Source organism: Euphorbia lathyris, chromosome 2 (genome assembly GCF_963576675.1).
Source record: "Euphorbia lathyris chromosome 2, ddEupLath1.1, whole genome shotgun sequence".
Classification (NCBI taxonomy): Eukaryota; Viridiplantae; Streptophyta; class Magnoliopsida; order Malpighiales; family Euphorbiaceae; genus Euphorbia; species Euphorbia lathyris.
Window position 1 is genome coordinate 57,510,740 of NC_088911.1, and position 72,089 is coordinate 57,582,828.

A 72,089-nucleotide genomic window follows, 5' to 3' on the forward strand; every position below is an offset into this window, starting at 1 on the left:
GACAATTCCAAGTTCGTGCTGATTTTGTTTCATTTCAAATATTCCTCTTCACAACTTCAACTACAAGAAGGATGTCCGACTTAGGGAGAAATTAAAAAGAAATTGTAATTATGACACGAAATTCTATCTTTTAAGTACAAAATTTCTAAAGGGAATTATAATATATTCAACATTTGAAGAAAGCTGAACAATTATACAACCTTTATTTCTTACTCAAAATGAAATACAATACGATGTGTGTTTTATACTAATCAACACACTAAAGTAAAAGTAAAAGCAAAAGCTAGCTAACAAGTGCTAAGCTGGCATGGCAGAATGCCTAGGCTCCTAACAAACTATAACAACATTTCCCATTCTTTCTTATTTGGTTAAAATCGACTAATCAAATTTTAAGCTAATCCCATACTTCAAGAGTCTCAGCCTCCCCTCGAGATGAAGTAGATGAATCAACTGATTATATATTTATCTTTTTTTAATGTTGTTGACATCTAAATTCTTGTTAATCACTTACTCAATGAGTTTGTCACATACTCAAGAAAAAAGGACTAAATAGGAGAATTACCAGAATTCCTGGTAGTTGTCTGTTATTTTATTTTAAGTTGAGTCTGTTATTCTATTTCATTAGCTGTCAAGTCTGTTATGTATTTTCCTATTTCTGTGAGGTACTCCTTTATGCATTATTATCATTCTATTTTGTCTTTTATCTAAGTTCTGAGGCAAGCCGAGATTTGTAGGTGTTATGTAACAATTGCTGACCTCAACCATTTTTACTGATATAAGGTCATGCAATTGCTAAGACAAAGACATCAATAATGAATATTAACTTTTATCTCAACTCTCTTTCTTAATTATGTACTCTCTTCTTCTTCTTCTTCTCTTTTCTCAACTCTGTTCTTTCTATTCCAGATCTGGAAACTAAAGTCAGAATTCTTAATACCTGACATTGGTATCATAGACTTCCCTTCCTCTGGCCAGTTTTATGCATGGTAAACAATACATATAATATCACCAGAGCAGTGAAAAGAAACCAAGCAGTTATGGAAGCTCTCGAGCAGCAGATTAAGGATCTCACGACCCAAATTCTTACCTCTAATTCAGAAATTCCAACACATTCCAAACACCAACAACCCTACCTCCAAACAGAACACATGACCATGTTATTCTCCTAAAGTCCTCCACTGATCCAGTAAATGTGAGACCCTATCGTTACTCTGCCCATCAAGAAAATGAAATAGAAAGGCTAGTGGGAGAGATGTTAGCCTCAGGGTGATACAACCTAGCCACATCCCTAATGCCTCACTTGTACCGTTGGTTAAAAAGAAAGAGGGAACATGGCGATTCTATGTTGACTACAGAGAGCTCAACAAGATCATTATTAAGGATAAATTTCCCATTCCCATAATACAAGAATTACTTGATGAATTAAAGGGGGCTTATGTTTTCACTAAGATTGATCTGCGAGCCGGATATCATCAAATTAGAATGAGAATTTCTGATGTACAGAAAACTGCTTTTAGGACACACTCAGGTCACTACGAGTTCTTAGTTATGCCTTTTGGCTTGACTATTGCACAAACAACTTTCCAATCATTGATGAACACTATATTTCAACCTTATCTAAGGCAGTTTGTCCTAGTATTTTTTTGATGACATACTAGTTTATAGTCCTACAATTGAAACTGACGTGTGCCATCTAGAATTGGTGTTTCAACTTTTGCAGGATCATCAATTGTATGCTAAGGCCTCAAAGTGTGATATAGGTGTCAATTTTGTGTCCTATCTAGGCCACATCATTTCAGGAGATGGAGTTTCCACAGACCCTCTAAGATTTCAGCTATGGTGGATTTGCCAATTCCTACTACACTTAAGGGCTTGAGAGGATTCCTAGGCCTAACATGATACTACATGAGATTCATTAAAGGGTATGGATCCATTAGTAAACCCTTGACTCAAACATGTAATGTCTTCTGCCCCAGTTTTAGCCTTACCAGACTTCAACTTACCCTTCTCAATTGAGTGTGATGTTGGCGCTGTTGGGGTTTTAGTGTCTTATAGACAATTGTTCTAGGATACAGACTTAATGTAAATTAAGTGTTCTTTATATCATTTGTTTTAATGAGATATGGTTTCATAACTATATAAAGGCAATCCCTTTTAAGAACTAAATAAAGTCTAATAAAAGGAAATCCGTAAGTTTGTTTAAAGTGATTATAAAGTGTTCATACAAGCATGAAGTGAGACGAAACTTATAATAAACTAATAAACTTAAAACCACCCCAAGTCAAGTAATGTGTTTAGGATTGACATATCACTGTTGAGACTTGCATGTAACAATGTCTTCTGTCGCGACAAAAAGCTGATCTCACAAGCTTCATATATACAGATATCTGGACAGTTACGTGGATCCAATGAAAAGGAGTTCATTAGGATTGGGGACCCGACTTGAGATAACAGGATGGGTAGATTCATCTGTGTCACCTGTTTATCTCATTGGTATTAATAGGTATAAGTAATCCTCAGACTCAAAGGAATGTTAATTAGTAATTCTGGATTACGGAATGTGACGCTTTGATCCTGTTATAACACGATCCTTAACAGAGATGACTCTGGGGTGTGAACGGCAGACGTTGGGTATCACATGAAGTAATTGCAGGATAGTTATACATTGGATTGAGCATTTATCACTCCCGATAAATGGGAGATATGTCCATGGATCGCTTGTGGAAGACTTGACTCTAAATCCTTGCAAGGTGATAACTTAAGATTGAAATACAGATTTCTCTTAACCTATCTAATTGGAGTTGACTCGGCCTGTACAAGTAAAACGAACGTCTCGCTATATGTGACTTGACATTATCCATAGTCATAAGATTCAGTTCAAGGATGTAGTTGATAAAGGATCGAATTATACTGTAACTAATACGGAAAGGTCAACGACAGAATCAACCTGTCTTCTTATAGCTATGGGGGAATGTTTCGGATTTGCCAATCACATTTTGCGTACTCATTCCGTTATGCAAAGATTAAATATAATTCTGTGAAAATTAATTTAATAGTTGCATACGGCTAGAAGCAATAAGAACCTAATGGGTCACACATAAGACTTGGAACCCAAAAGAGAAACAGATGTTAATTAATTGATGGAAGCCCAACTGAGCCCAATAAGGCCCAGTTAATGAGGGGGGCGATTTTTATGTATATAAGATACATAAATAATTAATTTGATTTTATCAATTCTAATTAGATTAGGATTATGAATTAAATTAATTAAAGGATAAATAAGTTAGGATTTTTAATTAGATTATATTACTCCTATTATTATCCTATAAGGTTACTAATATTATCTTTATATTTAAGATATAATTATAGATAATAAATAAGAATTATATTCCGAATTAAATTCTTATTCAGTAACCTAATTCTATCTAACTAGGGTTTAGATACAAGAGGATATAAATACCCCCCTCCTATGCAATTTTCGAAATACACAAGCAAGCCGGGAGAGAGAAATTTCGACCCACACACTAGAGGACGAGATTATCTACCGATTCCTTCCGTTCAATTGATTTTCATCTCTTTCTTTTTATCCTTGATCTTGTGTTGATTAATTAGAGACAATCTATTTTGGTTGTTATAAACGGTTGATTCTAACTTGATCTTCAATTGTTTTGTTTTGTGCTCGGGAACTCGAAGTAAGAGTTGTGGGCACTTCGTTTGCAACGGTAGATAGAACTTCTGAAAGGTATTTCTTTTATCCCTCTTTATATAAAATAACGATTAACGGATCTTGGGTTAATGGAAATAGGTTAAAATTTTTATATTTCCGCTTCTATACGTTAGCCTATTTTCCTTTAGGGGTTGTACTCATGCAACAGGGTAAGCCTATATGTTATTTATCTAAAACTTTGAGCCCACGAAACCAATGCCTTTCTGCCTATGAGAGGGAACTACTAGCCATACTTCAAGCTTCTTCCACTTGGAGACATTACCTTGAGAGTTCCCCTTTTGTGATCAAAACTGATCATGAAAGCATTAAACACTTATTAGACCAGAAACTACACACTTACTTGCAACATAAAGGGGTGTCACGGTTATTGGATCTTAAATATAGCATTCAATACAAGAAAGGGGTAGATAATAAGGTTGCAGATGCCTTATCTCGACAAAACAAGGAGGATCCTGCTCAGTTATTAGCTATATCCTCAGTTTTCCCTACTTGGTTAGAGGAGGTTCAAGCATCTTACAATGGTGACCTAGCTGATTCCTAGTTGCTGCAACAACTTATAATTCAACCACACACTAATGCTAAGTTCACCTTACAAAATGGGTTAATTAAATGTAAGCAGCGCATTTACATCGGGCACACAACAGACCTAAGGAGTAAAATACTCATTGCTTGTCATAATTCTACATTTAGAGGGCATTCTGACATCAAGGTAACTCTCACTAGAGTTCAACAAAGTTTTTACTAGCCCAAACTTCTTCAGGATGTCATTAAATGGTGGCAGTTTATGAAACTTGTCAAAGGTGTAAGGCAGCGTGTGTAGCTTACCATGGCTTACTTCAGCCATTGCCTATACCAAAAGGGGCTTGGCAAGATATAACTATGGATTTCATAGAAAAATTACCATGTTCAAAAGGGTTTGACACAATATTGGTGGTGGTGGATAGATTTTCTATGGGTGGACACTTCATTCCTCTTTCTCACCCTTTCAATGCTACAACTGTAGCTAAAGCATTCCTGGATAACATCTTTAAGCTACATGGGGTTCCCTATTCAATTATCTCTGATAGGGACAATATTTTTACTGACAATTTCTGGAAAGAGTTTATGAAACTGTTAGGCACTGAGCTTCATTACACTAGTGCCTACCACCCTCAGACTGATGGCTAATCAGTGTTTGGAAAACTACCTCCAGTGTATGTGTCATCCTAAATGATAGGCATCTTGGTTGAGCTTAGCTGAATACTGGTACAATACCAGTTATCACACTTCCATCAAAATGAGCCCATTTCAGACTCTTTATGGCATGAGTCCTACATTACCTATCTTGCCTCTTTCTATATCCTTAATTGCAGTTGTGGAGGACTTGTTATCTCAAAGGGAGCAAATAAACAAGATCCTACAAGATTGTCTAGCAAAGGCCCAAAACCGTATGAAACAATATAGAGACAAGAAGAGAACTGATAGGGAGTTTAAAGTGGGAGATTTAGTCTTTCTCAAGTTACAACCCTATAGACAATCTACTATGAAGGCCAAGACTTCCCTAAAGTTATAAGCATGATACTATGGTCCTTATCTAATTTTGGAAAGGGTGGGCAAGGTAACATACACGATGTAGTTATCTTCTACTAGTCGCATACCCCCAGTTTTCCATGTTTCCCTACTTAAAAGGAAGTTAAATCCCTCTAGTCTAGCACTGACTACTTTACCACCGGTCATTGATGATGATGTTGAAACACCTTTCCATATGATTTTGATTTGACAAAATTATTTAAGTAGAATTAAATCTCCATGATAAAAATATTCTAACACATTAAATTTAAATGCTTTGATTTATTTGTACTAATGTGTTTATTCAATGTTGAGTAATTTAATTCATAAGACATTAAGTTGTAAAGCCCAAAGGCCCACAAGAGAAAGTCAAGCCCAAGTCAACGTCTGAAAGCCACACGACCCAAGCAGATCAAAATGCAGCTTCAGCTGAATAAAACACAAGCCCAGCAAAGAGAAGGATCGAGAAGCCTTCGACCAAAAGCTTCAAGACGAAGCTGTTGAGTTGTGCGACAAGGAAGTCAGGTCAGCGGCTGACCTGAACAAACTTGGAGACAAAGTATTTCTACTTTGGGTAAAGTTTAGAAGACGCATGAAGCTGTCTGGAAGACTTTGCCAAAAATATGGAAACATTTTGTCCAGCCTGACGAAAAGCTGCTGAGCACTGCCGAAGACAGAAGATACAAGAATTTGATTGGCTGAGGATGCTGAGCACGTACTGAGTGAAAGCGACAGGAAGCCGTTTCCCTCCAACGGTTATTTCGAAATTCGAAATTACCGGAGCATCAAGTGTCACTATAAATAGGCCACTCAAACGCTTCATTCGATGCAGATCTTCATCAAGTCGAAACGCTGACCAAATTGTTACTCGAAGTTCTGTATTAGAAAAGCAAAGCAAATCTTACACAAATTTCAATCCTTGTGTAAAAGTCTAGAGTGATCTTAGTTCATCTAAAGTGTTCTTAGCAATTGTTGTTTAGAACAGAAACACTTATCATTTCTAGAAGTATAGAAAGGAGAAGCTGAGTACTCGGTCATAGTACTCAGCGGTAGAAATAGGATTGAGTAGAGGAATAGAGGAAGGTACTCTTGTATACTCAGTTGCTATTGTAAAAGGTTTGTGCTCTACCTTTAAAGAGCTCAGTAGAGGATTTTGAAAAGCTCGAAAGGAATTTCGGGGACTGGACGTAGGCGGAGAGGCCGAACCAGGATATGTCTGCTGAGTAATATCCTTCTAACCCTTAACTCCTTTATATTTTGCTTGCTTAAACACTGCCTAGTAAAACACTAAAACGAACACACGCTGAGTTGAGTGAACTGAGAAGTTGAGTTTAGGAATAGACTTAAGTGTTATCTCCTGACTCAAGAATAGAAACAGTCTTAGTCACTAGTTGACTAAGCTTGTGTCTAAAACTACTCAGTACCGCTATGCTTAAAGACTAAGTTAAAGTCTTGTAAGAAAGAAGTCAGCCTTAAAGGACAAAATTTTAAATAGTTCCTAACCCCCCCTTGGAACTAATATTGTCACGTTACACAGGACCAATAGATGAATGGGTCATCACACCTCAAAAAGTGCTTAAATTCTGTACCATGATACTTAATGACGCTTGTGGTCTGGCATGTCACCATTGATGCCACTTATGAGTCTGAGACTGCAATTAGCCATCAGTTCCCTGCCTTTTATCATTCTTGGGGACAAGAATGTGCTCATGGATGGGGTATTATCAATACTCCAGAAAGAAGAAGGACTAAAAAGGAGAATTACTAGATTTCCAGTTAGTTGCCTGTTATTTTATTTTAAGTTGAGTCTGTTATTCTATTTCCTTTGTTGTCAAGTTTGTTATGTATTTTCCTATTTCTGTGAGGTACTACTTTATGCATTATTATCATTCTATTTTGTCTTTTAGCTAAGTTGTTAGGCAAGCTGTGATTTTATAGGTGTTATGTAACAGTTGCTGACCTCAACCACTTTTACTGATATAAGGTCATGCAATTTCTAAGGCAAAGACATCAATGATGAATATTAACTTTTTCCTCAACTCTCTTTCTTAATTTTGTACTCTCTTCTTCTTATTCTCTCCTCTATTCTTTCTATTCCAGATTTGGAAACTAAAGTCAGAATTCTTAAATCTTGACAGAATTTCCCTATTGTCACTTGTAGATATATATGGAGTACATATTAAATCAGCCATTACATGCTCTCTGATCATATGACAATCAATGTCCATGTATTTCATTCCCTCATGGAACACATGATTATCTGCTATATGAATTGCAACTTGATTATCACAATATAGTGGTATAGGAGTTGAGGGAGTAATTTGAAATCTCCAGGCAAATAGGATAACCACTTCAGTTCAATGATGCTCAACTTCAGTTGTGCTTTTGCTTAGCCATAACAAAAAGATATATATTGGTTCCGTGAAAAATGTCAATTTGATGTATAGGCTAGCCTTTAGCCACAATAAAATCTAAAAAGATCATCATTACCTTCCACAATGTCTTGTGTGTCTGCAATTTGATGAGGCAAAGAAGTAAACATTTGTAGAGGCTGAGAAGTAGCTAAACTATCCGATGCATGCACATTGTGTAACCATGTCAAACATATTCCAACCCTTTTATTCGTGCTGAATTACCAAAATAAATGCACTTACAAGACCAAATTGCAAATTTATCCTTTTGAGGATGAACATCAAGAACATAACCATGACATCCAAAAAAACCTAGTGGATAACTGAGCTTGGCCCAAAAGTGCACTTGCCACACTTACTAAAGACCTATGTTTAAACTCTATCACTCCATTTTGTTGTGGAGCGTATGATGCGAGTCTTTTGATGCACAATGCCATGTTTATGCATATATTTACTTATAAACTATGTCCCATTGTCTTTTATGATCTTTTGCACTTGTAACACCAAACTTTGTTTTAACCATTTGAACAAACATGCCAACCAATAATGGCACCTGGTCTTTTGTTTCAAACAAAATTTGTCCAAATTACTCTTGACATATCATTAACTATAGTAAGCATAAACATATCCCCTGATAAGCATTTTCGTTTAATGGATCCCAACAAACAATGTGAAGCAAATCAAAAACTTTTATTGATTGAATATGACTTTTACAAAAAAGATCCTCTAACTTGTTTGGTTGAAATACAAACATAACAGTCATCAATCTTATTCAAATCAGAAAAATCTCCTACGTAACGTAACTTCTCACTAACTTCTCACTAGACATACTAATAATTCAAATTACATAAACAATCCCTTATTAATACAAATTATAAAAACAGTCCCTCATTAATCAGGACATCACAATAATGGTTTTAAATTAATAGTTAATTTTCTCAACAATCTTCCCCTTAACTATTAATTTAAAACTTTCATCATTTTTTTTTAATATATATGATGTATTTTTCCATCATCACCTTGTAAACGGAGCACTTCTCTCCGCAAACAACTTCCCGGAGCACTTCTTACCGAATTCATTTGTTGATGCACTTCTCACCAACCTTCAACTGTTGGAGCACTTCTCTCCAGATCGATTTGTTGATGCACTTCTCATCAACCTTCAACTATTGAAGCACTTCTCTCCAAATTAAGCAAATTCTTTTTCGTCAACATGATTTGCCACATCGACACTTTCTTTTCTCCTGTTCATGCAATTCCATTGCACGTGCCCAAACTTCTTACACGAAACATTGAGGCTTCCCCTTGTTCATGCAATTCCTTTGCACGTGCCCAAACTTATGCCTACTTATTTTCTCCATTTTCTCACGCCCAATTCATTTGGTGCGTGACGCTAACATCATTAGGCGGCCCAAAAATTGAACCATAGCTCTGATACCACTGTTGGGAATTTTTCTGATTGCGATAATTTAGCGGAAGCGATAAATCTCAAAGCACAAGAATTTTATTGAATTTATTAGGTTTACAAGAGGGTACTCTCTAGAAACTTTCTAGAGTTACAATGAGATAAAACCAAAATAGTATACTCAGGTGTTTCCCGAAAAGACCCGAAATAATTATCTTTACTATTTTGTTTCTCCCCAAAATAATTAAACTACCCTCTAAATAAACTCTCAAAAATTCACAAGGCACAATTGTGCCTTCTCTCACTACATTTCTTATGCTCCCTCTATTAACTCTCTTTTTTCACAATCTCACTCAATCTCTCTTTTTCCCAATTTTATTTTCTCACAATTTTATTTTATTTTTTTTATATAAAGAAGAAAAAGGATCATTTACTTCTTTCATTTGTTTTTCTTCAAAATGTACAACCATCACCCAAGTGACTTTCTTCTCTGCAGTAAGAAACCACAAGTGAAACAACATAAATCGCTTCTTGACTAATTAGTGGCTCTCCCAAAAAAGTGTTCTATTTGCAAAGAACCGTTAGATTGCATATTGCTTGGTTTGCTTCCATACTTGGACCTTTTTGCAGCTGTGCAATTTTCTTTGCTATCCAAGGATTGGTTCAGGGACCTGAGAACTTTAACCCTACCACCTCTCCCATCAGATCCAACTGCAATTAGATTACCACTACTTGCACTTGTACCTTCTGGGACCATTGATCCCTTACTTTGGCCACGTTTGCACCATTTCCCCAAATATCGGTTGGTTCCATCAGGACCCAGCACACTACCAGAAAAACATATATCCCCTGGTTTGAAATTGGAAGCCTGAAGAGTGATCAACGAAATTTCAATATTATTAATATGAGTGCCAATTCCACCAAAGAAAGGACAAGTTGTGTGGCTTCTGATAAGGAAGGAAGTGCGTGCTTTGAAATGGACGATTCTGCTTCAGAACATCCTGTGGTGCATGTGCTTTCAGATACTGATTCAAAAGATACAACCAGAGAGAAGGTGAAGCCTACTCTTGGAAAGTCTGAAATGTTCGATGATATTAACAGCAGAACCATTGATAATCAAAGCAGAATTTTTGACATAAGAACTTGTACGAGTAATAGTGAGAAAGGCAATATTTTGGCTACTTCTGTCGCATACGACCTTATATTTTGTCCCAAAGACCTATTTTATCTCTATCATCCTCAACCGACATCAAAACATTATGATCAACATTGTCATTAGTGGAAAATGAAGAATCAGATACATAGTACAGTCAATTATGTATCTTGCCCATTGTTATTACTTCTTCAGAACTCTAGCCCTGCAAATACATTTTTTAGCTAAAAATTTGACCTCCAATTCTGATCTCTAAGAAGCTTACTCATTGATATCAAATAATATTTAAACTAAGGAACATAGAAAAAAATTTCCGGTTTGAAACCAGACTTAAATATCATATCTCTTGTACGAGTAACTTTCTGGCTGAACTATTGAGTAAATAAACATTCTAAGGCAAACAAACTTGCATAATATTCTGCATTTTCTCACAAGCACTGCTCATGTGTGTTGTAGCTCCGGAATCAACTATCATTGCATCATAACAAGACAAACTAGAGATGTGCTTAAATGCACAAGCACTGGGAAAAGCAAAAAATTCTGATGTACCTGAATCCTAAACATTTCCCCTTAAATATCTTGTTGACCTCTTTCTGAACCATTTGTTTCATTGATTGAGCATGGAAAAGATTCATTTAATGAATCTGTGACATCCAGTGGTGTTTAAGACTCTTGAGTCAGATTGGCTTGCTGAACTCTTGAGTATTGTACTTTTTTCATTCTTGTGTTTGAACCAATCACGAGAGCCTTTGAGATGAAAACACTTGAATTTCTCATGACCTCCACTTATACAATGATGTTAGAACTTATCTTATTTTCTCTTAAATCATGCCTTATAGTTTCTCTTACGATTCTTTTAAACATTTGGCATCTGCGTTTTTTAACCTCTAGTAATAACATTCATAAAATTTGTTTGTGATTCAACACATATATCTCGTTGCTTCTCAATGTGTAGCAACATTGAATAAGTTCGATTAACTGTAGGCAAGGGATCCATAAGTAGAATTTGATCACAAACATGATCAAACTCTGACTTGAGACCAGGAAAAAATTCAATTAACATCTCTTCTTGACATATTTTTTGGGTAAATCCTGATATACAATATTTATCATGTTTCATACTTTGCCGTTTTGCACACAAAACTCTACTGACGTTAAAAGTGATTGGTTAACCCTAATCCATATTACTCATTTTTAACCTAAAACCGGACCGACACAACTTCTTTAACCCATCTCCTTCAAGGCTTGTTTCCGATGCCATGCCATCACTGCAAAGGAACCTTCAAAGCATTCTTAAATTGAATCCCAAAAATCAACATATCAGCTTTAATTTACATATTTCTTTCGAATTGCAGCTTGGAAATTACAATTCTTTTGAAGGGGTACTTCATTGCAGACCACATTTCAGTCTAAACAAAAGCTTTGAGGGTAAGATGTAGAAGTTTTAAATGGTTTTTATGAATCTTAATTAACTGATTACTTGTTTTGAATTAGAAACGCCAAAAATTGCTAAAGCTGATAAACCAGCTGATGGGGAGGTACTTAATTTAGTGCTTTCTTCTTAATTCCTTAAAAATATCTTTCTGCTATTTCTGACTATGTAATCCTTTTATAGCTCACAAATTAAGGTTGGTAGATAGTGTTGAGAAAATTAACTATTAATTTAAAACAATTAAGGAATTGTTGTGAAGTTCCAATTAATGAGGGACTAGTTTTATAATTTGTATTAAGGAGGGATTGTTTATGTAATTTATATTATTAAAATAATAAAAAAAAAGTTTGAACATTGACCACCGAATTTGGTGGTCAATGTATCAATTAATTGTGCCAGCAACAAGTTGCTGGCACAATTAATTGAGGAGGTGATCCTTGGCTTATAAAAGCCAAGGATGGATGCATTGTGGCAAAATAGAGAAAAATAAAAAGAGAGTGGGAAATATAGGAAGAGAAAGAGAGTTAGGGTGAAACCAAAATGTAGTGAGAGGAGGCACAATTGTGCCTTGTGAATTTTGAGAGTTTATTTAAAGGGTAGTCTAATTATTTTGGGAGAAATAAAAATAGTAAAGATAATTATTTCGGGGTATTTTCGGAAAACACCGGAGTGTACTATTTTTGATTTATCTCATTGTAACTCTTGAAAGTTTCTAGAGAACACCCTCTTGTAAACCTCATAAATTCAATAAAATTGTTTTATCGCTTCCGCTAAATTGTTGCAATCGAAGAAAAATTCCCAACAGTGGTATCAGAGCTATGGTTCAATTTTGGGCCGCCTGCTGATGTTAGCGTCACGCTCCAAATCAATTGGGCGTGAGAAAATGGAGAAAATGAGCAAGCAGTTGAGGGAAGGACTGCTGGCAAGGGGAAGCCTCAATGTTTCGTGTAAGAAGTTTGGACACGTGCAAAGGAACTGCATGAACAAGGGAAAGCCTCAATGTTTCGTGCAAAAAGTTTGGGCACGTGCAATGGAATTGCATGAACAAGAGAGAAAAGAGTGTCAATTTGGCACACCATGTTGATGAAAAAGAATTTGTTTAATTTGGAGAGAAGTGCTCCAATAGTTGAAGGTTGATGAGAAGTGCATCAACAAATTGATTCGGTGAGAAGTGCACCGAGAAGTTATTTGCGGAGAGAAGTGCTCCGGTAATGATGGGAAAGTACATCATTGATTCGGTGAGAAGTGCACCGAGAAGTCGTTTGCGGAGAGAAGTGCTCTGTTTACAAGGTGATGATGGGAAAGTACATCATATATATATAAAAAAAAATGAAAGTTTTAAATTAATGGTTAAGGGGAAGATTGTTGAGAAAATTAACTATTAATTTAAAACAATTAAGGAATTGTTGTGAAGTTCCAATTAATGAGGGACTAGTTTATAATTTGTATTAAGGAGGGATTGTTTATGTAATTTATATTATTAAAATAATAAAAAAAAAGTTTGAACATTGACCACCGAATTTGGTGGTCAATGTATCAATTAATTGTGCCAGCAACAAGTTGCTGGCACAATTAATTGAGGAGGTGATCCTTGGCTTATAAAAGCCAAGGATGGATGCATTGTGGCAAAATAGAGAAAAATAAAAAGAGAGTGGGAAATATAGGAAGAGAAAGGGAGTTAGGGTGAAACCAAAATGTAGTGAGAGGAGGCACAATTGTGCCTTGTGAATTTTGAGAGTTTATTTAAAGGGTAGTCTAATTATTTTGGGAGAAATAAAAATAGTAAAGATAATTATTTCGGGGTATTTTCGGGAAACACCGGAGTGTACTATTTTTGATTTATCTCATTGTAACTCTTGAAAGTTTCTAGAGAACACCCTCTTGTAAACCTCATAAATTCAATAAAATTGTTTTATCGCTTCCGCTAAATTGTTGCAATCGAAGAAAAATTCCCAACAGTGGTATCAGAGCTATGGTTCAATTTTGGGCCGCCTGCTGATGTTAGCGTCACGCTCCAAATCAATTGGGCGTGAGAAAATGGAGAAAATGAGCAAGCAGTTGAGGGAAGGACTGCTGGCAAGGGGAAGCCTCAATGTTTCGTGTAAGAAGTTTGGACACGTGCAAAGGAACTGCATGAACAAGGGAAAGCCTCAATGTTTCGTGCAAAAAGTTTGGGCACGTGCAATGGAATTGCATGAACAAGAGAGAAAAGAGTGTCAATTTGGCACACCATGTTGATGAAAAAGAATTTGTTTAATTTGGAGAGAAGTGCTCCAATAGTTGAAGGTTGATGAGAAGTGCATCAACAAATTGATTCGGTGAGAAGTGCACCGAGAAGTTGTTTGCGGAGAGAAGTGCTCCGGTAATGATGGGAAAGTACATCATTGATTCGGTGAGAAGTGCACCGAGAAGTCGTTTGCGGAGAGAAGTGCTCTGTTTACAAGGTGATGATGGGAAAGTACATCATATATATATAAAAAAAATGAAAGTTTTAAATTAATGGTTAAGGGGAAGATTGTTGAGAAAATTAACTATTAATTTAAAACAATTAAGGAATTGTTGTGAAGTTCCAATTAATGAGGGACTAGTTTTATAATTTGTATTAAGGAGGGATTGTTTATGTAATTTATATTATTAAAATAAAAAAAAAGTTTGAACATTGACCACCGAATTTGGTGGTCAATGTATCAATTAATTGTGCCAGTTGCTGGCACAATTAATTGAGGAGGTGATCCTTGGCTTATAAAAGCCAAGGATGGATGCATTGTGGCAAAATAGAGAAAAATAAGAAGAGAGTGGGAAATATAGGAAGAGAAAGGGAGTTAGGGTGAAACCAAAATGTAGTGAGAGGAGGCACAATTGTGCCTTGTGAATTTTGAGAGTTTATTTAAAGGGTAGTCTAATTATTTTGGGAGAAATAAAAATAGTAAAGATAATTATTTCGGGGTATTTTCGGGAAACACCGGAGTGTACTATTTTTGTTTTATCTCATTGTAACTCTTGAAAGTTTCTAGAGAACACTCTCTTGTAAACCTCATAAATTCAATAAAATTATTTTATCGCTTCCGCTAAATTGTTGCAATCGAAGAAAAATTCCCAACAGATAGAATGAGAGAAAATGAGAGTTGGAGAGAGAAGCTGAGAGCTAGAGAGAGGGGAAAGAGAGAGGAATGGAGAGAGAGAGAGAGGAGAAAGTGAGAGTTAAAGTGAGAAATGAGATCTTTTAAAATTGAGGTAGAGAGAGAGAAAGCGAGAGTTAGAGCGAGAAACGAGTACAAGAGATGGATGAAAAAAGTGAGTGATGTGGCGAATTTGCTAGAGTTGACCACTCATTTGTATTCGCGGTACACTTTAATGTTCGTTCACCGTAAAGTTTTAAGATTTTATATGTAAAATTGAAAGTCGTACACCACAGCATGAAACAACGTACAAATTATACACCACATATATAATTTACCACATCTTGTATGATTCTCCACATTTATAGGCAACAATATGCTTTAAATCGCGTAAATTACACCCATGGCTACTGAACTTTACCTATTTTTACATTATGGCAACTGAACTTCATTTTTTCCCGGTATGGCCACTGAACTTTACACTTTTTAACACTGATGGCCACTCAACGCCTCAAAACGACCGTTGACGGCTAAAAATAAAAAATCAAAAGCGTTAATAATATTCTAATGAACTTTAATTCTTGAAAATTTTCGTTTTGAGGTCATTTAGGTGTTGTTTGGTTAGGAGAGAGAACGTGAATTTTTAGAGAGAAAGGTCCAAAAAAATCAGTGTTATCAGGGTCGGACCGGACCGGCCGATCCGACCGGTCGAACCGGGAACCGGCAAGGAAGCCGGTCCGAGCCTGTCCGGTTATTTCGACATTGAAATAACCGGAGAGACCCGGGTTTGGACCGGGACTCGAGAACCGGTGTGACCCCGGGTCTCTAAGACAAGTAGAAAAATTTTTGGGCGGGCGATGGAATTTGAGGCGCGGGCTGGGTAATTTGAATTTTGTAAGGCATGGAATTTATAGGCCGGCTGGAATTTTGGTTTAGGCGGGCAATTAATTTTGGATTAAGACAAAAATAAAAATTAATTGAAAATTAAGGGCTGGAATTATAAAAATTAATAGTAAAAGGGGTGAAGTTATAGAATCTTAATTTGGTGCGGCATTCGCGTCGCCCACGTCGTGCGGGTGCGCCCCTAACCCAATGGTCAATCGATTGCACCCCCCTGCGCGTGAGAGAGCATTTTCCCTAGTAATTGGTTAAAGGCTTGTAAAGTCCATTTGCTTATAAACTAGTTAAGTTCTCATTTCTTTCCTATGTGGGATGTAAGTGTTTAATTTCATTTTATCTTCTTCCAAATCATTTCAAGTGATTCACTTTGAGCATCAATTTCTCATTCACCATTTGTCCGTTTTGAGTTTATAATATATTTTTAAAAAGATCTTATGACATAGAATACATTGATATATTTCAATTTATTCAGAATTTAATTTATTCATTATATATTTAAGACTAAAATTACCAAAAAATAACAAATCAAAAGTTGTTTATAATTTATTTTGGATATATATAATGTATAAAAATATTTTTAAATTAATTATATATATTTAATATATATAAATATTATTTATTTATTTATTACGTCATCTGGTTCGACCAATCCGAGCCATCCGGTCCGACCAAGTGACCCGTGACCTAGTCATCAATCCGGTTTGATGTCCGGTCCGGTTCTGATAACATTGAAAAAAATTGATTTTCGAAAATAAAAAATGTGGTTTCATGGTAAACGTCGTTCTGAACAACTTTAATTCTTGAATATTTTCATTTTGAGATCGTTAACGACCGTTAACGATCATTTTGAGAAGTTACTTAAAATTGAGTGGCTACCTGTGTTAAAAAAGTGTAAAGTTCAGTGACCATACTGGAAAAAAAATGAAGTTCAATGGCCATAATGTGAAAATGAGTAAAGTTCAATGGCCATGGGTGTAATTTACCCGCTTTAAATCAGCATACTCATCCCACATATGTTTAATCTTGGTTGAAAATATGGGATATTCCGAAAATATTAATGAAACCCAATTTAGATTAAGTTTTGATTATGACAAAAATAACTTTAAGGAATAAGATCCCTCGATAGATTAAAAAATTGGAAAAATTATAAAATTGGATCAAATGGGAGACTCATTTACATATTTAACACATTTACTTAACCTACTATATATCTAGACTATGTTTGTGTGACCTTCCCATAATACCATTAACCTTTCATCTTCCCCCTTCCCCTTTCTCTTCCTACGCGAATGGTTTCTCTTCCCAGACCTTTGATCTTCCTTTCTTCCTTTATATTTTCTGCACCATTTCTCTTCATCATCATGTCTTTCTGTTCTTCCTCTTTTCATCTCATGATTCTTCATCTTCCTATTGCTAGAAAATGACGTCATGGTTCTTCATCTTCCTGTTTCTGCTCGTCTCTTGGTTTCTTTCTTCTTGTGCGGATCGTAGAAATTGTTATTCTACGTTATTTTCATCGGTTTCCCCAGTTTATCATATGGTTATTGACGAAAAATGTAAATATCTACTGTTTTCTCTGCGTTTTTTCCAAAAAATCACTTCGCATAAACTGGTTTCGCGAATGTCTGAGAGGGGGAAGAGTCTGAAATGTGCCGATTTGACTTCACGAAATCCATATTTCGCGAAGTAAAATCATCAAATTCTAGTCTCTTCCTCCTCGCAGACCTTCGCAAAATCATATTTTTCCGAAGTAAAAACGCCCTTTTTATACTCGCATACCTTTGCAAAATTTCAGTCTCTTCCTAAAACGATTAAATTTTTCTGAAGGTGGTTGAATACATAACATCCCTGCCAGGAAGGCGGTGTACTGGGGTGTAAAGGATATGACTTTCCTTCCTGTACATGAAGAAATTCCCATCAAGATTGGTCATATTGAATTTGAAGTGAATTTGTTAGGAGTTTATTGTGTCAATCTTGTTGTAGAGGAGTTGAGGTGGAGAACCTATGAAACATCCATCCCAGAAGGTATGGACTTCCATTTCTCATCCGAAAAGGTTTGGACTTCCAAGATTGGGAGAAATTTCCATCAAGATTGGTAACATTTACTTTGAAATGATTTGTTAGGAGTTTATTGTGGCAATATTGTTGTAAATTTTGATAATATTATGATTTTAATATTATTATTGTGGCAATCTTCTTGTAAATTTTGATAATGTTATGATTTTAATGTAAGAATCCTTTGTCGGTATGCCTTTTTTGTTATATACTAATTCGCGGATTTCACAATATACGAAGTCTGCTAAGTTAAAAATGCTTTAAAAACACGTCTTTTATCTTCGTAGATTTTCGCATATTGTGAAATCTACGAATTAAAATCATCTACTAAACCAAACATTATCTTCGCAGTTTTCACAATATGCGAAAATCTGCGAAGTCAGACGGGAGGGAGAAAGACGAAAGGCTAAAAAATTTCCAAATGTTATATATATATATATTAAGGGTATTTTGAAAAAGTCACACAAATATAGTCTAGATATGTAGTAGGTTGAGTAAATGGGTTAAATATGTAAATGGGTCTCCTATTCGACCCAATTTTATAATTTTTCCTAAAAAATTTAGAATTAAATATTGCCTTGTGAACTCACAATTTTTATAAGAAAATTAGGCTGTCTCTATCACATAAAAAAAATCAGAAGCAAAAGTCCTTCACCAAATAAAGGCCCAGATAGAAGCAAGACTCAAGTTCAGAACCAGAAACCCAAGACAACGCACCAGAAGAGACAACAGTGCTGTCTTCCCCAAACTTACCATTTTTGGTTCTGCGCAGAAGTCGACATCTCTGCATCAAGCCATCTCTCTATACACAAATATGAGAACTCTCTAGGGGTGTGTATCGGTACAAAACCGAACCGAACCGAAAAAACTGAATACCGAAACGATCAAAATAATTCACACTGATACCGAACCGAATAATAGGTAAAACCGAATTAAAACCGAACCGAAATATGTGGTTCGGTTCGGTTTAAACCGAAAAAACCGAATTAAGTTAAAAATAACAAATAACAAATAAAAATCACTATATTTTCTCATTAAATTTACTCAACAACAACAAAAATTGAAATGTTTCCAAAATATATCTATATTGGGTTATTATTTCAACAATAATAATAAAAAAATTAAACTTGTATAATCAAACATATGTGTGTATATATATATATATATATATATATGTAAAATATGTGTAATTCGGTGATGTTCGGTTTTTTTACATTTTCCGTCAAACCGAACCAAACCGAACTGAATATCGAAATACACTTAAAATTAAAATCGATGTCGAACCGAATTGTTAAAAAAAACCGAATTCACTCGGTTCGGTTCGGTTCGGTATGCGGTTTAAACCGAACCGATGCACACCCCTAGAACTCTCCATCCAGACCAGAATCCAAAAGAAGATTTAAGAACAAAAGTTCTCAACGATCTTCCGAGTCAAACAACTAGTTTTTCAGAAACGACAATTCACCAGTCACACCAGAATCCAAAAGAAGAATAAAGGACAAAACTTCTAAACAGATATCTTCTAAAGTCAAATGGTTAGTTTGAAGAATTGCCTATATAAATACAAGCTCTAGCTAAAATTCAAACAACTTAAATAAGTAAAAAGAGATATTTACGAGATATACGAGAAAAATAGAGCAACTTTAAAACACAACAAAATTTCATACTTGTGTAATCAATTTGAGAGATAGATTAGTTCATACCATTTTCTATCTGAAAAACTCTGTAATCTTTATATCGTTTTCAATAGTTTTGTTACTTCGGGTTTAAGTAGCAAAGCGAGAAATAAAGTAAGTGTTGAGTGAACGAGAGTACTTCAATCAAGCTTAAATATTTCTGTAAAATGTTTGTTCTCTGGCTGTGAAAGAGATCAATAGTGGATTAAAGCTCAAGAGAATGTATATTGGGGACTATACATAGGCAAGAGGCTGAACCAGGATAAATCTGTTGAGTATTTCTACTGAACTCTATAGATTTATCTCCTATGTGCTCTGAATTTATATTACGTCTCAATACTCTGAATATTATTAAATCTGTGAACATATTATCTATCATTTGCTTTACATCACTTCAGAAGTTCTGATAAGAGTCATCCTCTGAACAAGTAATTCTCAGAAGTTGAAAGAATTTCAGTAGAGTGAATTGCTAATCAGTTCGGTAGATTGAAATTTCTTTTGACTCTGAACTTATCCTTTGTGATATATTAACTTAAGTGAAAAAGTTTTTAAAGTCTTAAAAATACCCAATAGTTCTATTCACCCATTTTAGAACTATTATGCCTTATTAGATACCAACAAATATCACCAATAGAACCTAACATTTAGTTGTATTGATTTCTTTTATTTGATTGGTTAATTTTGAAAAATAATCATTAGACTAGTCTTTGTTTTGTTTTTTTAAAAGCAAAGACCAATCTTTATTGATTCGATCTTACTTTGTGCTTACTACAGTTTGAATTCAAGAGTAGATAATTTATTTTTGGGGAATTCTGCACTCACCATGAAACTAGTTAATATATATTAATAGTATGTGATGACAAAACTTTCGTTAAAGGAACAACTAAGTAATATCGAAATCGATGGATCTAGTTTAGAATACGACACTTTTTCTATTAAGGGTAAAAAAATTATAAGCTTTTAACCATATTTTATAATGATTTAACATTTATTTTTCTATTTTGGGTTTCTTTTTCTTTCCCACACAGTATTAATATATTTCTAATATATATAGTAATTAATTTGTTTTTTTGATAGAAATTGGGACGAGACAGAACTTGGGCGGGTGAGCACCCGTTGCCCAAGAACTGACAAACCCGCAGTATATTAATAAACGAAAAATGAGTGTTTGAACAAGAGAAGAGGAAGGAGAACAAACAAAAAGAATGGGGAGGAGAAAAGTTTAGGAAAGTCAAGAAAAAACGCAAGTGAGAAATACTACAAATGTCATCATTGATAAACCTGTGGCAAAAAGCATGAGCTGAAGGCCACCAATTGATTACTGAGGAAGAGACTCTAAACTTTGCCAGTGCATCAGCAACTCTATTTCCTTCCCTAAAGATGTGTGAAAAAAGAATGTTCATTCTAGAGCAAATGCTGAGACAATGCAACCATTCTTGACGAATACTTCAAGGAATATCCATGGAACGATATCTAAGCAGAGATACATAAAATTATATTAATATTGTAGAATTTTAAGGTCATAAAATTTGTTTTATTAAAACAATAAATGAATAAAATTAGAAGAGATACATAAAATTATAAATAACCTTTTATTTTCAATAAATTTTATGGATAAAATTAAAAAAATAATTTATAATAATGTTTAATATTAATTTAAAGATATATTAAATAAAGAAAATGACAAAAAGACCACGAGGTTGTGGTGGAGTGGTAAAGGCTCCTCCGCCCTTAACCAAAGGTCCATGGTTCGATCCTCGCATTTAGAAATGTTTTGTTGTAGTGAAGCTCTTAGCCTAGTGGTTGAGAGCTTACCTATGACTTGGGAGGTCATGGGTTCGAATCACATCCGGGTCTGGTGGGGATTTTTCTTTCTTCTTTAATGTAAGCGCATTGAGCAAATTTTTAAAAAATAAAAAAAATAAAATGACAAAAAATAAAAAAAAATATATTAATATGTATAAATTTAGAAATATTGATCATGTTTGATAACAATTTTCAGCACTTAAATTTAATATATTAAGTGTTTATTGATTTTAAACTTATTTGATACACAACTTAGATATTTTTTATAGTAATACTAATATTCCATTAAGTCATAAAATTGTAAGTACAATATGAAACCAGTGAGGAATAAAACATTTCATACATATAGGTTAAGCTTAATACATAGTCGACGAGGTCAGAAAAGACTATTAAAAGCAAGAAAATGACTATTAAAAGTAAAAAAAGCCATTAAAGATACATTAAACATAAACAAGATTACGTTAAAAAAAACATAAACAACATTTGAACTATATATAGATCGTAACTCCAAATTCACCGCAAAGCAACTATAGTCAAATCTTCAGCATTTGAACCATTCTAAACCTTCGGATCTAAGTCATTTCTTTTGTATCCACGTAAATCCAGTGATCTACGGATAAGATCTACCGTTTCTGTCCTTGCTAAAACAAAAAGGTTACAAAAACAAAGAGTTTAACCAATAGGCGCAATTCAAACGGATTCAGAAATACGATAAAATATATAGGATCCAACTAAAAAACTGACACAAACAAAAAGGAAAGTAACTACGAAAACAAAAAAACCAAAAAGGTGGGAGGACCTTCCTTCTTCTTCCTCAACTAGACAGCAGCAAAAAAAAAAAAAGAACGCAGGCAAAAGAAGAGTCAACGGTTTAGGAGGAGTGGGGGAGAAGAAGGAGCAGAAAACGGAGGAGGTGGGAGGCACTGGTTGAAGGAGAGATGGAGATCCTAGAGAGAATGTATTCTCTCTCGGTATAATTCAACCACAACTTAAATATTTTAGTTAAGTCATAAAATCCGTAAATAAAAAAATTTAACTTAAACTTTTAAATTGAATATTAGTATCATTTAATATTTTTAAATTCAGTATTTTTTTTTAATATTTAACAAAAAGTTATATCATTTAATATTGGGTTAATACACATATTTGCCCTTATATTTGTTCGTTTTAGCACATATGCCCCTATATCAAATAAACACATAAATATATCCTTATACTTTTCAAATTTCAGCAAAAATGCCCTAATCTAACAGACTAATGATGTGGCACTAACTGTTCAACATGTCAGCCTCCACATCACCTGCCAGGTCAACGAAAAAATGCCAAAATAGATCTTTAGCGACAAAAAAATTCGCGGCAAAATGTTTCGCGACAAATATTTACGCGACGAAATTGTACACATCAATCACTCTAAATCTATCGCCAAATGAGACCATATATACAGATTAGCGACGAAATTCGTCCTCTATAGTAATTTAAAATTTGCCGCTTTAGTTGTATGGCCGATTTTAAGTGCTCCTCTTAATAATTTATTTATTTTTATATTATGTTTTATAGATAAATTTTATACCTAATAATAATAATTGACCAATTATTTAAAGTTAAATCAACAAAACTTTCAAATCATTTGAAAAAGAGCATATAATATCAAAAAATTTAAATTTTGATAAATTTTTATAAATAGATCCAAAAGGATATATTACAAGTGTTATTTCTAAAATTACAAAAGTGATAAAATTGCTTCCTAAATATACAATTGATCCGCAAACTTCATTAATATCAATAGAGCTGCATCCTTCTGAATGTATTTCATGTACTCATTCAATGTAGTAGCTCCCAGCATCCATTGCTCCACTTGTAATGTTGGTTTGTTTCAGCAAATAGCAAATATCAAATTTCAAACTTCCTAATCATGCATTGTGGACTTCCTCTACAACATTAAATTCATTAGGATAACATACTGTTTGAAGCAGGAAAAATAGAAAAAGAAAAAAAATCATACTTTGAATTCCATGAACAGCTTGGATGGCATCCCTCAAATCTTTTTCATTAAGGTGAAGGCTCTTTAATAACTGCTATAACTGCTGGCCAAACCTCTTGTCCGAATGGAATGCAAAAAGTTTATACCAAAAGATAAATGTCTTCAATATGAAAGTTAAAAAGATCAACACAACTAAAAAATGAAAGATTCGAGATATTACTTTGTGTGTTTTCTCAAACTCTCAATTACAGGAGCGCCAATGGTAAGATTGGGGACGAAATGCCTATACAAAAAAAAAGATGGAAATAAAAATCATTGATTCAGGGAGGAGAAACAGAAGAGCGACAGAACAAGCAAGGTTTTGTAGCAACTTAATATGAATATAGCAAATGAAAATTTACAAGAGAACAAACAAATAGCCCTCTGTCTTTGAACAACAAAAAAACAATACTAAAAGAATATATGACTCCCTGTCTCTCCACATATCTAGCACAACAGTAACTAAGTGAAAATAAAGAAAGGCAATCTGCCCTGATCTCATGTCACTCATCAACAACTGCAAAGATTTATCCCACTTCCAAACCATAAAACTTGTAATTTCTTAAACAATAAACATCTTCAAAGAATTATCCTTAATTGTATATTCTCTATACATCCTTAGTTTCCTAATTCCACTCAACTAGATTGGTTCAGCAAATGAAGATACATGTTTTTCCAAAGTAGATAAAAATGTAAAAGCACTAATTAGCTTGTTGCGCTAGAAAATGCTTAACCGAACTGGAAATAAATATAGCTTCATTTATCAGCATAAGAGAGTTTGAGTAGTGAAAAAGAACTAGAATTTCATAAAACCAACTTGTATTAACTCGATTTCAAGGCCAACATAATTTTCGTGCATCAAACATACCCATCCTGCAAAGAATTAGAGAAGCCAAAAGTTACAATCCAGTGAAATTGATTGAACAGTAACGATAAATTTCTAACCCTAAAGAAATAATCGGAACAAAGGAAGAGTGGTTGATGTACCATGACATCCATCTTTAGGGATTTTGCTTTACAGAAACCGAGAGAGGCGGAGCCAGAGGAGAGGGACGTCGATTACGCCTAACCTAACCAAATTCGTTTTTTGCTCTCCAATCAATGTCACCGTCCCTCTTTGTTGTTCTCCACCTTCGCTCAGTTGTTCGCCATCGACGATCGTCACTCAAACAGAGGTCAGGTGCAATGGATTTCAATAAGAGAAGGGGGAAGGAGTCGGTTGGATTACGTATATGTTTTAGGGGTTTTTCATTTTATATTCCTATGACACATATTATAATTTTTATTAGGGTTTAAAATTAATTTTAAATAGGTGTAATTTGTTAATTGGTGTTGAATTAATGGTATAGTGACTAGACTAACGACGTTATGCCAAATAAGCATAACGTTTAGATTAGGGCATTTTTGCTGAAATTTAGAAAATATAAGGATATATTTATGTGTTTATTTGATATAGGGGCATATGTGCTAAAACGGACAAATACAAGGACAAATATATGTATTAACCCTTTAATATTTTTAGCATTTATAATATTTAGCACTTAATTTTAAGTTTTATCATACGCTACCTTAATTTATATATTATAATGTTTGATTATTTTTTCTTTGAATAAATGTTTGATTAAAATTAAAAAAATAAAAAAAAAGATAAGCTTTTTTTAATTTAATTTAAAAAATAAATGTAGCGATTAAAGAATCGATTTTGAAATGTATGTCTAGTGAGTGAGTATTGAATGATTGAAATGGAAGGTAGTTATGGGGTATGGGGATGAGATTAGATGTTATTGGGGAAGCAGTGCAGTGCGACTAGGAATTCAACTCCGTTTCTTCAACCTCTCTTTTGATCCACTTCGCATCTTCACTCTCTTCTACTGCTCTCTCTCCATCGCAATACCTATTTTCATTACTGTAAGTTCTAATTTTCTCTTTTTTCTTTTTATGGGATTTCAATGCTTTCATTTCTGTATTTATAGCTTTATAACATCAGCCTCTTTCTTTCTACATTTTGCTTTTATTCTTTTCCAATTCATCTTAACCATAATGCTATCTCATTTTACAATGAAATTAAAAACCCATTCCGCTATATAAGATTTGAGAAGCTTTATTATTTCTTTGATAAATGTAATTTATGTGATCAGGTTGTTTTCTTGACATGATTCCGCTTCCATCTAGTAGGCGCTGAAATGGGGATTATTGTCCATATAATGCATTTATTGATTGAAATTTGATTCAAAGCCTGTGGAAATATACCTTCATTTAGTTTGTTTTTCTTTCTTTCTTAATGGAGTTGCTTGTTCTGACTTCAAACAGGACACTGTTTCTGCAGAAGATAGTCTCATATGATCAGCTTGCCGTCAAGAAGAAATGACAACTCTTCCTCCCCGGCTTCCGATTAGGCCATGCTGCTGTAACTGTGGAGTTACTGAGGCATCTAAATCGACAGTCTATGCGAATTGTCTCTATCAGAAAGAAGTCACACAAGGCTTTGCGAAAATGGTTGTAAAAAGATCCTTGGTTGGTGAATTCTCACAAAATTCCAGGACATGTTGGGGCCTTAATTTCAAGATATTTGCTGCAGCAGGAACTCCTGTTCGAAAAGCTGATAAAATATCTTCCACAAGCACTGAAGTTGATCAACTAAAAAAGGTATCAACTTATTTGTTTAGGACACAACTTGGTGGTCATGTGAAAGTTTTCGTTAAAAAGAAAAATTCCAATTACGTTGTGCACATCGAAGTTTCATTGGAACTGGGTACTAGCAACCATGACCTGATGCTTTTTTGGGGTATATATAGGTCAGACTCATCATGTTTCATGCCCTTGGATTCACAAAATTTAGACCCCGATGCACAGACTATGGTTACACCACTTGCACAGAATGCTCTAGATAGATTTGCAGTTGAACTGCAGTTTGAGGCGAAACAAACGCCTTTTTATCTTTCTTTTTTTCTTAAATATGCATTAAGCACTGATCCAAATGGCTCAGAAATCAGGAATCATAGAAAGGAAAATTTTTGTGTACCAATTGGTTTTAGTTCAGGGAATCCATATCCACTCGGTCTTTCCTTTTCGAATGATGGTTCAATTAATTTTGCATTTTTTTCAAGAAACGCTTTAGGTGTTTCCCTATGCCTTTATGATGACTCTACAACAAGTAAACCTGCTTTGGAGCTTGATCTAGATCCATATGTTAATCGATCGGGGGATGTATGGCATGCCTCACTAGAAGATGCATGGGCATTTACGAGTTATGGTTATCGATGCAAGGGAACAATTTGTCAAGGAGACACAGGTAAAGGTGATGGAAAGCGTGTCCTTTTGGATCCATATGCTAGAATCGTTGTTAATTCCATAGCAGATCATGGATCTTGTTTGTTGCCCAAGTATCTAGGACGACTGTGCAAGGAACCTGCTTTTGAGTGGAGTGGTGATGTCGGTCCAAATATGACTATGGAAAAACTCATCGTCTATAGGTTGAATGTGAAGCGTTTTACTGAACACAAGTCTGCTAAGGTATACAGCGATATTGCAGGGACATTTGCTGGTGTGACTGAGAAGTTGAACCATTTTAAAAATCTTGGTGTAAATGCAGTCTTATTAGAGCCAATATTTCCGTTTGATGAACAAAAGGGCCCTTATTTTCCATGTCACTTTTTTTCGCCATCAAATCTATATGGGCCTTCTGGTGGCTTTATATCTGCAATTACCTCAATGAAGGAGATGGTGAAGGAATTGCATGCCAATGGAATAGAGGTTTTACTAGAAGTTGTTTTCACTCATACTGCTGAAGATGGAGCACTGCAAGGAATTGATGACTTCTCCTATTATTATGCAAATAGGGATGTAGAATTGGAATCAAGGGATGCTTTGAATTGTAATTTTCCCGTTGTCCAGAAGATGGTTTTAGATAGTCTTAGACACTGGGTGACAGAGTTTCATATTGATGGCTTCTGCTTCATAAATGCTTCCTTTCTGCTTAGAGGATTTGAGGGTGAATATTTGTCTCGCCCTCCCTTGGTTGAAGCAATAGCTTTTGATCCAATACTCGCAAAGACCAAACTAATTGCAGACTGCTGGGATCCTGAAGACTTGATACCAAAGGAAATCAGCTTTCCTCATTGGAAAAGATGGGCTGAGGTAAATACAAATTTTTGTTTCGATGTGAGGAATTTTTTGCGAGGTAAAAGTCTTCTTAGTGACCTTGCAACACGACTCTGTGGGAGTGGCGACATCTTTTCAAGTGGTCGAGGCCCTGCTTTCTCTTTTAATTTTATAGCCAGGAACTCTGGGCTTCCTTTAGTTGACCTAGTCAGCTTCAGTGGTGAAGAAGTAGCCTCGGAGTTGAGCTGGAATTGTGGTGAAGAAGGAGCTACAAACAAAACTCTCATCCTTGAAAGACGACTTAAACAAATTCGTAACTACCTCTTTATTCTATATGTTTCATTGGGTGTTCCTGTTCTTAACATGGGAGATGAGTGTGGTGAATCATCTAGTGGCTCGGTTTCATATGGCGATAGAAAGCCTTATGATTGGAATGCCCTTTCAACAGGTTTTGGCACTCAAATGACACAGTTCATCTCCTACTTGAGTTCATTGAGAGCTAGGCGAAATGACCTATTTCAGAAGAGGAACTTCCTCAAGGAAGAAATTATAGATTGGCATGGAAATGACGGGTCTTCACCAAGTTGGGAAGATCCGTCCTGCAAATTCCTGGCCGTTCTGTTGGAGACTGATGAAGCAGAGATAAACTCAGAATGTTCCAACATAAATGGTGATATATACATGGCCTTTAATGCAGGTGGGCATTCAAAGAGTGTTATTCTACCCCCAGTTCCTGAAGGAATGGAATGGCATCGATTAATCGATACTGCCCTACCATTCCCAGGGTTCTTTACAGATAAAGGTGAGGCAGTTGCTGAGCAGATTGAAGGGCTAATTGCATACGAAATGAAATCTCACAGCTGCACTCTATTTGAAGCCAGTAATTTGGATGTTTGATTGATGCCTACTCTTCAATTCCAACTTTTAGAAGTTACTTGTAGAATGAAACCCATATAATAAACTGAAGTATTCATCTTTCCTGATGGGCTTGCACGGTCTTTTGTATATTTTGTGAAACTGAAATTTTGTTCTTAGTGTCTATAGTTGTGTAATAATATCCAAGCGTGGAAAACAATAACAACTTTTGCCAGCACAGACAAGGTTTTTTCTTTAATCTGAGATTTTTTTATTTAAAAAGGAACACGACTAAGTCCTTGGATATGCCCTGCATTGCAAAGTGTTACAGTATGTTCAGTTATCGACTTTCATACAGTTGGTTGCATTAACATTAATGTATTCAACTACTCATCATGTTCTTTTATTACATACCACCATCAACTACTTAACTGCAAAACCAACTGTTTCCACATCCGCTGTTAAAGAAAAAAAACAAAAAGATCGACAACTATTTAATTCCTCAAGTCGGAAGGAAACTGAGAGAAACTCACAATATCTAAAATAGCTTCATTGGGAATATATATGATAACAATCATTTACAAGGCACCAAAGTATTAAGTGTACAGCTTCATTGTCAAAATAACATAATTCTAATTCTACTTCAATGACTCTCCTCATGCATAAGCTATGTGTAACACTGGCTGAATGTGCTACTTCCTATGGCTCTCTTTAGTAATTATGAAAGAGGACAAAAGTTACATGGCTACCAATTCAAATTAATAGCCAGATCTAACAGAGCTTCTACTTTCCTTATTGTCCTTTGCCTCTCTTGTTGCTTCAACTTGGTTGCAACGGTTTCAGCATCAAACCCTTCTACATTCTGTGCTTCACTTTCCTCGTGCCTAACTTCCCGGAGCAAAGCATCAACCTCCCTGACAAAATCTACCCTCAAAAGAACATCATCTGCGTCCAATGGTGGTTGAAATGGCCCTTGATGCTGATTTACAGGAAAATTTGGCCAATTTAATTTAATTGAGTTTGTTTACAGTGAAGCAATCATGTGCAACAGTATATTAGATGACCATTTTTCGCAGAAACTAGAATTACTTTGCGTCATTTATGGACTTAAAACATGAAGTAATGCAAGAAATTTGTTTGCTTTTCAACTTACCTTATCAATGTCAAAACCTGCTGGAACAAGAATGCTAAACGGATCCTCTCGTGGGAAGGTGTTGATCATGCATTTTTTGCATTCTTTAAGCCATCCATCATCGTCAAACCCATCATGCATATTCAAAAGATCATTCAGCAATCTCATGGAAGGAGTTGCCTCTTGCTTCAGAATCTCCATCTAAAATGTCACAAATACATGGACCCTTAAGAAGCTGAAAAGAAAGCCAGACATTCAAAAGTAACTTCTGAACATTAACTTTAAGTATCATACTAAGTGCCAAGTATTTCAATGAAGTTTTTTTTAGGATAAAAGTATGAATCAAAACCATTTTTTATTCTGGTATGGGGGTATCAGAAAACTGAATGGCATTCACTATTTATCAAAATACTTCAACAAGCTGCACGCTGTTGTTAACAAGTTCAACCTTACTAGACCGTGGAAGCAGGCTCCATGGTATACAGAATTCGGAAAATAAAACCTTAATAAAAGTCACAAATACAAGTTGATCAAAACTCTGTCCTGGCCAATTCTCATAATAAATCTGTGACAACATTATCAAGCTTCAAGGAATATACATCATCCCTCCATACGTTCCAATAATTGATTTAAGTTCATCTCTCATGTATGAAACTAGAGTTTCTTAATTTCTATAGAAGCATGGCATGTAAAACACAACCAGAAAGTATAATTTCACTTTATTCCTAAAAAAAGAAATATCGTTTTCAGTTGATTCCTATCAGAAGCTGCTTACAATATGAACAGGAGCATACCTCAACCCTTCTGTATAAAAGATCAAGGCTTCTAATAGCATCCTTTTCATTCTGGAAAAAAATGGATGAATAACCGTGTCAATATGCATGAAGCGAAGTTCATGCTAATGCCTGATATTTGTATTCAGAGGATCATTCATCAAGGCATGGATATGCCACTCTTTGAGAATAAGCTATATGTTAGAAATATATCACTGGTAATCCTTGGGGATAATAAAGAAGATTTAATATACTCACATCACGCCGAGCAAGATCAAGGCGATTCCATATGACCATTAGTACAAGTTCATTCACTTCTCCATTTGCAACAGCTTCTTCAATTTTCTGTACAAAATCACGTTCAACAGTTGTTAGCATTCATTTTCCAACAGGGTTGCATGTCACATGAATTAATCAGGCTGTCAAAAGTTTAAGAGGACGAGGAGGAAAATAAGATATTTTTACTTTCCACCAAGAACATGTAATGTAACTATTAGCATTCTTCATATAGATAACAAATAAGGAAACATAACGAAATACATTCCTCATTTACAAAACAACTTCAGCATACAACAAAACAATTTCAAGTCAGACATCCACAGCTTTTGATGAAATATGTAGCTTAAGCACATTAAGAATGTCCAGTGGAAAACTTCAGACCATCTTATTACCAATATTTTTACACTAGTTTTTCAATCTATGTTGTTCCAAATGCAAAACCAGATGGATTTAAGAGGCTTGGCATTCAGCTATTTAATGTGCAAAATAAAACACACAAACACATAGGAATTCGAAACTGCCAAGGTTTAAAAAGTGCAGAACTGTCATTCAAAGCAAGTAAACTTCAGCTTGCATATTGGTAATTTATTTTTTGATTGATGACCTCTTCCACTTCTTCAGCAGATCTAATAAAACTTGAGACCAGTTTTCTTGCATTTCTAACATCTTCTTCAGGATATTCATTCAACCGTGTGCCAATGTCACGATATTCTTCAATCTTCCTTTCTTCTTCTTCATCTTCCAGTTGACGAAGCCGTTGCAACTCCTTGGACTTCTCTTGCTGTTGAGCTTGCCATTCCTAGAAGGAAGATTATTGAAATAGCAAGTTCAAAATAGATTAAAGAAGTATCTATTGAAATACAGTGCATGAAGAAACAAACTTTATTATCCATATGAAAACAACCATTTGCTTACCTACTCAAATGATTCATAACTTGCAGTGGAAGTTTTTCAGTAAAGATAGAAAGGCAATTAACATCATTTGATTGAAAATAAGGCACAAATGGAAAAGAAATTAACAATTAACAGTTCACTAAAGCATTAGCAACATTGCAATAAGATGAGAAGGGCTTTACAGGAAGTGATCATGACTAAACTCTTAGAAAATCTCTAAGGGGCTCTTAGTACACTATCTAAAAATAATATAAACAATTAACTCTTAGTCATTTAAGACATTAAAATACATGTCATCTCCAACAATCCGCCACATGCTCACTCCATATTTATTTTTTATCATTGAAGTTATTATATATTGTTATATTTACCAATAATGAGAGGAGAGAGACTCCTCAATAATAAATTATTAATAAAAAAATGAAATAAGGAGGGGACTAGGAAGGAAGAGAGACTCCTCAATAATAGAGACTCTTAGAAATTTAAGGATAAACTAAGAGGCTCTTGGAGTTGAATTTTTCCATAAACTCCTCAAAATTAAACTTAAGAGCCTAACAAAGTAGTCTCTTGGAGATGCTATTAAAACCCCATTTATATTAAACTGAAACTAAGAGCCTTATAAAAGAGCGAAAAAGGTTTCATTATCATAACTGAAAAAAAGGATTAGAGTCACAAAACGTTCAGATGTTTGTTCAGACCATAATATAAGAATCAAACCATCTAGTTGTGGGTCTTTCTGCGTATGGACATTTGCCACTATTCAAACAGTGCAGGGACTCCAAAAACTTAGGACTTCAAACTTTTGACAAATGAACCCACCAACGCATATAGGTGAAGTTATGACCTCAATATGCAATATTTTTATATGTATTTTAATTAAAAGAATAAATAAAATAAAAAAATCTGAATGGTGATAGTTCAGTGGCTCAAAAATGTTGTTTCCAGAACATTTTTTGGGATGGATAAAATGTGTTTCTATTGTGTGCATCTCTGGCTGCAGCAATTATGATTTACCTACCCCTTATTGTAAACCAAGGCAGAATACAATATTGTACTAAATCGGAACTGTATGTTAAGCTACTATTTCAGTATCCAAGGATTAGCATAAAAATATATACGCAAAAAGGAACAATAGACTGACTCAGTATAGCGGATAAGTAAACTGTCAAAATTGAAGGGAAAGATAAGGTAAAAGAACGCAAGAGAATTGAAACAAAGTTGAAAGCTTTAAGTTAACAAAACAAGAGAGAAGGGACATATCCAAACATACATCATCGTAATACTCTTTAGGCATTCCTTGTAGAATTGGTTCTTCTTTGCTTATGCTACTTCTCAAAACTGTGAATCGCCAAAAGTAAAGTCGAAATTAGGATATCCTTCTACTCTGATAACAGTACAACGTGCGTGAGCGGAAATGGGAACGAACCTGTGGCGGAGGGCCTTTTGGGCATAAAGAGAGGGATGCGAACATGACCATGCAAGGAAGGCCATGGTAAGACAACTGCTGACGTTAGCGACAACAAATTGGCGTCCATTTCTTTATCATCAGATAAATAAATTTAGAGTCTAAATACAGGACATCATCCGGAAAAAGAATGAGTGCAGAGCAGAGCGCTCAAACTTGAGAATTTTTCGTTTTGGGAAACAAAAGAATATTCTATTTCTTTTACTCAACCTTCATTTTAGTTTGGATTGAAGGACCAAAATACCAATACCCCGAGTCCAAAAAAAAAATACCAATACCCTATTCCAATTTACCGTATAAAATATTAATAACAAGAAAAAAATTGACAACCCTAATTTTGGAAATTTAATAGCACACAAACAAATAAACACCTAGCATAAAATTATGCTCTTAAAAGCGCAAGGATCTAATTGAAATCATCCAAATAGACGAAATTGGACTTTAACCCATTTTAGTTTCACAAAAGCAATTTACACATAAAATTTGCCTTACATGACTTGGAGTTGTTTTTATTATTCCTAGAAATAAGACCTTTCTTTTTTAGGACAAGGAAAAAAGGTTAACTTCATTATTCAAATCGACAATGCTAAACAAAACCAAAGGAAATTCAGGTGAAAAATGTCACAGATATAAATATCAAAAAATATATCAAGTGTCACCATATTTTAGTTTAATAAAAATTAATGAGGTTACTAAAATCAAAACAATAAAACTAAAAAAAAAAAAATGACATCAGCATCCGATACAACATGTGAAGCAAAAATCAGTAGAAAAATGGAAGAGCATTCTATTTTATGGCGATTTACACAGAAAATTACAACTTGAAGACATGAGATCAAACACCCTGCATACTCTACCTGATATTTATACATTGTTATTGCTATCTGCTTTTGACAAGAATGAATGAATCACAACGAAGTCTCAACAATAAGTTCAGCAGCTGCCCCCATTGCGTCAAGACCACCAAGTCCCAGCAAGACTACAGCCAATTCTTCCTCGTTCCATTGCCTCAATCCCTTGCTTAGTCTCTTCAGTAAATCAACATTCACCTCAACCACCCATGCTGGTGTGCAAGTCACAACCAAGCTCAGAAACCCGAAAATATATGATCGCGCAGTCGCCCAATCACAACCAAGAGATACTTTCCCATCTAATGCACTCGCCATAAATTCTAAGTGGCACTCAAGGACTTTCTGCCGTCGTTTTCGTGCTGGTGATTGAGAGTCAACACCCCATGCAAATGTCCCGCAAAGCACCGCAAAATACGCTAGTGCAAAACCACCAAGCATGGCAACTAGACCTCCAGATTGTCCTCCTTCCTGCTCTGACCCATGGGCTGATATGAACCAAGAGGGTAAGGTTTCTTTAAGCAGAGACTGAACCAAGCTCAATCCACCAGATATCCAAACCAAAGAAGCTCCAAGTGAAGCTGCAAGCTTGACACGTGTCATTGCAGCAGTAAGAGAGACTTTCCCATATCTCATACCATACTTGCTTTTCTTCAATTTCTCTATTGTCTCTCTAGGTAGTCCATTGTTTGCAATTTCTTTAACAGAATGCATTAGAATAGAGAGAATATTTTCTGTCAGGAACATGACATCCCTGACAGATCGATGCACTTGCAAATAAAGAATTCCAGGGGCAACAGGAGAAATACCCCCGGAGAAGTGAGAGCCAAAACCATGCCCTAGAAGCGCACCAACCCCTCCATTAGAAGAAATATGAGAGGTACTGAAACTGAGGATAGATGTGAAGCAACTCCTCAGTAACTGAACTACAGCATCACCATTATGGTGGAAGACAGTAGCAGAAGCAGAGAACACAAGAAAGTCACTCCACCGCTTTACCTTCTGTGCCCACAATGCAGCTATGATAGGCATGCATGGCCAGGGACAACCAGAAGCAAGAGCATTCAAAGCTGGGCCAACCACAACAAGGAATCTCTCAGATGCTTTATCAAGTCTGTAAGTGATTGTGAGGCTTACAAGAGCTGCTAACGGCAATGGAATTGTAGCTGGAGAGTTCCCCCCTGCAAGAGAAAACAAATTTAAGGCCTTCGCACTACTACTTTTTCTGATGGTTAGGGTTGTAGGGCGTTACAAAACCAAGCATGGGTTGATTGGTCCAACTACAGTCATATTTTATGCGAATTCAGATTTAGTCCATCTTTCACACATATGAAGTGTGTATGCATATTCAGTTTGCTATTGTCATGTTCAAAAGCATAGTTGTCAAATCAAGATTAGACTCGTGAATCGAAATCCTCATTTATGAATCATGGCCCGTGAATCGAATTGTAAGATTCAGTTCAAATTCATAATATTATATGATAACAAAAAAATGTATCACCTTCAAGAGCAATTTTATATTCCATATCTAATTTTTATGGTTTTCAAAACTACTAAAATGCTAAACACTTTTGACTCTACTCAATTAAAATGTTGAACTTAAAATATTACCATGACTAAGTGCAGATATGCAATTTTGATATGTCCAAAAAGAAACCATATCAACCAAGAACTTATTAATTTTTTATTCTTTAAACTTAAACCTTATTGGTTCCTTTCAATGTAAGTAGGCCACAAAGTCCTCTCCTTCCTATTTAGGACTTCTGGTTTTCCCCAAAAGTCAGCTGCTGCTTACTAACTAATTGTAAATTTTTTCACCTTTTTCAAGACTCGGCAGACTCGCCTTTCAGCCGATACAGCACCGAGTCTTGATCGAGTTCAATACTCCCTATAGAGAAGGCTTGAAACCTAGCTGACTCAACTCGTACGAGTTTGATAACAGTGTTAAAAAGAACTTCAAAGGTGTTCCAATGATAAGAAAACTAATCCAAGTAATTCAAAGAATTACCTACAGGAAGACTTGGAACATCAACACCAGTAGCAGAAAGGATTTTCTTTATCTGTTGCTCAACAGTGGATAAATTTGCAGCAGGGCTAGGCCAATCAGTCCCATTCATAAAAGCTGGTTTCCATATACCTCTTGTAACTTCAGCTGAAAGGAAGCTGACAATGGTAACCAAAGATGCAGGTAGAAAATCAGCAAGATCTTTAAGTCCTGTAATAGAGAAGTATGGGCTAAAATAGATTAGACAAAAGAATGGGAAATTAAATTGAGGCGTCATGCATAACTTCCATATTCTCTAAGAACTTAGTAATCCCCTCTCCAGTCCTCACCATCCCTCAAAAAAATTTTCTCTCCATTCCTCGGTTGTTCCCTATATAGGCTGCCTCCCCAAACAAAAATTGAACTTGATGAAAAGAATGATTTCTTAAGCAAATTGAACAAACCTGTAGCCAGTTCACGTGGAGATAATTTCCCATGGGCACAAGCTGTCAAAGCAGCATCAAGAGCAAAAGGAATGGCTTCTAGAATATCCCATGCAGGGACTTGAAGTCTAGCATAAGCTTCCTCAGCTCCAGGTCCAGATGAATTACTACTTCCAGAAGTTGTAGAAGCCAAAGGCTGAACGTTTCGATTTATCCTTTTGAACATCATATTGAGAACTGCATCAACAAGCTGGTGAACAGGTGTACCATGTACAAGACCAGAAAACGTGGAAGCAATACATTCAAGATGTTGACGGTACCAGAGTTCCAGTTTTGGAAAAGAATCAATGAATATGGGTTCTAAAGATAAAGTTAAATATTTTGAGAATCTCCTACTTTTGATACGATCCCCAGGCAAAGTTCCAAAAGATGATAATTGGGAGTTCCGTAATAATAAGAGGTACTCAGGGCCTAGTTGGGAGCCCACTGGTGTTTTATCTCTCATGACATTTTCAAGAGGTGGATGATGAAACCTCCACAGCCTCACCAGAAGTGTGAATGCAATGGAGAACACTGAATGAGAAGAAATTTCTTCCCCGGATGGAAGGGTCCAGGAGACATTGGGAACACATGAACCAAAGACCTCACAGACAGGCATCAATGCACCTGCAAGTAGTGGAGCCTGGCAAGAAATGCGAAAAACAATAGGTTTGGTAAGAAGGCTTAGACGCTTTCCAATCATCTTTATGGTTAGGTATCTGCAAACTTTTTACATTAATTTCCTTTGAGCACAAGCATGCTTCAATGGCTTGAGATAGGTGAATAGTATAAAAGTCGACCATATTTGGAAAATAGTAAATCTTTAACAAATTCTCTTTTCAGACACGCATCCCTTTTTTTATTTTTCTTTTTTTCTTCAATGCTACACAAATACTGCTCACTAAAGGAACTTATAGTTAAAACACAACTTACCAAACCATGTATGGATACAATCTGTACGCAATCCACAGATGATATACCAACAAGAAGAACATGCAAAAGCTGAGCATAATCAATCAAGTGGCTCTCACTCCCAGAATAATCAGGAGGAATTGGAGGTGACAACAAATTTATAATAAAAAGCATGGTATGTTCCTGTACATGTAAAAAAAAATTAGATTCTCAAAAACTCTAGGGGGTGGAAAGAGAGACAACATCTAAATGACATCCAAACTATCACCTGTATGTTCCAACCACGGACAAGAGATGCTCCACAAAGAATGGTAGCAGCAGATATCTTCTCATCTTTAGATCCACTGACTGCAACCTCATATACTTTCTCTATCTCCGGTAAGCTTCCATCAAATCCATGAGCTTAAATTCAGTTGCCATACCACTGGGTAAATTTATAAAAAAGAGCATCTGATATACCTGGCTTCAGGAAAAAGAAGTGTATAACTGAAGACCAGGATCTATTAGGAAGAGAGTGGATAGAAAAGTGACAAAGAGGGAAGAAGTCTAGTACTAATTCTCAGGAAAACCTAATAATTCTGCCAGCCATATTTCACATACACATACAATTCGCCTATGGTTTTTTCTTTTTCTTTTTCTTTTTTCTTTTTTTAATCATGGACAAAAGGATGACTGTTAGTTCAATTAAAAGTATAAAAACATTTTGAAACATTAACTTGCATTCTGCGAGTGATCAAGACAATTTGGAAGCAGATAAGGTACAATAGGATAATATAACAAACAAATACAGAAGTATTGCCTCATGTTTATATTTGGAACTAGACAAGATAAAATAAAAGATACAAAACCAAAAAATGAAATGAAAAAGTAATTAGCTCTTTTTTCCTTTTTACAAAACCCCAACATACTATTTAATAATTAAATAGTGGATTTACAAAATTAATTCATAATTTGAGTCAATACATAAAAAAATTACCTTCACTATTTTATTGTATTTGTTTTGACGATAAATATATCTTATATCAATTCTTTTTCTAATTGTTTGTTTATAAATTATAATTTAAAGAGTTTTTTTTATTTTTATACTTTATAAAACAGAGAGGGCGAGCCTTGGCGCAACGGTAAAACGTTGTTGCCGTGTGACCAGAGGTCACGGGTTCGAGTCTTAGGAGTGGCCTCTTGCCAATTAAATTGGCAAGGGAAGGCTTGCCCCCAATACACCCTTGTGGTGGGACCCCTCCCCGGACCCTCGCTCAGCGGGGACGCGTAATGCGACCGGGCCGCCCTTTTTTTTTTTTTATACTTTATAAAACAGCTGCACAGGTTTCCATGCCATGTGGATGAAGTCCTAACTTTGCTGCCACCTCTTGCAATGCACGAGCTATACTAATACTATCCTAACATAAGTTGCCAAAGATCATATAAGAGAAAACCTACAAGGTATTATATTATTTTAAAAGGAATTGGAAGAAAGGACGAACGAAAAGATACAGTATTTCAAGTGAGAAAACACCATATCGTGCTCTTCAAGTTTTCCCAAATAGAAATCAACCAAACGTAAAAACATGCAATTGCTTTGTCTATCAAGAATAAAAGGGAATTCGATGAACCAGTGCTGGTAAAGTTTGTTTGTCCCTCAGCAAAGTGAAAAAAGAATAAAGGCTGGGGAAAAGGCAAGACCAGCTTTTTATCCAGACATATACGCACACCAAACATGAGACTAAAGAAGTGTACTGTGTAGTGCCATGTAGCAAACAAAGCCTAAGGCATACGCCAGCCATAGCAAATCTTTACACAGGTAGAAGACCCAACTTAGTATTCTTAAAAAAAGGGTAACTCCATGCACAAGGATTCAGAAAATACTAGGTAAGCGAAATGATCATTACATGGAAATGAAACAATGTGAACAAAAGCTCTTAAGTTAACTGACAGTTCACTATTATACTTGGGAATTTGGAACACCGTGACAAAACCAATAGGATTTGATCAACTAAAGTGACCTTAAATGTCTTTCTAGTTGCAGTAAGGCTTTTATTCACATCCATCCAAGAGGGGATCAACTAAAGTAGCCTTAAATGTCTTTCTAATAGCAGTAAGGTTTTTATTCACATCCATCCAAGAGGGGTAGGCAGTGGTTGTACTGAAAACAAGAATACCTCCTACTTCGCTACAACCCATACCATCAAAACATAACACATCCACCCAAACAAAATAATATACAACTGGCAGCATACCTGGAAGCCGGAGTTGCCACCAATGTGCTTATCATCGAGGGGGTCAGAGGTGACCCTTTCATCAATGATGACCAGCCAGGCACTTGACCAAGAACACCACGAGGTATTTGATTGGAGTGCGCATTCACATACCCAGGCCAAAAATAGGCTGATGTATCTAATAGTTTTCTTGCAATACAAGCCTCAACAATCAGGTGCCTCATATTACCAGCTGCAAACATACCAAATAAAAAGGAAATTAGAAGGATATAAGAGCCTGAGGATAAAACTGTGGAATATAAGCCAATATTGGAAAACCTAAAAAGAGCTATATATAAATATCCATGGAAAATAACAAATGAAAGTGGCACAGGGAGAAGGAAAAGAAAAGTTAAATATCAGAATTTGGATCCTCAAAGAAACAGAGACATCAAAAGAATGTTGAAAGGAATAGCATGTAGAGCAGTGATGAGGAAGAGGAGAGCTTGTCAGCAAACTAGTCAGATAAAGTGAAACCACTCAACAAATTCAAGACAATAAAACCCACGAAAGGATCATTGCCGCACCAATTTTATGATAAAGCTACATAAATGAGGATTTTCTCAAAGCGAGAGCTCAAAAATGCTTTTTGGACTAAATTTTTTTGGTTCAGAGATGCCATGGTGGAGCTATGAAGTAAAATCAACAGTGTCTTTTAGTTTCTCTATGAAACACTAAGTGGGTGTTTGTTTCAGGTTTTTCAAATCTACTTTTAGCTTTTCACTCCAAACAATAGATAGTATAGTGTTTGGTTAAGTTTCATAAAACAGCGGCATTTAGCTTTTTTGAATGAAGTAACAGATGTTTAGAGCTTGTCAGGAAAAGCACCTTTTTGGAAATTTTCATGAAAAGCTTTTTGTATTTATTTGATTTTTGACAAAATTACCCTATCATATTTTCACAAAACACGCTGCCCTGCTGAATAGTATCTCTATTCCACAGATGCTTTTTATTCCTTGTTAAATAATTCAAATGATACTGATAATAATGAAAATCATGAGAATACTGGAGCAAATCGGATGAATGTATTGAGAGATCTAATTGCTTATTAAAGGCGCAAGGCGCACTAAGGCGCAAGGGGGTCCTGGAGCCTTGGCGCAAGGCGCAACTTAAGGCGCGCGCCCGAGTGACCCGAGGCGCACACAAAAAAAATATCATAAATTCATAATACTAGTCACAAATAATCACAAATAGTCAAATAACAACAATAAAACCATAAAATGCATGAGTTAAGTTCTAGTTAACTACTAAGGCATGAGTTAACTGTTGCGATATGTGAAGTAAAAACTGTCGATCTTTGTCTATCCATGCTTTTCTTTTATTTTCTAAACTTAAAAGACCCTAAAATACCTTAACCTTAAAATACCCTCAAAACCCTAAGTACCCTCAACCCTAAAATACCCTAAAATACCCTAAGGTAGCTGAGGCGCGCGCCTGACTGACCGCGCCCGCCTTTGTGCTCCAGAGGCGCTAAGGCTGGAGCCTTAGCCGAGGCGCGCCTTTAACAACTATGATTGCTTCTAATCTATGGAGAGCCAAAAACAATTTTCGAAGTAAAAAATAAGGAATTAAGGGTCAAAATGACCCCTAAAGTTGGCAGTCATGATCAATTTAACCCAAATCGAAGTTTAGGTATCAACTCAGCCTTGAAGTTGGCAACATTTGACAAATTAGCCCAAATACAATCAGTCTTAAGACCAAAACTTTATAAGATCCGGGGGCTAATTGATCAAATATTGCCAACTTCACGGCTGAGTTGATACTTAAACTTCGAGCTGGACTAAATTGATCTTGCTTGTCAACTTTAGGGGCCATTTGCCTTTCATTATTAAAAACAAGTAACAGAATTTCTTTAATATAGCTATGTGAACTTTGAAAAAAAGTAATAATATAGACATATTTATAAGTTGTTATTTATGAATATTTTTTATTTTTTAAAATTATCTTATTATCTAGATCATTTTTACTAACAGTCGTATAATATTTTTATTTGTATAATTATTATATACTAATTTAAAACATACCCTTATTAGTCTTTTGACATTTTAACAGCATAAGCTCATCAAAGATTTATCAAACACTACTTATCAATCAGCTAAAGTCTAACAACAACAACTGCAATCTAACAACTGAACCGAACAGACCCAAAATCTCCAATAAATAAAAAAAAAAAAAACTACAATGCAGAAAAGTATAATTGCTTACTACAGTTAATAGGCATGTCATTCATGCTAATGCTTTCGTAACAGCCATTGCCACTGTTGACGCCTGAGATAAACAACATAGCTTTAGCAGCAGCTTGATTGGCTACAGAACTAACAGACTGTGGTGGAGTCAACAAGCCATCATATTCGCCCAGAAAATGCAATGCAGTAATCAGACCCTGGTGGCATTTTCCAGGACTCTGTTTCTCTTTCATTGGGCTAGTGGGGTTCTTTTCAGTTTCATCAATCAGTTCTCCTTCCTCTTCCTCAATAATATTAGCCACAACAAGTGTTGTTATGGACAACAACATGCACAAGCAAGTATCAATACGAGGTACAGGACCCTCACTGGGCTCCCTTTCCTAAAAGTGCAGAAAAAATAGACTGGTCATAGGAATAAATCAATAAAAGTGGTGTGTAAATTTCTCAAAAAGAATCATAAAATTCCAGAAGAGCATTCAACACTATACATCCTTCAAGCTGATAGCATGTGTGTGTTTTTCTCATATATCACAGTTAGCTGGGAATTGTTTCAACATGGTCCGCCAAAGAAAAAATTTGGGAGTGCAAAGGAGCAACAAAACCACAATTCTTGTATACATAACCATATTCAAACTCATTTCAAAGACTGCATTTCAGATAACAGTTAACATAGACTTAAATAAATAATGTGTTCTTCCAAAACTCAAAGCACCCAACTTGCAAAGCGAATTGGAACAGAAGATTTTCTAGAAAAAAAAAAGAAAAGAGAAGCAACATTTATCAAACTTTCTAAGCTACTTTTTCCAAGCAATGATCCAAATCAGATTTTTTTTTTGTTTTGTTTTAAGTTGCCATGAATCCTTACCCTTTGAACAAGCCTTAGAGATGCAATCCATAGACCTAGAAAAGTATCATGCCACGTGGTACAATTTACAGCTTGCAGAGCTTTTACCAAACCTGCAAGATCAAGTCCGGATCAACAAAATTCCTCAAAAGATACAAATACTCCTGTCCTTACCATATATTTTAGCACTAAAAAAACAATAGGTTGTCCTGTGTTTCCAGACATACTGAGTTATACCAGTAAGATTTTCGACTGCACTGATTGCTGGAACTTGTGATCCGTCCATGGCATCTTCCAGAAGCAGATCAATTGGAAGCCATAGCACAGACCAACTAGCCCCATGACACTGACCAGCAGAAGATATTAAAGATCCAGAAGACATGACAGCTTGAAAGTCTTGCAGTGATACTTTTTTGCAGTCCTTGGACAAAAGTTTCCGTGTATCGGATGTTAACTGCAGAAGTATCTCCGGGGTTATGAGTTTCGAATTCCTCAAGGAAGCTGAATGTGCTGCAAGCAATTGCACTCGTTGAATGAAGGCTCGCCATTGTGAAGGTCTGCAAAAAAAATTATATATATATCAATATTAATGATTTTTGTTCGTCCAATTTGACATGTTTGTTAAATTTCTAATACAGATAAACTGAAAAGGTTCCATTAGATAAATAAAATACATTCAACGGGCATTCTGAAGTGAATGTTATGTTATCAATCATTGTCTACATCTCCCATCAGCCAGTCTCAAATATGAAGCACAAAATAAATGAGTGAACATAAATGCTTACAAGTTTTGGCGTGCCAAGAAGAGAATCCGGGCAGTTACTTTATTTTGCAGAAACTCTCCAATTAGTTCTACAGCCATAATTGTATTAACTTTTTGGAGCCCCTCATGATTGTCATTTCTCTTCTCATCAAAACTTTCATGACCATCTATTTCCATACCTTGACTGCTAGTTAACCATCTAGACTTCTTTTCTAAAGTAAGATCTAGTAACCTTTCGTCATCCAATGTGGCATCAAGCAATTGCCACACAACTGAAAACACAAATTCAACCAGAAGAAGCCCAGGTTCACACATTTGATGACCAAATAAATGGGAAAGATGAAGAACATCATCTACCGATTTCATAATCCTGCAATTGTATTATATATATTATGAGTATCTTAGAAAATATGTGGATGAACAAGAATAACAAAAAAAAATTAAAATAATTGAAATGGCCTTTTAAAACTCCGCCTGTGAGGGTCACTTGGTGGCCTTTACAGCCGGTCCCAAGCCCGGACAAAGGAGGAGGGTTGCGGTAGGTTTGTGGCGGCCAGCGTAAAACTTAGCCACATCTTATGACATGAACCATAATATAAATACCGTTGGGGCGTTCCCTACTCAGCGACGCGCTGCACTTCCTAGACCCGGGTGTAGTGATAAATGTGCAAGGGTTGCTAGGTCGTCGCCCCGAAGCGGCGCGCCACCCCAGGACCCGGGGGTGGTGTCAAATATGCAAGGGTTGCGGGTAAATAAGCTAGTCCACGGTAATGGTAGGGGTAAGGGTAGTAGGTTACGCTTTGGGACATGGAACATAGGTTCTTTGACAGGAAGATTAGCTGAAATTGTAGATGTTATGAAGAGGAGGAGAATAAATATATTATGCCTACAAGAAACCAAGTGGGTTGGAGCCAAGGCTAGAGAGATAGCTCCTTGGGGTTATAAGCTTTGGTACTCATGAAAGGATAAGGGTAGAAATGGAGTAGGTATTCTTATTGATAGGGAGTATATTGATGAGGTAGTAGCGGTGTCTAGGAAGAGCGATAGAATTATGAGTGTTAAGCTAGTGATAGGGGATGAGGTTGTGAATGTCATTAGTGCATATGCGCCACAAATAGGATTAGATGTGTCTATAAGACAAGCTTTTTGGGATGACTTAGAGGAAGTGGTGCAACAGGTTCCTAGGGATGAAAAAATGGTACTAGGGGGTGATCTCAATGGACACGTGGGTTCTAGGCGAGATGGGTTTGAGAGTGTTCATGGAGGGTATGGTTTTGGAGATAAGAATGAAGCAGGAAATGATATTTTGGAATTCGCATCAGCCTATGACTTGAGTATCATGAACACATGGTTTATGAAGAGAACATCCCACTTAGTGACTTATCGGAGTGGCGGTAATGCGAGCCAAATTGACTTCTTCTTAGTAAGGAGTGCTTGGAGAAAGAGTTATATTGATTGTAAGGTGATCCCTGGTGAGAGTACGACAACCCAACATAGAGTAGTGGTGCTAGATTTTCGAAGTAGGAAATGTATAAGAAAACAAACACCTCAAGTAGAGACTAAGATTAAGTGGTGGAAATTGCAAGGGGAGAATCAACAAAAATTTGTGGATGAGATGACCAAAAAAGATATTTGGACTTGCAATATGGATTCAGATATAGATTCGATATGGAATAAGATGGAGCATAGTATAAGGGAAGTAGCGAAGGAAGTTCTAGGGGAATCTAAAGGTAGCATGCCACCGGGTAAGGACACATCTTGGTGGACAGAAGAAGTACGACAAGCAGTAAAGAGTAAGAGAGAATCCTATAAACTATTGGGGAAATGTAGGAGTGACGAGAACTACGAAAAATACAAAGAGGCTAAAAGGGAAGTAAAGAAGGTCATACGAGATGCTAGAGCAAAGGTGAATCGGGATCTGTATACAAGATTGGATACGAAAGAAGGGGAAAGAGACATATATAGAATTGCTCGGATGAGAGATAGGAAGACGCGAGATCTCGGAAAAGTTAAATGTGTGAAGGATGTGGACCAGAAAGTCCTAGTTGGAGATAAGGATATCAAGGAACGATGGAGGTCCTATTTTGATGACTTATTTAATGGAGATCGCCAACAAGATGTTGGAGATATAAGTATCCATCACGATATGATAAATCATGAATGCCTGCGGAGAATTCAAAAGGGTGAAGTCAAAATGGCATTAAGTAAGATGAAGTTGAAGAAAGCAGTAGGACCTGATGGCATCCCTATTGAGATTTGGAGATGTTTGGGAGAAAGAGGAATCGAATGGTTGACGACGTTCTTCAACAAAATTTGGAGAAACAATAAGATGCCATCAGAATGGAGGAAAAGTATCTTAATCCCTTTGTATAAGAACAAAGGCGATGTCCAAGATTGTGCCAACTATCGGGGAATCAAATTAATGAGTCACACTATGAAACTTTGGGAGCGAGTGATTGAACAAAGGCTAAGGAGGACGGTGAAGATCTCGGAAAACCAGTTTGGCTTTATGCCGGGAAGATCAACTATGGAAGCCATCCATCTAATGAGACAATTAATGGAGCACTATCGAAATAAGAAGAAAGACTTGCATATGGTTTTCATTGACTTGGAGAAAGCATATGATAAGGTACCAAGGGAAGTACTTTGGTGGGCCTTGATAAGGAAAGGCATTTCGCGGAAATATATTGACATCATAAAGGACATGTATGAGGGAGTATGCACGAGTGTACGTACTAGTGTTGGGAAAACTGAAGAGTTTCCTATTACGATTGGAGTGCATCAAGGTTCCGCACTAAGCCCATTTCTTTTTGCCATCGTTATGGATGAACTAACAAGTTCACTTTAAGATGGTATACCATGGTGCATGCTGTTTGCAGATGATATTGTGTTGGTTGATGAGACGAAAGAAGGAGTGGAGATGAAGTTGGAACTATGGAGGCAAACTCTAGAATCTAGAGGTTTTAAGTTGAGTCGAAGTAAGACAGAATATTTGGAGTGTAAGTTTAGCGGCCGTAGGAGTAGGGAGGCAGGGACAATCACCCTAGATGGGAGAGTTGTTCAGGCCTCGGATTGCTTCCGGTATTTAGGATCTATTATCCAAACGGATGGAGAAGTAGATGGAGATGTTGCCCATAGGATTAAAGCTGGTTGGTCGAAGTGGAAGAGTGCTACGGGTTTCCTTTGTGATCCCGGCATGCCTAATAGATTGAAGGGAAAATTCTACCGGACGGCAATTAGACCAGCATTGTTATATGGTACGGAGTGTTGGGCAGTGAAACACTGCCACATCCATAAGATGTCGGTGGCGGAGATGCGTATGTTGAGATGGATGTGTGGTCACACGAGAAAGGACCGGGTGCGTAATGAAATAATTAGGACAAAAGTAGGGGTTACATCTATTGAGAATAAAATGAGAGAAAACCGACTAAGGTGGTTTGGCCATGTGAGATGTGAGACGTAGAGCGCTTGATGCGCCGGTTAGGAGAACCGAAGAGTGGCAAAGGGATGTAGTGGTGAGGGGTAGGGGAAGACCTAAGCAAACTTGGAGGAGGGTGATCGAGAGTGATATGAGTTTATTGGGAATTGAGGAAAATATGGTAGTGGATAGGACGGAGTGGAGGGAGCGAATCTGTGTCGCTGACACGACTTGATTTTCACGGTTTTATATGATGGTTCATGTTAGCCGACCCCGAATCATTTCGGGACTAAGGCTTTGTTGTTGTTGTAATTGAAATGGCCTTTTAAGGATTTATATATACAACTGAGCAAGCAATGCAATCCATGCAGGCTTCCCAAATGGAAAAACAATTTCTACAAAGGATAAATTCTATCAGAGAGGGAAAATGAAAAACAGTTCCTTGCTTTCACGGGATGTAATCATAATTAGCATCAAAGTTAGCAAAAGAGTATTCAAAAATTCTAATAGTTGAACTATTGCAGTTTGTAAACTGTAGAAAATTAAAAATTGGAAACAAACAACCTCTTTAATTATAGATTATAGATTTAATTTTGAACTTTAACCATATAATCCTGAACAGTAATATGGTTGCAAATTGCTCCAATCACTGCATATGATTGCTAAATATGATTGCTTGTCAAGCAATCTATCAAAACTGCAAAAGCATGTTTAAGATAACTCTGCCACGCTTCAAGTAAATTATTTACTATAGTACCACTAAAATGATTCCAATATGAATTAACATTAGAGTCGGAGAACATTTTTAATTTTCCTCCAATCACATATACATTTAGCAGAAACAATTATTGGGAAGTAGAGTTTTTTTTTTGAAATAAAGGAAGTAGAGTTACTAAGCAAGAAGTTCCACAGAAAGAGCATCTCTAATTGTTGGGGTGGCTAGAAATGCAACATCCGCTTTTCTAGCCACCCCCCATTCTAGAGACAATTCTCTCTAGTGGCTAACAATTATTATTATTAGATAAATATTAATAATTTGGCTATATTTATCAAAACAAAAAAGTTCCAACTGTTGCTATATATATGACCGTTGGAATTCATATTTATTGTTTGATTTTTTAAGTCAGAAATGGTTAATTGGCAAAGAAAATGTTGTTGTGGTTAGTGGGCCCCACAAAACTGACCGATAAACACACAACTCCAAGTGTGAGACACGACTCACTGGAATTTGCAGAAAAAGCTTCCATGTTTTTCCTCCATCTCGTGGGTGTCGTTCTCAGCCCCTCTCCACCGCGTGACTTCTTAACTTGCATGGAACAATCCCAGCAAGTCACCAATTCTGGCGACTCCTGCCTTCTAGGGACTTCCCTGATGGCATCTCTAGTGGTTGGCAACTGATCAGCAATTTTTTGTAATTGCAAATCAGCCTCATTAAGACCACTAGAGATGCTTTAACCAATCCTCAGGTTCAAAAATCCAAATTCCTGTTCTAATATGTCATTGTTTTTCTTTCTAGCTTTTTGTTTACCATTTACGAAAAGGTTGTGGTCAATTAAGTCCTCCACCAAGTACAGCAATATGCGATGACATACTGCACAACCATATAGGAATCCTCGAATATAGCATAGGCGATTGTCATTCATAGAAAACGAGAAGCCAAAAATAAAATAAGATTGTAGGGAAACTTACATGGAATAGTTTGGGCCATGGATTTGAGATGCAAATGAAAAAGCATGTCTCTTAACTAGTTCCATATAAAGTCTATAAGCAGCTGGTTGAAGCCGTCTATTTGGAATCACCCTGTACCGATATAGAATAAAACCAACATTAAATCTAACAAAGTAATTGCTATTTTCTGTAAATGTGTAGTATTTGCATCTATAGTGCATTAGTACCAAAAAGAACACAAAAACAACAACACCGGTTTGAAAGAGAAAGAAAGGACAAGAATAACATAAATTAGGTCCCCACCGCCCATTCGACATCCATATGGAAAAACAGAAGAAACAAAAATGCAAGTAGCGTGGATGCGGTAGTAACTAACCTGGTAGAGAGAAGAGCGAGGACAAGCATGGGAGGAGCAATGTTGACGGCCAAAGCCTTCTCGAGGAACTTCCACGTGATTGGCACGTGGTTTTCGAAGCAGATGTGAGAGACGAGCAGGTGGGCCAGCTCCGTCGACGGCAAGGATAGTCCGGCAGAGTTGAGAATAGAGCTGAGCTGAACCGCCCAAAGGACGGGATCAGTATTCTTGTCCTGCGCCGACTTGGTGAGTTCGAGTACCGAGTCCCATACACTCGGCTGCGCCATCACGGTGCTGTTGCTTACGAAAATTGAAGCGAAGTAATTATATGAAAAACGACATGGAGATGGACTACACACGGAAGAAAAAGGAAATTGACGAGAAGAGTTTCGACTGTTGGCGTATGCAATCGTGTTTGTACTGCTCAAAGAAAGTCATCAAAGGCTGGCTGGCTTCTAAAGAATGATTGAAATGAATGGGACTAAGAAATTTTTTTTTTTTTTTTTTGTCACTATCAATTATTTGAGGTTAAATAATTAACATATACATTTTTTCTTAGAATGATTTTTATTCTGAACATAATATTAGGTTGTTGTTTACTAAAATTGAAAATTAAGTACTAATAAAAATAATTACTTAAATTTTTTAAATGTTACAAATGAGTAATAAATAAAAAAATATTAAATGATCATATTAAAATATTAATTAAAATACTTTAACTTAATTAAATATTTTAAGTAGGAGAAGAATTGTAATATCAAAAACACTTGATATAAGTAAGTGATGTTTAAGTTCCAAACCAGTACTTTAAGCAATATTTTGAGAAATAAATAACCAAATTTGAACTTATAATTCTCTGATTCTATAATTAGAGAAAAGAAGCCATAATAAATGATTCCTGGATAAAAGTACATTTAGTTGAAACCCATTAAGTAAATCATCACTTCACTTTCTTCTTTATGACAAGTGGGGAAAAGGGAAATCTATTATGTGTATTAGCTCAATGATAAGTGGAGAAAAGCATGTTAACTCAATCTCATGGACCCATTTGACACTTGCTGCTTCCGAATCTCCGACACAATGTGATTCACATTCCTGAAAGCAGCAAACTCAGTTTGATGCCAAACCTATATTATATGCCTACAAAAACAGTTAGGGGAAGTGTTTTTCAATTCAAACAATAGCGTATTGTCTGCACTTTCTAATTTCTAAACATAGCATATAAAATCATATTGCTTTTACAAAATTAAAATTGTTGACACAACTGATCCATCAATAAAATGTAGCTTTGCTCCAAGATAAACCTACAACATCAAGCTATTTTCTCAAACTAACGAAGTTACATCAGATCTTCATACAAATACCATGAACCCTCTAATGAAATCTTCATCCACCTCGAGCTTCTCTTCTTGTTGCATCATGAAGCAGATCAATGTCCACACCATCTGGAGGCAATTGAACATACCTAACTACTGAGCCCCTTATAAAACAGTTCCTGACTGAAAGCTGCAATTCCAAACAAATTCATTAGGCCTGCCCTGTAAAATCTAGCAAATCCAAGGAAGAGGACTGGAAGATCAAGTGAAAATCACAATTATTATACATAAATCCCAACATCCATAAATGTGCATATATAAATATGATTTTTGGGGAAAGGGCAATTAGTTCAATAGTTAGTGTGACTAAAGCGATTCATAGGCAAAAAAGAAAGCAAAAGAACCCAATGATATCTATAAATCCAACAAAGGCAAAAAGGAAAGGAAAAGAACCCAGTGATACCTATAAATCCAACAAAGGCACATATGCAGGCTTGTGTGAGCACGTCACTACGTTCATGTGTTAATACATTACAGACATAACATAATGGTGATAGTTTTGACTACAGGGATATGTTGTTTATGCAGGTAAAATAAAATATGGATCCACCATGCTCAAGAAAATGGCAGGATTCCAACGATATAAAAGGACATTTAGAGGAAAAATCATTCAAGATACAAGCATATAAATTCATTTTTTTCCCATCACCTTGCTTCAATACATCATTGGTAACACATTTTTTTCTCTTCTTCGATAGAGTTTCTGCGTTTCGTGTCCGTTTCCATTAACGTTTCCTAGCTATATTTTTTTAGAAATAAGATTTCCCGGTGTCCGTTTCCGTTTCAGTTTCCATTTCCATGCAACAAAGCTGAAAAATATAAGTGAAGAAGCACCAACTTTGCAACAGGCAAAACCAGACAGCAGAATAGAACACACTGGTTTTATTAATCCAGCTCAGAGGACAAAAAGAAAAAGGCTAGCTGGAAAAGTGAGGCAGAAAAAAACTAGTGCAGAAGAATACCATACGTCTCTAAAATCTGCCGATAACACTACAAAAATATAAACCACCAAAATTTTAAACCATAAATGGGGAAAAAGAAATGGATGTCTCCAAGACTTTCTTACAGATCCTAAGCAGTCAGCACTGTTACAAGAATTTTCAATTTTCTACAAGAGAACCTATGCGTTTGTAATTGAAGGAAAAAAATGCGACGTGAGCAACCCAATTAACAGGAATAAAATAACACAATTAAGAAATACACCAGAGCATGAAAAAAAAATTGGAATTCAGACTTCAGATCAATGACAGGGGCACATATATTCAGAAAGGAAGCACTCCCTGAGATGTTTAATGATAGATCCTAGACCCAAAACTGCACCTTGGACCAACAACTAACAACATTCCATTGGCATGTTTACCATATAACAATCAAATAAGCAAGTTCTACGGCTGAAGTAAAATCAAACTAGGGAAGAAACAGAAAACCAAAACATTCAAGCAACATTCAACCTTCCTACCAGCAACTTGTACTTGCCAAATTCACCAAGTTTTCTCTCCAATAACCAACAATAGATCACTCACCAAGCAGATGACAGCCTAAACCCTTTATACATTCCAACACAACAACAACAAAGCCTTAGTCCCGAAATGATTCGGGGTCGGCTAACATGAACCATCATACGAAACCGTGAAATCAAATCGCGTCAGCGACATAAATTCTCTCCCTCCACTCCGTCCTATCCACTACCATATTGTCCTAAACTCATATCACTCTCAATCACCCTCTTCCTAGTTTGCTTAGGACTTCCCCTACCCTTCACCATTGCATCTCTTTGCCACTCTTCAACCCTTCTAAACGGTGCATCAATCACTCTTTGTCTTACATGGCCAAACCACCTTAGCCGGTTTTCCGACATTTTATTCTCAATAGATCTAACCCCTACTTTTGCGCTAATTATTTCATTACTCACTCAACCACACATCCATCGTAACATACCCATCTCCGGCATCTTATGAATGTGACAGTGTTTCAGTGCCCAACACATTCCAACACTGATAAAAAGATATATATAAACCTTAATTACCCAACATAAATGTGAACTTTAAACTCGCTTAAAAAGGTTACTAAGGCTTAAATATACAGAAACTCCCAAGTTCAATATCCCTAACCTAACTGCTCAACCCCAGAAAGACCTAAATTGGAATTGCCTCTTAATTACTCCACAATTGCCAACAAGAAGCCATCAGAATGAATACCACAAAAATTAAAAAGGGACAAAATGTTAAAAATATGACATGGTAAAAAAGATAGAAGTGAAGAAGTAAATAGAGTTTAAAGAGGAGAGGATACCATACCATGTGAGGATACTTGTCTTGATCGACAACGCGAGTGTTCTCGAGCTTGATATTGAGGTATTGATCGACAGAGTGAAGGGTTCCTCTGATTGCCAAATCGTTTTTCAGTTCCACTGTCACTTCCCTACCCACCAAGTCCTTGAAATACGAAAAGAAGAGCTGCAATCCCCCAAAAGAAACCAAGTTATACCTAATTCAGCAAGATATACAGAGAATCAGAAGAAAAGATTAGCAAGAGAAAAATAATTACCATGTTTTTCTTGATCGAAGCGAGAGGTGAGATTTTAACAAAAACGGTCCTCCGAACGGAGCCAATGAGTAGAAGTTCAAATACCTAATTTTGCTTCAATCGCCAATATACCCTTCTTCACAATGACAAATCTGCCCCAACAGCCGAAGCAATTTACCGTTATCCTTATAAATTTTTTACAAAACTCGTACAATGAAGAGGTGCATTTAGGTTGTTTCAACTTTTATATATATATAAAACAACACAACACAACAAAGTATATATGAATCTTCATCTCTAGATCATTTTCAAGCTTAGTCTCCATTTCAAAAATCAATTCAAAAAATCAATTCAAACTTTTATTGATTTTCAACATCACGTAAGTTATGTAAGTTATTATTGATTTTAAATACATAATAATTAATTATAATGTTAGATTATAAGAGAGTACTATACGCCGTTAGATACACTTAACCTAGGTTTCGAGTGTTCATTGGTACTCTAATATATGTTATGTTGTGTACAAAACTCGATATCTATCATGTTGTTGGAATGGTAAGCAGATATCAATCAAATCCATTACAAACACATTGGACAACTATTAAAAGGATATTGAGATATCTTAAAGTAACTCCAAACTATTCTTTGTGCTATCAAAGCAAAGATCTCATTATGAATTTATGAGAGGATACATAGATGCTGATTGGACATGAGATTTGGACGAAAGGAAATCCACGTCAAGCTATATATTTTTGCTTGGGAATGATGTCATCTTATGGAGTAGCATGAAACAAACATATGTAGTTTTATCCACCATGGAATCCAAGTATGTATCGTACTCATCGGCAGTACAAGAGCTAGTTTGGTTGAATATGTTTCTAAACCATCTAAATGTTACTACCTCTAATACTCCAGTCATAGTTAATAGTGATAGTCAATATGCTATTGATTTCACTAAGGATTAGAGGTACCATAGCAAGACAAAGCATATGGAGATTAAGTACCACTTTGTCAAGGATTTAATTGCACACAAAGAAGTTAGTGTGAAGTTTTTATTGACTCATGACATGGTTGCAGGTCTCCCTACCAAACCTATCAAGAGAGATGTTTATATCAAACATGTTAGATCTCAAGGATTACGTGTGATTTAGACATACTTTTTGTTTTTTCATGTATTATGTGAACATGATTTATTAATAAAGGTTTCATGAATTTTTTTAAATACACGAGTGCAAACATTTTTTGTTAATATTTGATGTTAAATATTACAATGCATGTCAGACTAAAAAGTAGCTCACTGACACGAGTGTTTTCCTTTATTCTGTCACATGGTGACAAATAGAAGGATGTGGTTGTTTTTTAACAATTCGAGAGCATGTCCAATAACAGAAGACGCCTTGCAGAAGGTATGAAAAAAGTTTCATTATGGTGCAAGATGATGACATATACTACAAGTGTATGAAACAGATTAAGTGTGATCTAAAAGGCAAGTTTGAGACAATTTAAAGCCTTCTTTCTAAATAGCTAGAACTAATCACTATAATAAGTAGTGAACTAAAGTTAGATGTTTTAGCACATTTGAACCATGCTTCTGTATGATGTTAAGATAAGAGACATGTTCCTCTTTTGAAGAAAGAACAGAACACCATAATACATGTTTTATACCATGTGTGCTTTAGCGACCACAAGATGGAAAAGAGCTAATCTCACATTTTCCTAGTGTGAGACTTACATCATGAAATCATGATTTCTCGAAATTTATTATTCTTAAGACTTTTAACTTATTCTAGAAGTATATTCTAATGTGGCTACCTTGGCAGAGTCATCTTTAGGTTGATATGATAATTCCAACCAACAAGAACTCGACTGGATAAACGAGTTAGACTATGATGGAAGGAATAATGTAGGAGGGAAAGATACACATTAATTCACATCTTGAGAGTTTCTGTATTTCAATGTCTAGATATTTATGTATATATGCATACTTGTGAAAAACAAAGACATTGTAGAGATTATTACTGTGGATATGATGTGAAATATAGGATAAAGCATACACTGGTGATGATCCATGTTCAAATATAAAGACTATATATCTCTAATGTCTGTATAGTTCTAAGTTTGATACATACACATCGAACAGCTATATGTTCCGAGTAAATAGCAGTAGAGCTCTCGATAGTATGTTGACCGTACGAACTATTTGCTAGAGTATTGATAACAACCCAAATTATTCTTGAATAAGGAACAAGGGAAAATTAATAGAAATAATGGCAAACCATTATTCATTCTAAAAGAGATATTTATGCATGATTAATGTGGAATTAATGATAATTAATGCAGGGGCGAATATTCAAATAATGAGGAAAAGGAAGGAGTCTCTAGCATTATGCCACGCCACGTGGACCATGGCGAGATACGCCATAACGAGATACGCCCGATGAGAGCGAGTAGCGGAGACCCGCCATAGCTCTCAAGGAGAGCGTACATACGCCTTGACGGATCAAAGAATACGAAAAGGCGCCTTTATTACCATCCATGAATGGGAATAAATACAATTAAATGGCAATTAATAGCCATTAAAGGGGAATAAAGACTTGACTGTTCGAATACCTCAACTCTGAGGGTTTCAATGCTAAATACTGGGATTAATGGAGAATTGATAGCAATTAAAGACGAGTAATGACACGACTCTTCACCTGCTTCCCCATTAATGCTGAAGGTTACAGAAACCTATATAAATACCCCAGCTTCCTAGGATCAAAGGTACACTTACTGATTCTCTACTTTTGTGCTTACAGTTTATTCTCAGAAATATTACTAACTTTGGCATCGGAGTGTCCCCGGCCGATCCCAACGGCGCCTCACAGGGAAGTGCTCCGATCAAGGATTTTTCCACAAGTTATCAATTGGTGCGATGAGCGTGGATCTCTAACAAACAGAAGATCACAAAATCTTGATTGTATAGAGTTTCACAAAGAACAAAACAATGGAGTCAACAGAATAGAAATCACAATCTCAAATTTTGGCTCAATCAGTACAACAAATCTATCCAAAGATACAGTTCTCCATATATTGGTGGGAAAGAGTTTTCTACATTAAATCTGGAATTTTATGATGAAAAAGATAAGTTTCCTCCCCTTTCTTATTCCATTTTTAATTAAAGAAAATTGAGATCCCTCACTCTTACAAAGTGTTATGAATATCATTACATGTTATTATGATAAATCTAATAAACTGTGAAAGATGAAGTCATAGACACAAATCTTTCATTAAATCTTGCATGCTTACTATGCCCTCATATTTTTATGCATGACAAGTGTAATATGATATTATCATCATTGAATTAGTACAAACGCATGTATAAGACCCGTAATCTTGGGATTTACAAAAAAAAAATCATCCATTCAATGTGATTTTGTCATTTGATATTAAAATATCATAAAAGGGCCATGTAATTACAAATGATTTAGATCTGGTCGGTCTTTTCGATGAACATGCATATAACTATTAGAAGAAATTACAAAAAAAAAATCATATTTGGTTTTTCCTTGTACAATTCACCATCTATATATGGCTTTTCTCCTATATAGTACTTTTAATATCAGAAATTCATATTTTTGAATATTGTATTGTCAAACAGTTATTTCATTCCCTTTTTTACAAGGATGTGTCTATTCATATAAAAACTGTTTATTTGACATTGTTAGAATTTCTGTTACCAACACAAGAGACTTGAAAATATTGAGTCTATTTGTAATTATCCTGTAATTGTCCCTAACTATTAAGGCCATTATGGGCTGATGAATTACCAAATTGGATAAACAAAACTTTCATGTCCTGAGCTAACTACAAAATAGTGCAAGTGTCGGTTTGGGATCAGAACATTAATTTATGCAAAATTCTTAGGATATACATGAGAATTCCTTAAAGATTGGAGGATTGTATGTGAAGGTATGTGAGAGTGGATTTTGAGTAATTTTCCTTACACTCCAAATTGGAGGAGAATCATGGTACATATATTTTTCTTCCAAAATTACCCTTTCTCTTTTATTTTATTCGTACAAATGAAATGATATAAGAGTAATTTTATATATAACTATATTATTAAACCATCACTTACCTTTCTTTAATTACACCTCATTCAAATGAGGTTTTAATGATCTCTGAATGCCATTAATGTATGGATGCATAATATTAATTGCAAGTAAATAGCAACTATGTAAGATATCTTACCCAATATAGAATGTCATAACTTTTATGACGTTTAAAATAAATATGCTATCTTGGATATTAATGCGCATTGAAATACAAAAGGACATTGTTCTTAAATCATTCTCATTATGGTTATTTATTAAGAACTCATTATGATATTCATGTACAGTAGCAATCTTTATGGTTATGACCGTTATACGTGATATTATTATTAAAACAGGCACGATTAAAATTCTATTATGAATTTGTTTGACATATAATATTTACTCGGTTTTATCCTTTGACTAAGTTCATTCTAGAGTCAGGGACCAACGTGAAGGAATTATTAAGTTGATTCCAAGATGAACTAAAAATTCCATAAAGAGACATTGCATTATACATGATATTTGCCAACAAGGCCAATGCAAACAGTCTTTTGCTATGAAGTATGTTCCGTGGATCAAGCCACTAATCCCCAAGGTAAGTGAATATAGCTTTTATGCCTTACCACAATCTTTTAATAATGGACAGGGTATGCCCCACTTCTGGAGTTCTATGCTAACCCACAGGTACAAGGGAATTGCTAATAATGCAACCAGTGCCAAACACTAGCATGAAAAATAAAGCTCAATCCAGAGAAGTGTATATTCAGAGTCACTTCAAAAAAAATTTCTTGACTATGTCATTAGCAAAAAAGGAGTTAGAGCAAATCCAGATAAAGTAAAAAGCCCTGCGAGGAAAAAGGTGAAAAGAGCGCCTAAATAAAAGGCATGCGAGGAAAAGGTGAAAAGAGCGCCTAAATGAAAGCCCCACTATGGGTGAGAAAGATCCAGAGGTTTAACGGGCGGATCATCGTACTAGAAAGATTGTCAACAAGCATATCAAGGTATAAAACAATTCCTAGCAGAACCACCCTTGATGAGTGATGGGTGTCGAATCCACCAAAGATAATTATAACTTCACTTAGCCGAAAATAAATTGTAAAAGAGCAAGTAAAGGTCGTACCCAAAGGATTAATACTGATCTAATCACAAATATAACCAAGCAATTAACAAAAAGTAAATAGAGGGGGATTGAAATTGTTGATTAATGAATAAATAAAAATTGCAGAATCAAATTGAAATTGAATGTAAAATTAAATGTTGGAATTTCAGTTAAGGGGGATTCCGCAGGCCAAACAATTATTTCCCATCGATCATTGACGGTGAGACATTATCTTAATTAACATGATCTGGATTGGTTATAGCCGTTCCTTATTCATTCCCGACCTAATCCTTCCTTAATTGTAAAGCAAATCCTAGAGCGCCTAAAGATAAGCTCCTATTCAATCAGACAGTTCTAGCTTAGCGCTTAGAATTTAATCCGTGGAAAGCATTAGGAATTAGAAGGACCCAATCTAAGTTAACCGAATTCTTAGCGATTCCGATTCAAACCAAATCACATGTTCATGTGCTTAATCGTTGTTAAGATATTCAGATGATTACAAATCCTATTTCCTAACGTTGTTCAATGAATGAAAAAGCAAAAGTCTGGCCAAACCTTCACCTGAACCTCCAATGATGGTCTGATTTTATAGATTAACAAACATGCAAACAGCTCATATAAATTCAGATTTCTAAATTAAAGAGTAACAATCTCACGATAGAAAATAATGCTCGCCTTTGATTAATCCCTTAACCGAATAAAGTGTTTAGCTACACATAGTCATGAAATCGACTATGATAGCCATTAAAGACGATAATAAATAAAGCTAAGAAACCAAAAAGAGAAAAAAACCTAAAAAGAACTTTTCCCTGGTGTAAATTCTCATCTATTTATAGAGAAAACCCCCTCCTAAAAGTTGGGTAACAAAATAATATCTATCTAAATCATCAACCTCTTTTACAAATTTCAAATCCCTGATTTTCTGCCTTCTATTTCGAGTTGGAAAAGGTCCTGGTCAATTTGAACATCAGAAGATTCGGAGGTCCTTAGTCTTGGGCAAGACTAACTCCATTTTCGCTTCAGTTCCTTTAAATCAGCACCAAATTCCTTTCTGGTCCAAAGTTTCTTCAATTAAGCCCAATTCTTTCCTTTTAATCATTTGAGTCCTGTGGAGGCAAATCAAACCAAAACAAGCAATAATACCCAAAATAGCACCAAATTAATTAAATAACCTAGCACTAAAGTGGACATTTGAACGTTGAATTGGAGACTTATCAAATACCCCACACTTACCCAATGCTTGTCCCCAAGCATATCAGATCATGTCATCAGCTCTTTACTCTTATGATTTCGTGTTTACCAACCTTTCTCGACCCCCCTCATAATGTAAAGATTGTCAGCCATCAATTCTCAAAGCCAAGATATTATTCATGTTTAAACACACAACATAACTACTTGAAGAATCTCAGCAATTGAGCTTTTGACCATGTACATAAGGTATGAATTAAAATCAACAACACCCTCACGGAAGCCACTCATTGCACTCAAGTGTTTAGGCTATGATTAGTTTTCAAGGAATCACTCAAGTCGCAACCTAGAATGAAATTACCATAAGCTTGCCAATATATCAAACCTCCACCACTTAGTATGAATTCAATCAATAAATCAAATGGACTTAAAATAGGGTGTAACGTTGGCTGGGGGTAAGGTTTGGAAAGGAAATGAATGAGAAGGGTAATTGATGAAAATGGAAATGGCAAAAAATGAAAACCAAAACACAATTGTGTACAAATTACTTACAATTCTCAGACTTCAGAATGAATGAATGAGACGGACTTAATCAACTATAAAAAAACTGAAATGAACAAACTAAACAAAAAATTGTTTTGTTCTTTTTGCCTTTTTTTTTTAGGCTTTTTTTTTACTAAGGATAATACTTCAGGCTAGAATAAGAAAGCTACTACTTTTCATGCTAATGTCCATTTAGACACCTTTTGAAGCACAACCACATATAATTAAAGGACTATTCAATTGAATCCTTATACTTTAACGAACCTGTGGTTTTTGAATATGGACATTGCTCAAAGCAACAACTAAACATAGAAATAAATGAAAGAATATACAGACTCTGATGGCTAGAACGTCCCTGGCCAAGGGACTCGAACAAAGGTGTGTCAAGAATGGGAAAAAGGCTCAAATGTGGCTAACTAAGGGCTGGTACTGTTATTTTTGTTAGTCTTGAGCAAGACTAAGGGTTCGAATTTTCTTTGAAATGGCTAAGAAAAGAAACCTACTGCCCTTATCATTTTTAATGCTTGAATACATGAGTGTGGTCTCGAAATGCATAATATGGCAAGTTCTAGAATTCCAAACTAGAATTGGATAACACTCAAAAAGAATAGAACAAAGTGTAATGTTTTTGTTCTTGCATTTAGGCTCAAAAACTTTCAAAAAAATTAGGGTAAATTGGTGTTGTTTCATTCAAAATGTCTGTCATGTAATGGGAAATTAATCAAGTGGTTCATATGCATGCTCAAGACAATTGTGCAACCTTGACCTTTTGAAATTAACAGCTTTACTCAAAACAAGACTTAGGGGTTTCAATACCGAGTTGGCAACCTATTTTCAACCAAGTGCAAAACTAAGAGCTAGCATTGTTATTTCTAGGGACAAAACAAAGGGTGTACACCCCACACTATTTCAGCACATATTCCATAAAGTTTAAACTAAAGTTGCAGCAGTTCAGCAGCAGATAAATTTAATCCAAATATACTCGCACAAAAATTCCAAAACAATCAGAAGCTAGAAGCCTTTCAACAAATTAACCATCACAATCAGCCAATTAATCATGAAATCACAAGGCAAACACTTCTATAGTAAAAACGCCTCCCCCACTTTCTCCTCGCACTGTCTCAATGCAGAATTCACAAAAATTAGGGGCAAAGGGTAGCAAACATGAGAAAAATGAATAAACGGAGAAGAAAATATTATGCTTACTGTCCTTTTTTTTTGTGGTTCATGTGCTGGGTTTGTCTGCACTGGAGTCGATGGTGGCTGATCTTCGATGGTTGTGCGATTTAAAAGAGATGGGTTTGGTGTGGCTGCAGTTTGAAGAATACGATTGAAAGAGATGGAGATAGGGTTTTGATTTTGGAAATACAGTGGTGAGAGTAAAAAAAAAGAATTAAGGGTAAAAAGAGGGGAATTAAAAACAAGGGTAAAAACAGAGGAATTAAAACCAAAAATTGTTTTTAACCCTCTTTTTAACTTCTCTTATTGGGCCCCTATTAATTCAATTAACTCTCTTATTTCACTCATTTAAGCTTATTTCTCCATTCTTTTCTTCCCTACACACCTGCAAATCAGAATCCAGAACCACAACTTAATTGTAGAAGATGATGATAAAATTGGTTATTCCATATGAATTGAATAAATAAATAAATAAATAAAAACAAAGACTGAATATAAATGACAGATGTTGGTCCTGGGCAGGACCAACACTGCTGAATATAAATGACAGATGCTAGTCCTGGGCAGGACCAACACTGGGTTGCCTCCCATTAGCGCCGCTAGTTAACGTCTTTGGCTAGACGGAATCGAGCTTCAGGCTAGTCTCCAGGAACTTGTATCTCCATAACTTCACCACTTTCAATCGGGATATTCTCATAGAATGGTGTGAGACCATTTACTTTTTGCACTTCCCATTCTCCAAACGCTGAATTTCCACAGCTTCATTCCTTAGTTCCTCAAGCTCTTGTACTTTCAGCTTCCTAAGTTTTCCTGCTTCATCAATATTCATGTTACACTGCTCAATTGCCCATAAGGCTCTGTGTTCTGATTTTGGTTCCTGCAAAATGGAAGCTAAAAGATGTTGAGTGGTGTGTGAAATTGTTTCAACATTAGAACGCCCAAGTTCTGATTTCAGAGCTGCCAACTGTTGCATTACTTCCTGCACATCTTCTCCAATCTCCACTTTTTTCTCCTCTATTTTGCTACTAACCTCTAAGCTTTCTTCTATTACTACCTGCATCCTGTCTTCCCTACATGCTCCAAAAACTTGATGAGTTATTGGTTCAATAGCATCTATGCCACAAACAGAAGACACTTCACTAGGATTATTCATGGCCTTATAAACATCAAATTGAACAATTTTACCATCAAACTCCATAGTCATTGTTCCTTTGTGAACATCGATTTTTGTCCGGGCAGTTGTTAGGAATGGTCTACCTAACAGGATTTCCGATGAATCTGAAGAGTGATCTTCATCTTCCATGTCTACGACATAGAAATCAGCTGGGAAAATTAAACCATTAACCTGCATAAGAACATCTTCCAACAAACCTTCAGGATAAACTATAGATCGGTTAGCGAGTTGGATTACTACTCCTGTTTCCTCTAAAGGACCAGCATTTAAAGATGAATAAATTGATTTAGGCATGACATTAATTGACGCTCCTAGATCACACATTGCTCTCTTAATACTAGTATTCCCAATTTGACAAGAAATAGCAAACATACCCCTATCCTTACATTTTTTGGGCATTTTCTTTTGGAGTATAGCAGACACATTCTCACCCATGGTAATCTTTTCATACCCAATTTTTTTAATCTGGTTAGCACACAATTCTTTAAGGAATTTAGCATATCGAGGGATTTGTCTAATAACATTAAGCAATGGAATATTCACCTCAACCTTACGAAATACCTCAAAGATGTCTTTCTCTTCTTTTTCCTTCTTTAATTTGGCTAAACATTGAGGGAAAGGGACCTTAATTACAAAAGGCATGTCTTGCTCTTCGGATGACTTACCAGCTGAATCTTCTGTAGCTAAACCTTTTGTTTCTTTTTCGAATACCTCCTTTTTGCTTGCAGATTTCTCTGACACAGTCTGTCCTAATTCGGAAAAGGACTTAGTCTTGGGCAAGACTAAAGCTTTTCCGCTACAGAGTGAGATTGCACTCACATTCTGTCTCGGATTCACCTCGGTCTGTGAAGGCAACTTCCCCTGGGATTGTATTGCACTCAGAATGGTCGCTATCTGACTCATTTGCTTCTCTAAATTTTGGACATTTGCTTGAAGATTTACATTGATCTTGCTTTGTTCTTCCTGAAATTTCAACAAGTTAGAAAGAACAGATTGGTCATTAGAATTTGGCAGCATACCTGAATTTGGATCTGTTTGAACATGTCTATATTGTTGAGGTCTTTGCTGATATTGTTGGGTTGCATTTGGTTGAAGCACATTATTTTGCTGATTGTAGCTGAGATATGGGTGATCACGCAATCCTGGATTATACGTGTTGGAGTATGGATCATATTTATGTGGAGGTTGCCCCTGATATCCGAGGACGGCATTAATCTGTTCCGGTGTTCCTTCATGCAATGTGGGACATTTTTCTGTAGTATGTCCAATAACCGAGCATATCCCACATGTTTTCACTTGAGCTATCTTCCCTACAACCAAATTTTGTACAAGCGATGTCAAAGTATTTAACTTTTCTTCAATGGAAGAAGTACCTACCTCATACGCTTTTCGTGGAGCATCTTGTTGTTTCCCAAATTGTTGGGAAGTTGCTGCCATGCTTTGGATCAATTCTTTAGCAGCAGATGGTGTTTTATCAATGAGGCTTCCCCCACTTGCAGCATCTACCATTTTTCTTTCCATGCCTAACATTCCCTCATAAAAATATTGAATAAGAGAATGTTCAGTTATCCCATGTTGGGGACAGCTTGCACATAGCCTTTTGAACCTCTCCCAATAGTCATGGAGTGTCTCAATATCTTTCTGTCTTATTCCACTAATCTCCCTTCGAATCATTGCTGCTCGAGAAGCTGGAAAATAATTTTCCAGGAATGCTTGTGCCATACCCATCCATGTTGTGATGGATCCAGAGGGCAGATTGAGAAACCAGTCTTTAGCTGCATCCTGCAAAGAAAATGGAAAGGCTTTTAATTTCACTTGTTCCTCAGTTATCCCTTGGGGACTCATACCTGAGCAGACTGCATGAAATTCTTTGAGGTGATTATGCGGATTTTCGCTTTCCATTCCATGAAACTTAGGCAAATAATGAATCAGTCCCGATTTAAGTTCAAAAGCTGCATGTAGGACTGGGTAAGTGACGCATAAGGGCTGCTGATCAACCTGAGGCGCATGAAGCTGTCTTAAGGTTCTGCCTGCCATCGTTTCTCCTTCAGATGGCTCGCTTTCTTCGCTGGAAATTTCCTCTTCTTCACTAGAATTGGAAGTTTCAGACCTGGTCATATATGGAATTAAATCAAGTTAAATTAATCCCCGGCAACGGCGCCAAAATTTGATGGGTGTCGAATCCACCAAAGATAATTATAACTTCACTTAGCCGAAAATAAATTGTAAAAGAGCAAGTAAAGGTCGTACCCAAAGGATTAATACTGATCTAATCACAAATATAACCAAGCAATTAACAAAAAGTAAATAGAGGGGGATTGAAATTGTTGATTAATGAATAAATAAAAATTACAGAATCAAATTGAAATTGAATGTAAAATTAAATGTTGGAATTTCAGTTAAGGGGGATTCCGCAGGCCAAACAATTATTTCCCATCGATCATTGACGGTGAGACATTATCTTAATTAACATGATCTAGATTGGTTATAGTCGTTCCTTATTCATTCCCGACCTAATCCTTCCTTAATTGTAAAGCAAATCCTAGAGCGCCTAAAGATAAGCTCCTATTCAATCAGACAGTTCTAGCTTAGCGCTTAGAATTTAATCCGTGGAAAGCATTAGGAATTAGAAGGACCCAATCTAAGTTAACCGAATTCTTAGCGATTCCGATTCAAACCAAATCACATGTTCATGTGCTTAATCGTTGTTAAGATATTCAGATGATTACAAATCCTATTTCCTAACATTGTTCAATGAATGAAAAAGCAAAAGTCTGGCCAAACCTTCACCTGAACCTCCAATGATGGTCTGATTTTATAGATTAACAAACATGCAAACAGCTCATATAAATTCAGATTTCTAAATTAAAGAGTAACAATCTCACGATAGAAAATAATGTTCGCCTTTGATTAATCCCTAAACCGAATAAAGTGTTTAGCTACACATAGTCATGAAATCGACTATGATAGCCATTAAAGACGATAATAAATAAAGCTAAGAAACCAAAAAGAGAAAAAAACCTAAAAAGAACTTTTCCCTGGTGTAAATTCTCATCTATTTATAGAGAAAACCCCCTCCTAAAAGTTGGGTAACAAAATAATATCTATCTAAATCATCAACCTCTTTTACAAATTTCAAATCCCTGATTTTCTGCCTTCTATTTCGAGTTGGAAAAGGTCCTGGTCAATTTGAACATCAGAAGATTCGGAGGTCCTTAGTCTTGGGCAAGACTAACTCCATTTTCGCTTCAGTTCCTTTAAATCAGCACCAAATTCCTTTCTAGTCCAAAGTTTCTTCAATTAAGCCCAATTCTTTCCTTTTAATCATTTGAGTCCTGTGGAGGCAAATCAAACCAAAACAAGCAATAATACCCAAAATAGCACCAAATTAATTAAATAACCTAGCACTAAAGTGGACATTTGAACGTTGAATTGGAGACTTATCAATGAGCAGACCAATCTGAAGGGGAGACCTGCATTTGTATCAATCTGTCATGGATAAAACTATGTGCACCGTGGTTATTCAAGAAGAAGAAGGTCAGCAGTTCTCCATTTATTATGTTAGCAAAATGTTGAAGGATGCGGAGACAAGATATTCGAAGCTAGATAAAATGGCTCCCACGGTTGTGACAACATCCATCCGCGTTAAAACCATAGCTCCAAGCATAACCTCAACATGATCGAGATCAAGATCAAGAGTCGGCTTCACTATCATGATTCAACATTGAACACACATCATTGAGGATGCGGTTCTAGTTGCTCAGAAAAGACGGAACGATAGGCCTAAAAATCAGTATTTTTACGTATTCTTATATGTGCATTAAACTGTTATAGTATCCTATATTTTATAATTTATTCTTTCTCGCCATACTTCTTTTATTCATTTGCCTAGCTTTTATTCCTGATATACGCCCAATGGCTGGCGAATGAAAAGTTCCACAGACGGATCAATTACCTCAAAGATAGGACAATTGATCCCCATCACGAGCAGATCCCCTTTCCACAAAGATAAGAAGCACAGACCCTCAGGAGCTTTCAAATGAGCTCAACTCTCTCCTCAAAGACAGGAAAAATATTGGTCACCATCAAAAGCGGGTTAAAATTATCTCAAACATGAGAAAATTACACCCTAAACTTTCTCCTTAAAGATAGGAGAACAATAATCTCAGCGGCGGATCAATCTACCTCAAAGATAGGAAATAATTGATCGTCGTTAGAGACAGAGTTAAAACATTGCTCAGACGTGAGAACTTTACACTCTCAAATACTCTTCCCAAAGAAGAGTCTCAAGACCTGGCGGCGGATCGATTCACCTCAAAGATAGGAAGCAAATCGATCGCCTAAGGCAGCTTAACTTCCTCACCAGGAATAAAAGCTTCTAACCTTCACAAAGGTTCACACATTGGGGTACGGCTGGCCACCTACCCTAAACAATCGGAGAAATCCTAAACCAGATTCTAAAAAGTTACTTGCTAAAAGATATAATGCATTAGTAAAAATAGTTCTGGAAAGAAAAGGGTTCATCCAACAATAAAGCCTCGTCTTCATCAAGATAATGAAGCCTCGTCTTCATCCAAGATAATGAAGCCTCGTCTTCATCCAAATAATGAAGCCTCATCTTCATCCAAATAATGAAGCCTCGTCTTCATCTCTAAATAATGAAGCCTCGTCTTCATCCAAGCAATGAAGCCTCGTCTTCATCAAAAGCAATGAAGTCTCGTCCTCACAAATGCAAAGTAAAAACACTTTGGAAAATGAGTAAAGGCTAAAAAGGCAAGTGCCTAGAGTGCCAAAACCCTTCACAAAATGCACAAAAGTCCCTAAATGGCTGATCATTCTTACTGATCCCTAAGGTCGGGTCATTCTCCTCAATATGGCAGACCTGAAGAAAAAAAGTCCCTAAGGCGAATCGTAATCCTATGCGGTAGGAACAAATGGTCCCATAAAGGGCGGGTTATTCCATTTCTAAAGGAAATATAACTCTCAAGAAGCCCCTAGAGGCTAACAATGGATACGGTTGGCCACCTATCCACGAAGAAGTAAAATCCCCTAAAAGCGTATCATATCCATATGTGATCCCCCATCTAGGGCGGGTCCACTTTCCTCCAAGATAGAAAAATGAAACACCATTTAAACAGCCCTAAAGAGCTTTTTATACCTTTAGGGGGGGCTTCTGATAACAACCCAAATTATTCTTGAATAAGGAATAAGGGAAAATTAATAGAAATAATGGCAAACCATTATTCATTCTAAAAGAGATATTTATGCATGATTAATGTGGAATTAATGATAATTAATGCAGGGGCGAATATGCAAATAATGAGGAAAAGGAAGGAGTCTCTAGCATTATGCCACGCCACATGGACCATGGCGAGATACGCCATAACGAGATACGCCCGATGAGAGCGAGTAGCGGAGACCCGCCATAGCTCTCAAGGAGAGCGTACATACGCCTTGACGGATCAAAGAATACGAAAAGGCGCCTTTATTACCATCCATGAATGGGAATAAATACAATTAAATGGCAATTAATAGCCATTAAATGGGAATAAAGACTTGACTGTTCGAATACCTCAACTCTGAGGGTTTCAATGCTAAATACTAGGATTAATGGAGAATTGATAGCAATTAAAGACGAGTAATGACACGACTCTTCACCTGCTTCCCCATTAATGCTGAAGGTTACAGAAACCTATATAAATACCCCAGCTTCCTAGGATCAAAGGTACACTTACTGATTCTCTACTTTTGTGCTTACAGTTTATTCTCAGAAATATTACTGACTTTGGCATCGGAGTGTCCCCGGCCGATCCCAACGGCGCCTCACAGGGAAGTGCTCCGATCAAGGATTTTTCCACAAGTTATCAAGTATGGATGAGATTGAGATGAGGATTGGATATATTCCGTTATGTACGAGTGGGATATGTTAGGATTTATTCAGGTTATAAGCCGAATAAATAACCCGCTCGAAATAGAATTGGGCCAAGCCCATCCAAATAGATAGGGGATTAGGGTTTTATAAGTTAAGCTTAGGCTATAAATAGATAGTCACTTAACCCTAATCACAAAGGCTAATTAGAGTTGATCCTAGAGAATACACAATATTATCTTGTGACTCTCCCTCCTCATTCGCCACCCTCTCTCTATCTCCATTGTCCGCTTTAGTTCGTGGATCCACTATTCGCACACCGGAACTAATATATATATGGGTGATTCATGACTGGTGATATGAGATCATGGTTGATTATATTCTTCTGATGTTTATCTCCGTGCTTTACAAGAGGTAAGGCTTAAAACCATGTTTGTATTATGGTTATTTGTTAGGATAATCCCTTCATAAGTTTTCTTATTTTCATTTTGGGGAAAAAGAAAAAAACTTTTCTTTCCGATTCATTTCTTCCTAAATACTCTGTATATTTTACTGGACATTTTCTAGTTATTGTTTCATGGTCTTAACATCTGGTACATGAGTTTAAGGCTCGTTGTGTTAACCTTGGAAAGCGACCAGTTGTTTTACTTTGTTTTCAGAATAAAATCATTTGTTGGAAATTGTTGAAATAATGACTTGTTGAAAACATTTATTGGATTTTTTTAAATGATTTAAATATATATTAGTTTTGGTAACTGGCCATTTTTTTTAGAAAGGCAACTGACTATTTATTATGATAAATTTTGCGACCATTTGTTTGGGTAGAGGTTTTGTGTTTATAACAGATTTTAAATGTGTATTTAACTGTCTTTTTATAAATAAGTTTTCTTATTTTCATTTTGGGGAAGAAGAAACACTTTTCTTTCTGATTCATATCTTCTTAAAACTTTGTGTATTTTAATGGGCACTTTCGAACTATTGTATTAGAATCCTAACTTCGAGTGCACAAGTTTATGGCTCTCAGAGGGCGTCTGGTGGTTGAGATTGCACTTATGTCTACTAGAAAAATTGCTTTTAAGGTAGTGGTATGTCCACGGCATAACAATTTCTCGATAAGTTTTTATTATTTTGTTCTTTATTTTTCGCAATACACTATGATATTATATGCTTACATTTTAATTAAAAATGAGAGAATGTATATACACAATGGCCTGTTTGGCAAAAAGAGGTTTGAGATGAAATTAAATTAAAGATTTTGACCAGTTTTAGAGGTTTTGACTAGTTAATTTTCTAATAGTAGTTTTTGGTGAAAAGAGGTTTGAAAAATATCATTGGGTTCAAACCTCTAATTAAAAAAAAACTAGGTTTATACATCTGTTTTAATGGATTTTTTTATCCATAATTACTAACATTTGGCGAAATAAACGTTGTTTTGTTCCTTTGCTGAAAATAAACTAATAACATGATAAACATGTCTATCTAACTATATTTTAGTTGTAAATGTTAATTAATAGATCTAAATTTAGTATTATGTTTTGGAACATCATATTTTTATGCAAAACTATATTTATTAAAATTAAACAATCAAACTAATAAATATTATTGGTACTTTGAGAAGAATATAAAAATATTATATTTTTTTTGTTTTAGTAATATTAAATTATAAATTAATTGGTATATATTGGGAAAATTATACACATGGCCACTGAATTTTATCCATTTTAATATTGTGGTCACTGAACTTCAATTATTAACAGTATGGTCATTGAACTTTACATTTTTTAACACCGGTGGCCACTCAACGCCTCAAGACGACCGTTGACGGTCTCAAAATAAAAAATCCGAAGAGTTAATGATATTCTAAGAAACTTTAATTCTTGAAAATTTTCGATTTGAAGTCATTTAGATATTGTTTGGTTAGGAGAAAGAGTGAATTTTTAGAGAGAAAGCTAAAAAAAATGATTTTGGAAAATAAAAAACATGGTTTCATGATAAATGTAGTTCTGAATAACTTTAATTCTTGAATATATTCATTTCAGATCGTTAACGTTCATTTTGAGCAGTTAATTAAAGTTGAATGGTCATACCGTTAAGAATTGAAGTTTAGTGACCACAATGTTAAAATAGATAAAATTCAATGACCATGGATGTAATTTACCCAAAATATAGTATATAATATCAAAGATACTATTATCAATCCAAACCTAAATTTTCCAAAATATCCTCCTAATAATTGTTCAGCTTATTCATTTTACTTTAATAATTATTATATACTACTATTAGTAGTGTATGTTCAATGTATAATAAAAGTATGGTGTCTTCTATACTTACTTTGTTAGTAGTCCTTACTTTGTTTTTTCTACCATTGGATGAGCTTATTTTGTCAAAGTTCATCACCATCCAATGGTAGAAAAAACAAAGTAAGACTTAATTTGTTAAAAACAAAGTAAGCATAGCCTAACCCTAAAAGTATATAATGACAATACAACTAATTTGATGAGGATTAAACAATAAAAAACATGCATCTTAAAATCTTTGTTTTACTTATTATATATGAATAGATTTATATTACTAAACTTTAATAAGAATAATTTTCATTGTTTAATTATATTTTTATTATTAATAAAGACTTAAATCATAATATGTGTATATAACATTTTTTCATTTAAATGAATTATTAAAAAAAGAAAATAATAGTCATAAAATACTAATATCTTGTTTATCATTTTACATAGACATTTATTAATAATCATTTAAGTTTCACAAACAGATTTACAAACAACTAGTCAAATCAGTTAAATAAAAAGTTAATGAGTTAAAAGCTAAACTATACTTAAAGAATAATTTTATTTTTAAATGAATTTCATTGTTATATAAAACCAAACAAAATCAAATATAAGAATTTAATTCTAAATAGATGATTTCATCAATGAAATGAATTCATAGGTAGAATTAGACTAAATTATGAAATTATCGATTTAAATAACACCTCTCTTCCCTTGATAAAAGATGAGAAAATTATGATGAAGCATCATATTTCCCTTAACCGTTAATGTCATTTTTCTTTCACTATATATGTTAGATAATTGATTTGATAAATTTCATGCTAACTGGTTCATGCCATTCTTCAACCATCTTATTTCTTCTGATTTCAGTTTGAGCTTTTTTTGTTTCGGAAATTAGTTCTTCCTAATTCCTGCAATTTATCTTTTTTTTTTATGACATATGACATATTTTAGTACAGAATTAAATGAAGATTAAATGGGTATATGGAAATTTCAAAATTTCGCTTAAATTCTAGAAAGTTAAAGAAGATAAAGAAGCACGTAACAGAAAATAAAGAAAAACGGGGTTAAAATCTTGTTTGAAATAATTTTTGTAAAAAATTACTTCATTGGATAGGGTTGGGAAATATTTCCCTTTATTTTCCCAACCATAGTTTATTGCCTATTACAATGCCAGAGGCGCTGTAATGGGCTTGTTGACAGGAATTATTCCTGTCAACAAATGGATAGTGGCTTCACGCCACTACCCAAACAAATATATATTAATATATATTTATTTTGAATCATTATTATATATTTTTTAATTTATTATATTATAAAAATAAAAATAAAATTATATATAAATTATATTGAAGTGGATTAAATTTATGTTTTATAAAATTTTGATTAAAATTTAAAGTTAACCTTGTTTGGAAACGTTAGGATTAAATTCGCACAATTTCATATATTAGGGTTAAATCTACACTTCACTTGAAACATTAAGGTTATATATTTAGTGCATTACTGACAAAAAAAAATATTTAGTGCATTAACAACACAATAAAATATTTTAGACAGTTTCAAGCGAAGTGCATATTTAGTCACAATAGTCAAACAAGTCTTTTCAAATTTTCGATAGCGTATGGTTAAAATTGATCTTGCTTAGAAACGTTAGGTTAAATTTACATAATTTCATACGTTAGGATTAAATCTGCACTTCGCCTGAAATGTTAAGGTTAAATATATAATGCACTAATAACACAGTGAAATATTTTAGACAGTTTCAAAAAAAATGTGATTAATTTATATATAGCAGGTTTAGTTTTCTGAATCTGTCTAAAATATTTTACTGTGTTATTAATATAATTACAAAAAAATGTATGAAGTTGCTTCAATTTATCGACAAACTGTCTCTCCTCTTGGAGTGCTCTTGTCTTCTCACCTGAGATGTTTAACCTAACCCTCCTTTCCTAAACCTAAAATCCCCTATTAAGTCGATGATGTTGGTCCCGTGTAACGTGACAAGATTAGTTCCAAGGGGGGGATAGAAACTATTCTAAATTTTTGTCCGTTAAGACTGACTTCTTTTCTTTAAGAAAAGGTTTACACAGCGGTGCTGAGTAGTTTAAGACACAAGCTTAGTCAACTGGTGACGAAGTCTGTTTCTTTTCTTGAGTCAGGAGATAGCACTTGAGTTTATTCCTGAACTCAGCTTCTCAATGCTCTTAACTCAGCGTGAGTTCGTTACTTGATCAGTTTTATAGCAAGCAATATATAAAGGAGTTAAGGGTTAGAAATATGTTACTCAGCAGACATATCCTGGTTCGGCCTC

General features: G+C 35.5%; 5 protein-coding genes across 8 annotated transcripts in view; 2 read left to right on the top strand and 3 right to left on the bottom strand.

The window, feature by feature from the left end:
* LOC136220487 (CSC1-like protein At4g02900) overlaps positions 1 to 13 on the top strand; it is a 5,843-nt gene extending 5,830 nt beyond the window's left edge. For both annotated transcript variants that reach the window (XM_066008302.1, XM_066008303.1), the window contains exon 13: positions 1 to 13. This exon is cut by the window's left edge and continues 365 nt beyond it. The gene's annotated coding sequence lies outside the window, so the exon portion shown is untranslated.
* Positions 14 to 24,984: 24,971 nt separating this feature from the next.
* LOC136218315 (isoamylase 2, chloroplastic) lies at positions 24,985 to 28,467 on the top strand. 2 transcript variants are annotated; one of them, XM_066005113.1, is made up of 2 exons: positions 24,985 to 25,160; positions 25,563 to 28,467. In XM_066005113.1, the coding sequence occupies exon 2, from the start codon at positions 25,617 to 25,619 to the stop codon at positions 28,248 to 28,250; it is 2,634 nt and encodes an 877-aa protein (XP_065861185.1). In that variant the 5' UTR covers positions 24,985 to 25,160; positions 25,563 to 25,616; the 3' UTR covers positions 28,251 to 28,467. The 2 variants fall into 2 exon arrangements, with proteins under 2 accessions (XP_065861185.1, XP_065861186.1); XM_066005114.1 differs by having other exon boundaries at positions 25,579 to 28,467.
* Positions 28,468 to 28,743: 276 nt separating this feature from the next.
* Positions 28,744 to 33,000, bottom strand: LOC136218317 (protein PALE CRESS, chloroplastic). Of its 2 annotated transcripts, XM_066005115.1 has the most exons (7): positions 32,713 to 32,993; positions 32,557 to 32,624; positions 30,997 to 31,191; positions 30,372 to 30,458; positions 30,135 to 30,185; positions 29,362 to 29,541; positions 28,744 to 29,187 (listed from the first exon to the last, which is right to left on the bottom strand). In XM_066005115.1, exons 1-7 carry the CDS (start codon positions 32,819 to 32,821, stop codon positions 28,954 to 28,956), a joined length of 924 nt encoding a protein of 307 aa, XP_065861187.1. In that variant the 5' UTR covers positions 32,822 to 32,993; the 3' UTR covers positions 28,744 to 28,953. The 2 variants fall into 2 exon arrangements, with proteins under 2 accessions (XP_065861187.1, XP_065861188.1); XM_066005116.1 differs by lacking the exon at positions 30,135 to 30,185 and having other exon boundaries at positions 32,713 to 33,000.
* A 440-nt stretch (positions 33,001 to 33,440) lies between these two features.
* Positions 33,441 to 48,911, bottom strand: LOC136218318 (mediator of RNA polymerase II transcription subunit 33B). Its single transcript, XM_066005117.1, has 12 exons — positions 48,485 to 48,911; positions 48,130 to 48,240; positions 43,045 to 43,392; positions 42,497 to 42,816; positions 42,281 to 42,372; positions 41,435 to 41,795; positions 39,212 to 39,422; positions 37,246 to 37,360; positions 36,999 to 37,160; positions 36,048 to 36,708; positions 35,608 to 35,814; positions 33,441 to 34,780 (listed from the first exon to the last, which is right to left on the bottom strand). The coding sequence occupies exons 1-12, from the start codon at positions 48,748 to 48,750 to the stop codon at positions 33,660 to 33,662; spliced, it is 3,975 nt and encodes a 1,324-aa protein (XP_065861189.1). The 5' UTR covers positions 48,751 to 48,911; the 3' UTR covers positions 33,441 to 33,659.
* A 767-nt stretch (positions 48,912 to 49,678) lies between these two features.
* LOC136218320 (sm-like protein LSM2) lies at positions 49,679 to 52,542 on the bottom strand. The gene is made up of 3 exons (XM_066005119.1): positions 52,387 to 52,542; positions 52,137 to 52,295; positions 49,679 to 49,969 (listed from the first exon to the last, which is right to left on the bottom strand). The coding sequence occupies exons 1-3, from the start codon at positions 52,387 to 52,389 to the stop codon at positions 49,850 to 49,852; spliced, it is 282 nt and encodes a 93-aa protein (XP_065861191.1). The 5' UTR covers positions 52,390 to 52,542; the 3' UTR covers positions 49,679 to 49,849.
* Between the last annotated feature and the right edge of the window lie 19,547 nt (positions 52,543 to 72,089).

What these genes read in the sequence shown, in the direction of transcription:
- LOC136218315 (XM_066005113.1), top strand. Translation starts at nt 25,617, where the DNA reads ATGACAACTCTTCCTCCCCGGCTTCCGATTAGGCCATGCTGCTGTAAC.
- LOC136218317 (XM_066005115.1), bottom strand. Translation starts at nt 32,821, where the DNA reads ATGGACGCCAATTTGTTGTCGCTAACGTCAGCAGTTGTCTTACCATGG. An exon ending in CTAAAGAGTATTACGATGAT is followed by an intron (nt 31,192 to 32,556) that starts GTATGTTTGGAT and finishes TCTTCCTTCTAG; the next exon opens with GAATGGCAAGCTCAACAGCA. An exon ending in CTGCTGAAGAAGTGGAAGAG is followed by an intron (nt 30,459 to 30,996) that starts GTCATCAATCAA and finishes GATTTTGTACAG; the next exon opens with AAAATTGAAGAAGCTGTTGC.
- LOC136218318 (XM_066005117.1), bottom strand. Translation starts at nt 48,750, where the DNA reads ATGGCGCAGCCGAGTGTATGGGACTCGGTACTCGAACTCACCAAGTCG. An exon ending in TTCTTGGCACGCCAAAACTT is followed by an intron (nt 42,817 to 43,044) that starts GTAAGCATTTAT and finishes TTTTTTTTGCAG; the next exon opens with ACCTTCACAATGGCGAGCCT. An exon ending in TGTTCCAAGTCTTCCTGTAG is followed by an intron (nt 34,781 to 35,607) that starts GTAATTCTTTGA and finishes TTTCTCTTGCAG; the next exon opens with GGGGGAACTCTCCAGCTACA.
- LOC136218320 (XM_066005119.1), bottom strand. An exon ending in AAGACAAGTATCCTCACATG is followed by an intron (nt 49,970 to 52,136) that starts GTATGGTATCCT and finishes TTGGAATTGCAG; the next exon opens with CTTTCAGTCAGGAACTGTTT.